Source organism: Nelumbo lutea, chromosome 4 (assembly GCF_056320005.1).
Source record: "Nelumbo lutea isolate HS-2025 chromosome 4, American lotus-T2T, whole genome shotgun sequence".
In the NCBI taxonomy this organism is placed as follows: Eukaryota; Viridiplantae; Streptophyta; class Magnoliopsida; order Proteales; family Nelumbonaceae; genus Nelumbo; species Nelumbo lutea.
This window is the reverse complement of record NC_142687.1, coordinates 47,531,213-47,599,437: the sequence shown is the minus strand read 5'-3', so window position 1 is coordinate 47,599,437 and position 68,225 is coordinate 47,531,213. Positions and strand designations below refer to the sequence as shown.

Sequence of the window (68,225 nt, the reverse complement as noted above, 5' to 3'; positions counted from 1 at the left end):
AAGTATTCCCCAGACTTCTGACTCATCAAATCAAGATCCACTTGGTATGGGACCAGCTTCATATTGTAGGAAAAATGGTTTAGGAAAGCCTCTAAAACCTTTTTCCATGACATTTTCTTCTCCTCCTCCAAATTTGCAAACATTGTTCTTGCACTACCTGTCAAACTTTTCTGAAACATTTGGATCAACAGCTTCTCATCAAACCCATATTGAAACATGTCTCCATAGAAAATTTTAAAGTGAGCTTGCGGGCATCCCTTCCCGTCATATTTCTCAAAATCGGGAATCTTAAACTTTTCAGACAGTTTGGCGTTAGGGTAGAGACATAACTCCTTAAAATCTATAACCCCCAAATTGTGGACCCCTTTCACTTGCCTCATCTCTTCTTTCAACTTTTCTACATATTGTCCTTTCATCTCTTGCATTAGTACTAGGTCAAATTAGAACTCCTTGCATATTGTCCTTTTTCTTATTATTTGTTAATTACTATTCTCCTATTAATTGTTAAGTCATGGTTAGTTTTTTTTTCTATTGGTTAATTTAATATGATATAGTTTTGTTTTCTTTTTCTTGGCTACATTAGAGTGTTATGTGTTTATCACTTTATTTTGTGCCCAAAAATTATTAAATAATCTTTGGGACATTGGTCAAGTAGAGGCTGGTTTAACTAGGTGCATGTGAGGTGCTTATGACTTCTCACACCGTACCTTGGTCCTTGGACCCTAAGAATTTCATCTCCATTGGGTAACGAGTCACCAAGAAAACAAATCATTTTTCTTCAAAAATTCCAAGTTTTCATAAATTCTCAATTCCCAAAAATTTAGGTGGTAACTCCATAATCCACTCCATTTTGTCCCCCTTTAGGTCAAGTAGCCACAGCCCTATTTCTAGATGATAAAGGAGATGGCCTTTCCTTCCTGCAACTATTATGATTTTAGAATAAGGTGCAACTACAAGAGACTACCATTTCAAATTACCAATTCCTTCCTCTAAAAATGTCTACCTTTGCCTTTTTTAGTGTTACTGCCTTCTTATTCATTTATAGGTGAATTCTTGATCCATTTGTGAGGGTACTAAAAAACATTTATGGTAATAGGATCGTAAGAAGTTTTTTTTTTTTTTTTTTTTTTTTTTTCTTGTAGAACAAAAGAATAATGAAGATAAAAGCACTTACAAATTACCTAGTTCATGACAACACTACAAATTTCAACTTTCATTAAGCCAAATAAAGTTACCACATGAAACACTAAAACCATTACATACAAAACCAAACAGAGCACTCTTAGAAACATTACCTCCATTAAAAACAAAGAAAGACAAAACTCCTTGGAACCCTAAAACTAAGACCACAAGATACTGTGACACTAAGAAACAACTCGGGTTAACACTCCTAAAATTTCAAGTCTAATTGCCACTAATTGAATATCATCCTTCGTCATGATCATCTTCCACTTCAATCACTACAATTTCAAGTTCAGCAAACGATTTTTCAAGTTTGAAATCTCAACCCTCAGTCCTTTAACATGATTTTCAAATTGCCTACACCTCCAACTATAGCTTTCTAATTATTCATAGTTGACATAAAAATTTTTTATGTTAAAGAAATCAATTATTTTTTTCACAGCTTTCATGCAGGCATCTTATTCTGATTCCTTGTTAGGTGTTAATTTTCCATAAAATCTCAAATTACATTCTTTAAGTCTAGAAATAATTGTAGCTCTCTAAAGTCTTTACCAACATCCTCAACGATCTTTCTTAGAGGTGAAATTCACAATCAAATACTTAACTAATTCAACACGTTCTTGATGGAAATACTGACTTCGTCAGATACGAACATTATTTTTGTAAAGACACCAAATCAAACAAAAGAAACTATGCATATACTAAAATTGCCTCATATATACAACTTGTCAACTATAAGTATTTTTTGATATTCTAGATATAATAAAGACAAAAACAGATTATACACGCAATTAATTATATGAAATTGAAACAGAAAATGAAGGATTTCAAATAATAAAAGTAGTCTACATAGATTCGGTTAGGCATGCATTTCACAAACAAACACAAGCCACATGTTCTTGGTTTAAGCATGCATTTCACAAACAGACACAGGTCACATGGTCTCGGTTAGGGTTTTTCATTTCAACTTTGATATTTATTTATCGGAAAAGGCATGAGAAGGCAGAGAGAAGGATTTGGAATCAATTTAATTTGGTTATTTATTTAATAGAAAAAACAGGATAAAGAGATAGAAAAAAATAAAGGATTTAAAATATGTAAGAGTACATGAAATCGACTAAACATGCATTTATCAAATGAACCAAGGCTTTGCTCAGTTTACAAATACATGAATAATACACTACATTGAAATTGAAATTGAAAAATGAAAAATGAATTAAAAAAAATTAAAAAGGAAAAGAGAAACTTCTCACCCCTTCTTAATAATTGTTATCAATCAATTATTTAAAAGCAATCATATATGACTTTTTTGCCCTCGCATAGCATTCACGAAGAAGTTAAATATAGGGCTATAGTTGTCTAGACACTACATCTTTTCAACTCAATTAAAGAAATCATACTTGCCTTTTTTACCCTTCATTTTATATCAACAAATCTATACACGAAGGGGTAAATTTTGCCCTTAATTTTATATGTGCAGTTAAGGCCCTCTCCTTGGATTTGGAATCTCCTTGGTGAATCCTCACCATTGTCCAAGATTGTAAAACTCTTCTTTCAGAGTTTACCACCCTTATGGTTCATTATACATCTCGCTCTTGTAATAAGGCAACCCATGAGCTAGCCCACTATGCCATTAGGCACCGTCACTCAATCACCTGATCCTTACCTCCGGACTTCATAAGGTCTATGGTTCTAAATGAGATGTAACTTTGATTGATTGTTGAATTGAATTTGCCTGCAAAATGTCTAGATTATCTAAATGGATCATTTGAACCAAAAATAGTTGGATCAGGATCAGGTTTTGGACCTTCACAGTCCACAATTATAATTATGTTTCAAGGTGGAATTAGATTTTACGATAAATGGCACATTACCACCTTGTACATCTAGGGCAATGATACTTACCCCGCTCAAACTTTCATTTATGACAAAGATCCTTCTAAACTTTTAAATTTTGACATTTTGCCCCTTGCCGTTACCTAGATTATGGAATAAATTAATTACTAAAATATCTTTTAAATATTTGTATGGACAAGAAGTCATTTAAAAATGACAACATGGACGAGACAAAGCACATTATTTTTCTCACCCAAAGTGGGCGAGGAAGAAGAAGAAACATAAATAAAACGGTTTATACAAATATGTGAGTGGGGAAATGGTCCCACAAATTAAGCAAAGGATACTTTAGGGATTTAGAAATGTTTAACAAGCAAATGACAACCACATGAGAATCTTGTTTGAAGTTAGCTGATAGCTAGAATGCTAATGGAGGGGACAAAGTGTTGGGATCTGAAAATTCAAGGGGTCTTTGTTGCAAATGAATGTTGAGGGAGGTAAGTGTCACTACACCCAAAAGTATAGTGTGGCCTTCTATAATTTACCCTAAGGCTCAGTTTGGAAGGAGTACAAATACAAATTTGTAGAGTATAAAACCTTACATTTTATATTATTTTGCATGTATTTGTACTGTACATATTTGTATTTGTACTCCTTCCAAACTGAGCCCAAATTTTAAAAGACTAATTTAGGAGCACATGCAAGTAAATATTAATTGTTGATGCTTGGATTGGCTGAGGACAACGCAGTAAATTTGCTTAGCTTCCTAGATGGCCTGGCTAGTGCATGGATCCGAGGGCGCTGAGGCACTTCGGGCTAGAGGAGCCTGAAGTGCGCTGCGACGAGGGCTGATGAAGTCTGCCTGAGGTCAGCTGAGGCCGAGGTTCGAGGAGTAAGGAGGGCGGACAAGGTTCGAGGAGCTTGGACGAGGTCGCCAGAAAGGTAGAGAGTAAGAGAGTTTGAGAGAATGAGAGTCTGGGCTCCAGTTACAAATCCTTTACCTTTGGGGAGTCATGCTCTATTTATACTTGAGGTTGCCTGATAGCGGACACATGCAGACAGTTAGGATGCGATCTGGCTCTGACAGGGTGGTCATCCGAGCCCACTACATGTAGTTGCCCCATTGGTCCCGCACTGGGCGTCGAACTCCGCTCTACCAGATGTGTTGATTGACTCCACACTGTGCCACGTGTCGACATGCCACAGGCCTGCCGAAAGCGTCTACATCATTTGCCCACCACTCTCGAGGCCGTGGTGGAGGTCTTAGCTGAGGACCTCGACTTTGGCTAAAGAGAGTGTCATTCTTGTTGGGAGGTGCTAAGCGACCTTTTACGATGAGTACCTTAGATGTAGGCAGGCTGGAGAGAGCAGGCTTTGGGCGTAGAGGTGCTGGTGCTGACATCGTAGCTGTAGAGGATATCCCGGCCTGGGAGCGTGGAGACGTCTGCTATGGTTGAGGCCTCGTCGGTGGTAGTTTGGCCCATGAGCGCGCAGATGTTGTCCTTAGCTTCGAGGGGCTTCCGTTGGCTTGCTGTGCTAATTCTGCTCCTTGAGGAGGTTGTGGAGGGCCGAAGAGTGCAGAGGTATTGGCCCCGACTCCAAAGAGCTCAGTATCGTGTTTCCTATAGGTACGAGGCGTGGGTAACCCCTAGTCATGTTTTTCAGATGAGCTGATGAGTCTATGCATGGGCCAGGCGTCGGATTCTGGCTAGTCACCACCGTTTGAGGTGTACACGACGAGTGGATGTGTTGTGACCGTGTACGAGATGAGTTCTGGTAGGTCTCGGCATTGAAGGTCTAGACCGTGCCCAAGGTGGGTGTCGGGTCGCGACAATACATGAGATGGCGGCGACGCTCCCTTGTATCCGGTGCAGAGGGCTGGTCATTCAGGTCAACTTGGTGGGGAGTTGAGCTATGCCCTTAGTGGCGTAGGATTCCTATTGTTGGCCAAACAAGTCAGCTCACTTCCCCGTTGATAAGCAGTAGTTAGCTCATGCTTGCGTAAGGATGTCATTGAACGCCAGGAACTTTTGATGTTGGAGAGGGCATTGGCGAGGGCCCGTTTGGCAGACAGGTCAAGAGGGCTCCTCGGCTAGGTGGGTACCTTAGCCAGGAGGGTGCCTCGGCCAGGAGGGTGCCTCGGCCAATAGGGTACCTCGGCCAGGAGGGTACCTCTGCCAGTAGGGTGCTTTGGCCAAGAGGGTGCCTTGGTCAAGAGGGCGCCTCAGCCAAAGAAGGTTCCTTGGCCAAGAGGGTGCCTCGCTCTGTTGCTTGGAGGATTCTTTTGTTGACGATTGCGCTTTTGTTGTGGGTTTCTTGTCATGCCATCATTTTGCGGCTTCTATGCAAGGAGGGCGATAGACGTAAAGTTGCAAGTGTCCAGGGTGATGCTGCCCTGAGTTGAGAGGCGCGCATCCGTCGAGAGGCAGTTAGAGAGGACCGCTAAGGAGGTGCGGCCGGCATCCGCAGTGAGGATGTTCCGAGTTGAGGCGATGTCACCGGCAAGGAAGGGCCGCCAAGGTGTGAAGGTAACGGAGTCCCAATGTGAGGGAGCGAGGTTGCGATACAGTCGGTGTGTGGGTGTGATGGTGCCCCAAGCTAAGGTGCGGGAGCGAGGTGAGCCTATTCTTGCCCAATGTGGAGTTTTTGCATATCTTCTGCCTTTGCTGTAGTTGCATTTCTTCTGTGTAGGGGTTGGTGCCCCCTTTCGAGAGGTCACATGTTGCAAAAATTCACCGCTCAATAACCCATTTGCTCAATCACCCAAGTGGGTAAGGTTGAGTCCTCGCTTTGCTGCCAAAAACATGGGGCCCCCTTCCTCATCGAGAAGGAAAGGGAGGCGCACGCCGTAACTGTCTTGGCTACCCATCCTATGGGGGATAGGGCACGTGAACCTGCGTGCGACCGAGGCTACGTAGAGCTCGGCCAGCGCTGCAGGATGTCTTGGTCTCAGTGAGGTGGTGTTGTTCCCTTCAACATGTTTGTTTTGTAATGAATTGAGCCAAGTGGAGGGCTGATGCCAGCTTTTGAGCCTAGATGAGGACTCACTCACTTGGAGGGTCTCTCCAAGGATGAAGCCAAAATCAAGGGCCGATATGTCAACTACGGCCAAGGTCGAATAGGTCTCCTGTTACGAGGGGCAAGCAAGCGTGTGACCTCTAGTGGGTCGTATGCCTTGGGCCGACATCCGGTCCGGGCATGTAACCTTGGTGAAGATTGTATTCTGCGGCTAGTTGATCATCCGAGGGCGTGTGGCCTCCGAAGGGTTGTATGCCTTGGGTCGACGTCTGGTCTAGGCGTGTAACCTTGGTGAAGGTTGTATGCTACAGCCAGGCGGTCGACCGAGGTGAGGGACCTAGTGACTACGCATTTGAACTTTAAGGGTCGTGTGGTTTGGACCGAGATCCAATCTGAGTGTGTAACCTTGGTGAAGGTTGTGTGTTATGGAAGGGCACTCGGTCGAGACAATAACATATACACTGAGGATTTGAGGTGAGGTAAGAGGAACTTGCTTTATTACAAAATGTTTACATGGTCAGCCGAGGCTGAGCTCTTGAGGTTACATGGTCTGACCTACGGGCATGCCCGAGGCTGAGATGTTGATGTTGAGTGACTGATTACAATCGTTGCTGCTGGGGCAAGGTGATAAGGTTAGTGTCAACGTACTACCTTAGATATCCGTGGCAGATTAGGGACTCAATCTCGTCTTGGAGGTCGTAACAGTCCTCAGTGTCATGGCCGGTGTCACGGTGAAATGTGCAGTATTTTGTTGGGTCACCCCTCTTGGGGTTCCTCTTTCTCTTCCTAGGCCACTTCATATACTCCTCCCCTCCTACTTGCATGAGGAAGTATGCTCGGGTGGAGTTGAGCGGTGTGTACTGGTTGTTGGATGAGACCGACGGCTTTTTGTTGTTGTTGTTGTTGCCATAACTATCTTCACGTCGGTGGTCGCCATGGTCGTGGTCGGTGGTGATGTACTTCTATGCCCTTTTCAAAAATTCCGCCTTGGTTCTGGACCGGTGTCTTGGTGAAAGAGCACTTGACCCGGGGAGGAGGCCTTGGATTGTTGCATGCATGGAGACCATGGGGTTGAGGTCGCAGACCTCGAATTCTTCTTTCTTGAAGCGGTCGAGGTACGACCGCAGACTCTCACCATGTTGTAGTTGGATGGCCATGAGTGAGACGATGCTCTTTTGGCATCGTCGGCTACTGATGAAGTGGGCGAGGAAGAGGTTGGCGAACTGGTCCCAAGAGCTGATGGAGCAAGGTGGGAGCCTGGAGAACTAGCGCCGAGCTACCCCCTTGAAGGTCACTTGGAAGGCTCGGCACATCAATGTGTCAGAGTACCCATACAGGAGCATGAGTGCCTAGAATCTCTCCAGGTGTTCGTTTGCGTCCGAGGTGCCATCTTACGTCTCCTATGTGGGAGCTTTGAAATGCTGTGGAAGAGGTTCCAAGGTGATGGCGGTAGTGAAGGTGTGTATCCTAGTGGAGGGATACTGATTAGCCGAGGTGTCACCTCGATTCTCCTTGACTTGCCGAATTTTGTCCTTCATCTTGCTGAGTTGTGCCTGTAAGTCGACCATTGCTGGCCGACGAGTACCTCGGCTTTGTCCTAGTCTCCTCGGTAGTGGGATAGGTCGGCTGCGTCTAGACCTGTTCATGGGCAGGGTAACCCAATGGCCCGGCCTGCGCCCCGGTCGGGCTTGGTCATGCAATTAAGCCCGCGGTCCTTACCTCGGGATTTGTTAAAAAAGCCCAACCCGACTCGACTCAGCATTATATATTTTATAAAATATATAATATGTATTTTATATATTATATAAAATATATAAATAATATAATATTTATTAAAATATATATTTATAATTTAATATATACATTTTTTATTCTTTTCTTTATAATCTCTCTCTCTCTCTTCAGCCGCTTCAGTAGTAGTAATAGTATGGGCTAAATTTTAGGCTTGAGCCCAGGCCCAGGCTTCAGGCTTTTTATGAGGGCCGGGCTCGGGCCCAAGTTGTAGGCCTGATGGTCAGGTCGGGCTTAGGCTCAGGCCTTAGAAAAATCTGTTAATACAGATTGAAAGCCCGGCCCGGCCCATAAACAAGTCTAGCTACGTCTCGGTTCCTTTTGGCTCGTCGATTGTTGAGGTAGTCTTGGAGGTTCGAGGTGCAAGGTGAAGGTGGCTTACCTCGTCGGTGGTGGTTTTCTTGGCTTCGACGTCAGTTGCAAGACTGCGTTGATTCGTCCTCCCATCGACTGGGAGGCTGAAGGGTTCTCAGCGGCTGACTCACACTTCAGCCGCTTCTGCCAGACGTTAAGGGGTTGGTCCGGTAAGGTTTGACAGGGCGCTTAGCTGGCGGAGCCCATGAAAGGCATTTGCGGTGAAGCCCTAGGTTTCCAGTGGGGCGGCCACCTTACGAGCAACCTCCTGCCGATCGCCCCACCTCGTCCAACCTCTGCGTGAGGTGGTCAAGCTGGTCGAGGACCATTTGGAGTTCGTCCCTGGTAACCAAGTTTTGTAGAGTTCTCTTGTTTCTAGCCATTACGCTGGAAGTTGAGTTGTAGTGCTGGGGGGAAGGCTTAATAGTCGTTCCAACAAACGATGCCAATTTTTTATGCTTGGATTGATAAAGGACAACATAGTAAATTTGCTTAGCTTCCTGGATGGGCTGGCTAGTGCATGGATCTGAGGGCGCTGGGGCCGAGGGCTAGAGGAGCCCAAAGTGCATTGCGATGAGGCTCGATGAAGTCTACCCAAGGTCGGCTAAGGCCAAGTACTTGTGGGGAAGGGAACATCAAAGGCCTCGGGTGATAACCCGAGGCGGGGACTCCGATGGTCAAATTAGTGAGGGTGTAGCAAAGAGGGCAAACAAGGTCCGAGGAGCTCAGACGAGGTCGCCGGAAAGATAGAGAGTAAGAGAGTTGGAGAGAATGGGAGTCTGGTCTCCAGTTGCAGATCCTTTACCTTGGGGGATGGTCGGGATGCGATCTGGCCCCAACAGGGCGGTCATCTGAGCTCACTGCATGTAGTCGCGCCATTGGTCCCAGATTGGGTGCCGACCTTTGCCCTGGTAGACACGTTGATTAATTCCGCATTGTGCCACGTGTCGATATGCCGTAAGTGTACCGAAATACATCATTAATCATATATCATATATGATATTTGGCGATTGGATGATGACATTCTCTTGCATTTTAAGAGTTTGTTGTCATAGTAAAAGTTCAAATGCAACTACATTTAAAGCAAAACCTTGCATGTAGTATTTCTAAACATTTGTATTTGCAGTATACATTTGTATATATATATATATATTTATATTCGGTGCTATGCACCACTAAACTTCCCCTTGACCCCTTTTCTTTGGCTCCCCAAAGTGGTGGTTGCGGGATACGATTCCTTATGACTGCTGGAACCAACCAGACAATCCACCTCTCGGTTAGTTATACAAATCTGTATTTACACTTACCAAAGTGAGCCTAAAGTGAAATTGGAACCTTGGATAAAGGTACATTTTGCTCATTTTTTTCTTCTTGTGGAAGGAAGGTTTGGAGGTCATTTTCTGTCGCTTAATTGCTTGTTAATTAATTTCACTATAGATGTTCTCTCTTCTAGCTATCAATGCTTTTCATGATTCCACCTTTGCTTTACTTTTTTCTTTTGATTGCATATTATTATTAATGTATCAACTTTGCTTTTCTATATTTTTGAAAAGTCAATTAAAAAGAGAGTTTTCTTGGTAAGGAAAAAGAGAAAGGGATTGAGGTGGAAAATTCCCATTCAATCAATTACAAATGATATTTTTGGGTAAATTACAAATTATCACCCCATACTTTGGGGTAATGACACTTACCATCCTCAATTTTCATTTGTGACAAAGATCTTACTGAACTTTCAAATTCTAACACTTTACACCTCTATTAGTATTTCATCAGTTAACTTCAAGAAAGATTCTCATTTGACTGTTATATGATGTTTGTTAAACATTTCTAAATCCTAAGACTACCCTTTCCTTAATCTATTGGACCATTTTGTCTTTTCTCTTACATATTTGTACAAACGTTTTATTTATGCTTCTTTTTTTTCTTCTTTTTCATCCAAAGTGGGAAAAAAGAGATAACATGCATTGTCCTTGCCCCACACATTTTTGTCATTTTGGAATATCGTCCTTTTATCCATTTGAGTCTAAGAAAGGCATTTTAGTAAATTGATTTTTCCTGTCAATCTAGTTAACAGAAAGTGGGCAAAATGTTGGAATCTAAAAGTGTAGGGGTTTTATCTTAAGTAAAAGTTTGGGGACTAAGTGCTACTACCCCAAAATGTGTGGTGTAATATGTAACTATCTTTTCTTGTAAAATAAAAAGGGCCCAGAAAAATACATTACATTTTATTGCCAATGTACCTGGACAATGAGATCCAACTTTTCATCCATCAATGCAGCACTTTTGCACTTTTGACCAATTAGAACCTTCTTCTGATCGGAGGATATTTTGTTGTAGATCTAAGTGGGGGTTTGAGTTCCTTTGATTTTATTTGTTTTCCTTTTTTTCTTGGGATTTATCTGTTTTAGTGCAATTTTATTTGTACTAGTACACATGTATGAATGCGACAAATAAAAATGAATACAGTTTTTGGTTTTACTTTTGGATTGCCTTTTCTATTTTTCAGATTTTATTTTACTCCATATACGATTCCATTAGATAAGAGTCGAAGTGGTAAAAGCTGAAACAAAATAAAGAATATGCACTTCTATAGTTTTTGTGTCAATGTAAACGAAATTGCAATGCATTACAAACAAACTAGGTCTTAGGGTTGGGGTGTTAGAGAAGAAAAAAACCCAACTTTAATAATCAATATTTAAACTTTGCTAAATAACCACTTATCAATGTTTTTTCTTTTTTTTTTGATAAATTAAGTAAAACTTAGCTTTAATAATCATATAGCATATGTAGGCTTCAAGATTTGTGCTTTTAAAGCTCAAAAAACACACAAATTTAATTTAATCTGTGTGTGTATGTTTTGCTTTTAACTAGGGTTGTCAATAGACCAGTTTTGGATTGGACCCATCCAAACTAAAATCAATTTTGATGGATTAATTGGACCAGTCCAGATTTAATGGTCCAATATTTATTGGATTGGGTCAGATTTAATCCATTCATAATGAATTTATATTGGATTGGGTCGGGTTGAGTCAATATCTAATCTATTGATAGAAGGTAAGAATACAGGTGTTAATGGACATGGTTTGAATTATAATTCATCTAAATTAAAACAAATTTAAACAAATTGGGTGTCCATACATTGAATTGGAACATTGGATTGGACCGATGCACATTAGACTGGATCAGATTGAACCAAATCCAGTTCAATTAACACCCTTACTTTTCACAATCGAAATTTCAAAAACTAGATCCTATACGAAACCTTACATTCTAGAGCTGTCAATGGATTGTGTCTATCCTATAGAGCCACACCGACTGAACCGATTATATTGATCTTGCTTTCGTGGTTTATTTCCCAATTAATAACCAGGTTAGGATCATGGTGATGCTGGTTTCTAGGGATGATGAAATCATTATGGATTGAAAGGCTACATAAAGATTTCACCAAAAAAAAGTTATATAAAAGGCTATCACTGCCGATTTTTTGCTTTTTGAAAGAGTTGAAATGATAATGTTCTACATTCTTCTATAAAAATATATATAAAAAAAAAACTTATGCATTCCGTCCCTTTGATAGATCAGGTTTTCAATCTTCTAAGAGGGGAAGGAGATAATGAATTTGATATGCAAGTAGTTTGGAATCCTCCAAACGAGGAAATTAATTGACAAGGAGGAGTTTTTTTTTTTTTTTTTTTTTGAATAACAGTTTTTATGATGGACACGGTTTTGGCTAAACCCGATCCTCCCCAACTTATCCATTGATTTTGTTAAAAATACTTCGATCTATATATTTGGTCTTCCAAAACATATTAACATCTACCTCTTTTGTTTTATTTTCAATTATTGGAAAATTTGATGTTTATTCATGTTATTTTGGTCGTTTCATGATTATGTATGACATGAATTACTCTAATTATTGGAATTTTACAGTGTATGGTTTAAGGAAAAAGTAGGGGAAGGAGGGAAAGGTAGGAAACCTTTACAAACCATATATAGGTTTCTTTACTTCAACCATTTAGGTTAAATGGATAATTTCATGATGTCATACAGAAATAATACAAATTTAGAAATATAAAAAATACAAAAAAATATAGAAAAAAAAAAAGAAATTTTGAAAAAAAACTGGATATGTTTTAATTATTATATATTTGTCATATTAAAAAATAACTATGATAGAATAGACATAATTTTATTAATGATGGACATCAAATATACAACTTAAAACGGATGGAAAATTAAACAATCTTCCTATCTCGGGGGTGGGTTAATGGTTCAACCTTTTAGGTCAAATAGGTTAACTCATGATGTATAATTAAAAATAATTTTTTTTAAAATAGAATCATACAAAAGAATATGAAACAATTTTGGGCACATCTATAATATTATATATATACTAATAATATAAACAAAAAATATAATAAATAATAATTATTTTATCAATGGTATAAATGAAATGCAAAATTTAAAACTAGTTTGAAAATGAAACCATTTTCATATCTAGATAGTAGGTAGGTCAATGATCTAACATTTTAGGTCAAATGTTTCAATCTATGTTGTCATAACTAAGTAGCGAATATTAAATAAATACATACATAATACATAATACAAACATATATATATACTCAAAAAAATATAAGCTTTGTATAAAGCATTTTGATACAATTCTATTGTTATATATTCACCATATTAAACAAATATAAATGTGAAAATAAGAATTACTTTTATCGATGATGAAAATGAAATACATGATTTTCCATCCAAGTGGTGGGTTAGTGGTTAAACTATCTATGTCAAAAGGATGTTATTATTAAATAATAAAATACATGAAATTTTAGAAAATGTATAAATTTGTTGATAATTTTGGGTGCATTCTATAATATTATACATTCAATGATTCATCATATAAAAAGTGTGATTAATGTGAACTATTTTCATTAATGATAGAAATGGGATAAAAATTATGATAAAAATAAAGAGCATTAATGTCTAACACATTGCCTGACTAACCATGTCAAATGATTTCAATAATTTAATTAGCTAAGTCATCATAGGCAAGTGGTTTGGTAGGGATGCAAACATATCGGGTTAGATTTGAATTAAGGTATATTCAAATCTGTTATGATCCAAAGATTCGAGCGAATCTCATAAATATTGATTCGAATCCAAATCCGATCAAGATGTCGGATATTCGAATTTGATACGATCCAATTTAATTTATTTAAAAAAGTAATGAATTATTAAAACAAAAAGAAATATATAACAATTGAAATAAAAAAAAAACAAAAAATATAAGTATTTTTTAAACTATTTCCATCATATAAAAAGTTTATAAAATTGCAATATAAATAACATATTTATAAATAAATAATAAATAACATATATTATATATAAATAATATATATACTATATATATATAAATAATTGATTTGACTACAATATTAAAACCAATGTTCAAACAATATATTAGAGTTGCATTTTCTTTTGGTAAATAAGTAATTTTTATGATCTCATAAATTAAATAATAAAAATAAAAATATAGCATTTTCTATAAATTTTATAGAAAAATTTGAACATGCATTAATATTATATATTCTTCATATTAAACAAAAATATGTTTGAAAAAAAAAGAATTATGTTAGTAAAGATAGAAATGACTAAAATACAAAGAAAAAAATGAATTAATGTCTTAATCATAGTCCATTTTCTTGATTAAATAGGTTAATGGTTCAATGAGTAAGATCATTTGGTTGTTGACTAGCTAATATCATTATCATCATTTGATATTGTCATGTGCAACCCACATTCTCTTTTACTAGTTTTATCAAAAGGGTGGAATGTTGTGGGCCTAAGTCTCTATCTCTTTGTGTGTAACTTGTTTGTTTATCCTTCACATATTTCTTTAGTCAATGACACCCTCATCACCTTAATTCTAAAGCAAGATGAAGTTCAATTACCCAACATATTCAAACCCATAGGATTTGTAAATATTACTTACAGGATTGTTGCTAAAATAATTGCCCACAATTTGAAGCTTCTAGGCTAAGTAGTTCCACTTACTAGGATGCATTAAGGCCTTGTTTGTTTGTAATAGTGCAGCTTATCTAAGTGAACTTACCCAAGTAAAAGTTTTTTGGGTAACATTTACTTGGGTAAATGCACTTACTCATATTCTTTTGATTTTCAAGACTCCCAGGTAAATAATAAAATTATATTTCTACCCCAAAAAAGTAACTATTAAAATGGGTAAAATGGTTCCATCATGTTTTGTAAGAATTTTTCCTAATTGGCTTGGAAAGTTACATGTCCACCTGGGAGATGGGTAAGTTTTACCCAAGAAAGTAGGGGTAATTTTACTGTGGCCCATTGCTTGATGCAAAAAGAATATGAAAAAGTTGATCAATGAAAAAAAGTTACCCATTGACTAACTTCCCATGCATATTTACCTGCAAAATAACGGGGCCTAAGTTCTAGCAGATAGATTTTAGACAATGTGGTGGTGGCTAGATAAATTGTTCATTCCATGAATAAATACAAAATCAACACTTTTCTTCATCAAGACTTGTGATCGTGTTGAGTGGCCTTTTTCTTTTGTTTGAGATTGCTGTTTTTTTTTTTTTTTTTTTGATGAGTTTTATTCTCTAGTTAGAGCTTGTATGCCTTCCAACTCTATGAACAATCTTTTTCTTATGAGGCCTAATACAAGGGTGTTTGTTGTCCCCCAATTTATTTATCATATATCTTGTGCTTGTTTCACACATGTTCTCTGTAGCTCTTGACTTTGAATATTTGAAAGGCTTTAAATTCAGTAGAATTCATATTCAACTGAACCATCTTTTTGTCAACAATTTACTATTATATTCTTTGGTATTGAAGATCTCTCAAAGACACACAAGCTAAAATCTATCCTAGGTCAATTTTGTGACTAGTCAAGTCAATGTGTGAATTTTTAAAAAACTATCTTCTTTAGTAAAATACTAGGAATTTTATACCATGGAGTCAAAGTGATGCTGAATACTTAAAAGTCATCATGGAATTTTATTATTAATAAGCTTTGGTCAAATCTAAAAGGATGGAAGGTTGGGATTCTTCCTCATGCAAGGAAGACCACACTCATTAAATCCACTCTTGCCTCGTTATCGCTTTACCATATGGCCTTAAGGTGTGTTGCTAGCTCAGTTAGAAAAGAAATTATGCCTATTTGTTGTAGAGATTTTTCTAGTGGGGCAAGACTTTAGAAAGGAAGATAATCTATTTGAAGGCATGGAGTACCTACCGCCGGTGGCTGGCCATTAGAAATATCGAGGATATGTTTGGTTTGAATGAAAATGTAGGGAAAGGAAGGGAAAGGTAAGAAAACCTATACAAGATTTGTAAAGGTTTCTTACTTTTCCTTCCTTTCCCTACTTTTTCCTTCAAGCTAAACGTAGCTTAAATATCCAAATCCTGTGAACAAATAATTTTACAATAAGCTAACTCGGACATTCATGAAAATGAAACTCTCTCTTTAGGTGTCAGGTTAAGTACCTTGCAAATTCATAGTTTTGGCGCCAAAAACACAAACCCAACCATTCCCCAATATGATCGAGTTTACTTGACTATCGGTGTGATATCATTAAGGGTTCTCATTGGATCATTTCAAATGGTTGGAAATTTGATATTTTTGATGATCCCTAGTTATCGCCAGGCTTGCCGAAAAAACCACAAAACTGGATACTACAATGTAGTAAGGTAAGCATACTACTTAACCCCGATCGTAATTCTAGGGACCTAAAACTCCTCCAACCTTTCATTAATGAAGAAAATCTACAATTCATCTTTAGAACCCGATTATCTTTGAGAGGGCATTAGGCTAATGACAAACTTATCTACTCAATTCGACTCGATCTGAACTGAGCTTTGAGCTGAGCTCGAGCCCAATAAAGCTTGGCTAGCTTATGAGGCTCATGAGTCTAATCAAGTTTTGTGTGTGTATTATACATATAGAAAATAATATATAAATAAAAATAAAATCTTATATATAATAGTTTATATATTAATGTAATCGTTTTTGGTCACGTACCAATTTTTTGTGATGTATCAATTTTTTTGGCTAAGTGCCTTGTCATTTGACCTGCTCCCAAGAGAGGATGGTGAAGCTCACTGGTGGTGAACTGCTTGGGGGGAGAGCTATGCCGAGCTCCCTGATGGCGAACTGCCCAGGGGGAGAGCTATGCTGAGCTCCCTAATGGCAAATTGCCTGGGGGAGAGCTATGCCGAGCTCCCTAGTGGTGAGCTACCTTGGTGGACTCATCATTTGCCTTGCTCTTAGGCAGCCTGTGACTCAGAGAATGGTGGAGCTCCCTGGTGTAGCGCAACCCGACCGCCCTCTGCATGAGGTGATCTTCTCTCCTTTGTAGGCAGCGGGAGATGAGACCTGCGAGAACTCCATCTTTTTCTTCTCTTTGTAGGCGGCGGGAGATGAGGGACCTGCGAGAACTGAATCAGAGGACTCAGGGGTCTTTACCCAGCGGGGACTCTCCGATGCTTAAGTTAACACTCTAATTGTAGAGAGTTTGAAGATGATATTGGAGAAATGAGAGAGCTAGAGAGCGCGGATTATTTCCATTTTTTCCATCCTCCCCCTTTGTCTTTGGGAGTCGGAGTCCTTATATAGCAGTGTCCTGTCAAATCAGGCGTAACCGCCTCTGTCAAGTCAGGCATAACCACCTCTGTCTCTCTACCGCAGCCATTACCGCTAGAGCTGAGGTGGCGGGTGCAGGCAGCTGTTGCAGAGTACGGATCTGCCAGGCAAGGGACAACTCTCAGGTCTGGCAGGCACGGTGCCGCTTGGCGAGAAACGTGGGCGCATGTCTCCGGATCTGTCAGGTACGGTTGTTAGGCAGGAGATCTTCCTGCGATATGTCAAACTACTCTTTTGTACCGAGTTACCTGCAAGTGGCGAGCTGCCTATGGCGAGAGCTATGCCGAGCTCCCCGGGCTATGCTGAGCTACTTGTGGCGAGCTCTACCGAGCTGCCTGTGGTGAGCCATGCCGAGTTGTCTATAAGTGGCAAGCTGTGGCAAGCTCTGCCGAGCTGCCCAGTTGTCAAGAGGCTACACTTGGTTTGCATGAGATGCCAGATGTAACAATTTGACTGGAGGGCCAAATCCGCCCTCATCATATATATAATAACAAGTTTTTATAATTTTTAGTTTTTTTTTATATGCCAAATAAAAAATATTGTTTTTATATGTATAATTTTTTATTTTATAAAACATTTGATTCACAGTTGAGGTCAAGTCGAGTCGAGCTCGAGCTTACAAGATTTTGACTTGACCTGAACTTAACCTCAAGTTTCTAGCTCAAATCGAGCTCGAGCATCATACTTTATTGGTGAACCAAGCTCAAATAGCTAAATCTGCAGCTCGACACTGCTTGAATCCACCCCAAGATTCTTCATCATAAAGAAGTGGAGACCATTAATAATCTCTTTTTTAGGTATTGCCTTGTCTAGCCCTTTTGGCGGTTTGCTTCACCTATGGGCCTTCAACTAGTTGCACTCCATCATTTTGGATTGGAAGATTGGTTACCTAAATAGCTTTGGGTTGATAATGCTCATGGAGTAGAACTGCCTATTCCAATAGTTATTACAATGTGGTATATATGGACACGAATAAATAAATTGGCATTCAAGCATGCCCCATCCTCTCCTACATGGGTAGTGTCAGCCATTAATGCCCATATTGTAAATTTTATTCATCTCCACTCTCATAAACATGAGCAACTATCGGACCCTCCTCCCTTGTGCCATCGTTGGTCCAAACCTCTAGCTAACTATGTCAAGATCGATCTTAGTACAAACGGAGCATGGAAGCTTACTCCTGCAGCTCTAGGTGTAGTGATTTGAGATGATGGTGGATGTTTTATCATTGGTAGAGCCCTTTCAATTACTTGCTTGACTCCTAAGGAAGTAGAAGCTTTAGTAGTTTTGGAATGTTTGCGCCTACTTGTAGCTATGTCTATGGATCATATCTCGGTTGAAAGTGATGCAGATTTTGAGGGTGTTTGGAACCGTGGCGTTTATTTAATAAATGTTGCCACATAGCTATCACTTCGGCAGTTCCCCTCTCATATACTTCCGTACACATCAAAAATAGCAAAAGGTGATTTCAGTTTCTATGCATGTCTACCATTTGGAAAAGTTATTTTTTTAAAGATTTCGCCAATGGTTAGGCGTTTTTTTTCACAGTTATGCTGATGTGGCGTCTATTTGTCATAAATGGTTGTAATTATTATCTTTCTCACTTTTGTAATTAAATGAAGTACAAATGTTAAATGAAAAAATACTCATGGTTCCAAACACATACTTTGTAGTTGAAACCCTCTCCTTGGCGAATTCTTAACTCTCCTTTCAGAGTTTATCACCCCTATGATTCATTATACATCTCGCTCTTGTAATAGGATAGCCCATGAGTGCTAGCCCACTATGCCATTAGGCATCATTGCTCAATAAACTAGTCCTCACCTCAAGACTTCATAAGTTCTATGGTGTTGAATGATATGTAATTTTAGTGCAAAACCTTACATACGGTATTTCTAAACATTTGTATTTACACTTCCCAATGTGAGCCTAAAGTGAAATTGGAACTTAAATTTAGACTAAAGGTACATTTTGCTCCCTTTTTTGTGGAAGGATAAGATTTGTATGTCATTGTTTGTCGCTTCGTTGCTTGTTAATTAGCCATTCTCTTGTCTACCTAACAACGCTTTTCATGATTCCATCTTGATAATCAATCTCCATCTACTTTTTCTTTTGATTTCCTTTCTATTACATATTTGTATAAACATCTTTCTTTATGTCTTCTTTCTTGTCCCAAGTGGGAAAAAAGAGATAACATGCATTGCCCGTGCATTTTTGTCACTTTGGAATAAAGGTTATTTTAGTAAATTAATTTTTCTATCATTATAGTTAACGAAGAGGGGGCAAAATGTTGGAATCCAAAAGTATAAGGGGTTTTATTGTAAGTGAAAGTTTGGGGCCTAAGTGTTACTACCCCAAAAGTGCAGGGTGCAATATGTAATTATCCTTTTTTTACAACATAAAAAGGTGTGGGAAAAATACATTACATTTTTATTGCCAATATACCTTGTAGTGCAATTTCATTTGTATTTATACGTATGTATGAATGAATGTGACAAATGAAAATGAATACAATTTTTGGTTTTGCTTTTGGATGTTGCCTTTTCTATTTTCAAGATTTTATTTTATTTCATATACGATGCAACAATTGAAGAGGTAAAAGCTGAAACAAAATAAATCATAATTTGCACTCCTATACTTTTTGTGCCAATGTCAAACAAACTATCAATGTTTTGCTAGATAACCACTTATCAATGTTTTTTGATAACTTAAGTGTAAGTAAAACCAAGCTTTTAATACCCTTATAGCATATGAAGACTTGGGGTGTATTTGGATAGGCTTCAAATTTTGTGCTTTCAAAGCCCAAAAAGCATACAACCTCAATTATTAACCAGGTTGACTTCAGATTATAATGCTTTTATGTCCCAATTATTAACTAGGTTGGGATCATGTTGATGCTGGTGTAGGGAGGATGACACCATTATGGTGTTTAAAAGGTTATATAAAGCTTTTACCGAAAAAAAAAGTTACATAAATAACTTTATCACAGCACATTTTTCAATCTTCTAAGAGGAGTTTGGAATCAAGTTCTTTTCAAAAGCTGATTAGGTCCACAAGGCAGGATTTCAAATGGCGACTGAGATGTGGAATCAAATTCATCATTTTTTTTACTGGCATAGGTTTTGGCTAAACCCGATTCTCCCCAATTCATACATTGAATTTACAAAAATAATTTGGTCCATATATTTGATATTCCAAAACATGTTGCCGTCTGCCTCTTGTGTAATGGAATGCTTTATCTTCAATTATTGAGAATTTCGATGTTTATTTATGTTATTTTTGATTGCTTGGTGCTTATATGTAACATGAATTAGAATTTAATAAAAGTGTAAATGATCCAAACTATTTAACCAATGGAAAGTGTAAACCACATGATATAGTTAAAGAATTTAGGGTCCATGTGGTTTGCAATTAAAATTGAAATTGGAATCAATATCAAAGTCTCTTAGAATCGGAATTGGAATTGTTTATTCCCATTGTCCGTTTGATTCTAATAATGATTGGAGTTGGAATTAGAGTAAGCTAGAATGGGACTTTATTCCCAAGGAAAGGGGGATGGGAAAGGTTTAAAATTTTGATATGATACACCCATGTATTTTTGAAAAACAAATACATGATACACATGAAAATCGAGTGTTTCGTCTTTTTTCATGTGTATCGGACCCGTATTGGGGGTGTATCGGATCGTATTGAGGGTGGTATACCGGGGGTGTATCGAGGCGTATCAATAGCGTATCGACGAAAAATATATGGCCAAAATTTGAAAATAAAATAAAGGGAGAAAGCGAGCTTCTTTTCCTTGAAATAAGCCTTCTTTCACCCCCAAATGACTCAAACTCCAAACCTCATTCCTAAAGTGCTAGATTTGTAAAAATTTGCAAGAAACAAGTGTGAATCGTTAACTTTTTTTTTGAAGATTTTTCAAATTTTGAAAAAATATGGCAAAAATAGGTTTTTTTTTTTCCAGTTTTTTATAATATATTGTGATTTTTTTCTTGAATGTTTAAATTTATGTTGATCTACATTTTTTACATTCAAAATCACATTTTTTTTTTGTGTTATCAGTAGATTTATGAAAATTTCATGAAGATATTTGGGGAAAATATAAATTAATAAAAATTTTGAAAATGTAATCTTTTCTTTGCCTATAAAGACTAAATATGTTTTAGATCTATGGGTTTATCTATCATATACATTGAGCAATTGAAATTTCTTCTTTAATATTTTTTTTTGATTTTTTATATTTATAGAATTAAAAAATAAATAATACTTAATTATCTTTTATCATTTGATCACAACAATTGAATATATTATAATTCTATGGATGATCTATCATATCCATAGACCAATTGAAATTTCTTCTTTAATAATTGTTTTTTATTTTTGTATTTTTAGAATAATAAATAAATAAATAATTATATTTTATCATTTGATCACAATGATTGAATATATTATAATTCTATGGATGATCTATCATATCCACAAAGCAATTGAAATTTCTTATTTAATAACTATTTTTTGAATATATTATATAACGCTTAGTTATTTTTTTATAAATTTTGAAAATAAATAATAAATAATTATTAATTATATTTTCACTTAGAAGTTGTGCCAATGCATGTTTTATGGTTGGATAGGAGAGATGGGTTTTTCCCACCCCATAAAACATTATAACTTAAGAATTATAATTTATAAATTATAATTAAACATATGATTTTTAATGAAATTATAATTAACTACAATATATTTCTTCATAAACCATTAAAATATATTAATATAATGTATATACACCTCAATGAGGTCTTATATTTAGTGTTATTGATATATGTTTGTGATTTATTAAAGTATTTATAGTTTTTTCAAATGTATATTTATGTGTATCTTAGTTTTTCTTTGATACACGTACATATTCAAGACATATCCTGATATATCTCTTAAAATTATCTTTCCGATACACTTAACATTTCCAATGTTTTGAACCTTAGAAATGAAATTCCAATTATGTCCAACCAAACGCTTAGGCAGATGGGAACGGAATGACTTAGATTATGAATCTACAACGTTATTCCCATGAACCAAACGAGCCTTCGTGAAACCACATGTCTCATTTAAATAATTAACCCTTTAATTTTTATTTTAATGAATATTTTAAATGAAAATGATCCGTACCGGTAAAATGGCTGCCCAACTGACATCACTTTTGATTTGTCTTAATATGAGTGGATTCCAAAAGCAAAAGCTCTGGATCCGAAATTGGGTCCGTGAGTCCAGCATGGCACCCTGCCAAAGCTGAACCTGATTAAAACAAACCGAACCGAATTAATCGTAATATATGGTTCGGGTCCACGTCTGGTGTTAAGATTATAATTGGGTGAGCATTTTATACCTATTTCCATGATCGGTTCTTCTTGGAATGGGTCCGACAGTCCTCCTTACAGATCCTCCTACATTTGATCATCGGGTCGGGTCCATGCAAAAAAAACTCGTAGAACGCTATCATATCCCTCACGTCATCATCATTCTTTTAAATCGGTGGGAATATCAAGAGCCGTTGGCGTTGGATGCTTTGCTTAATTGCTTCACTACCCGCGAGTGTGCATAAGCTCATCTCAGGTACTTGTCAAGTCGTAGGGCCAAAAACACTGAAACGCCGGAGTCAAAAGTCTACAGACTCTACACCTTCTGTCGTGGCTTTTGGAGTAGCTTTTCCTTTTTGGCGAAATAAAGAAAAAGAGGCGATGGTAGCGTCAGCTCTGCTGTACTGATTGGGTTTCCTTCATCGGTTTCCTCTTCTCGCTTAGGCGTGAAGTAACCACCTCCTCCAAGGCTCCGACTCTGTCTATCTTGTAGTTTAAAGTTTAAACTTTATTTGTTTAACGGGCTTTTGATATTTGCTGCAGAGACTGATTGGAAGGAGATATGGAGGAGAGTGTCGCAGGGAAGAAGGGAAAAACTATAGATAAAAGCTTAATGGATCTGGTATTTTCTTGGTCTCTTGATGATATACTCAACCAGGATCTGTACAAAGACCAGGTTTGCTATTTTTCTCCTCTCTCTCTCTCTCAGAATTTTTTTTTTCTTTTCTGTTTTTAGTCTGATTTACGTAGATTTTCCACTTTGATATCTGATGAAGGATTGATTTCTCATTGATTGTTGCGGTTAAAATTCAAATAAACTTCTAGTGGTGTTAAGCAAGCTCGTTATGGGGTGCTTAGGTTTCTTCTCTGGTTGACCCACCTATTTTGCCACGCGGATTGATGATGTGGCTAGATGTTCATAGGGTAGGACCAGGAGGCCCCTTGGCTTTTGAGTTTTCCATGTGACCATTCTTCTACTTTGGAACACCGAACCCCTTAGAAATTTTGCCCGAGTGGGATCCCAAGAAGATTACAAGGTCGTTCAGAATTCTTCTCCGAACGACTCCGCTATGAAAGAGGGCTGCGAGTGGCTGGCAACACGGAATCATGGCTGCATGTAAACTTCGTGCACCTCTGATACGCTGGGTGGTCTTAGTGTGGAGTGATGGTGCCATGGCGGTATCCTTATGGCTTGAATTGTGGTGCCGGAGTTTTCGAGAAGATACGTTGTTCTCGCCTTATGGTGTCCTAGCCCTCGTTTGGGAGGGCTTCCAGATAGCGGCTTCTGGCGTTGCATGCGTCATGGAATCCGGAAAGCCGAAAGTAGGCTTACATGAGCCCCAGAATCGACTTTCCGGTGAAGCAGGCAGCTTCTCGGACGCGGCTCGGTCGACGCAGCTCAATCACCTCATAAGCCCAAATATCGACTTTTGTTGCATTTCCGTTTCGATTCCACGTAAGCGACACATAAGCAATGTGATTTCGTTATATGAATGGGGTGTTCGGAAACTATTACAAAAGAAAAAACGTTTTCTTGTATTGGTGGGGGCATTCGGCATTCCCACTTTCGTTGTCGTTTTTGTGGTGTCCAATCACCAATGGGCAATGGCACCTGACCGCGCCTGTGCGTCTCTGATAAACTGAAACTATAATAAACTTGGGGAAATTGTCCAAAACTGACCATGAGTTTTCAGTATCTCTCTTAAATTTATCACACAATTTTTCAAAATGTCTAAAACTCACAATGTTACTAATTTGACTTAAACAGACTAATATATTACCATTTTAGCCTTCATAGAAAAATATAAAATATATACAAAATAAATTAACGGGTCTTAATATATTACCATTTTAATATTTAGACATGAAAAAAAGGAAAAAGTTCAAAAACATAAAAACATAGAAATTAAAAAAATATAAAAATATATAGAAATTGCAAACAAAATAAAAAATTATTTTAAAATTATAGAAACTATAGAAATTGAAAAACAAAATCAGAAAATAAAAATTGTAGAAAAAACACCAAAAATTATAGAAAAACACAGAAATTACAAATAAATAACAAAAAATACAGGAAAATTTATAGTTGTAGAAAATAGAAAATGTAAAAAAAACAGAAATTATAAAAAACATTGGAAATTATTACAAAACACTAAAAATGTGAAAAAAAAACAAGAAAATTGAAAACTGAAAAAGACCATTTTTCCTCTAACTCGCTGTTCAAGGGTAATTTGGTCATGAAATTTATTATTTATGCTGACATGGACACCTCCGTTAAGAAGCATTAACGGTGCACTAATGGATGGTGAGTTTTGGAAAATAAAAACTTACTGACAAGGTGAGTTTAAGACATTTTAAAAAGTTGTGGTTAGTGTAAGGGAAATGTTGAAAACTCATGGTGAGTTTTAGACAATTTCCCACAAACTTATTTTTTGCCAAAAAAACCCTAATAACCTAATATAGTTTGTGAGGCCAGTTTTTTTCCCTTTTAATATGTATATATTTCTTTTTAATATAAATACATTTTTTTTTAATTTTAATTTGTGTTTATTATTATCTCTATCTAAACAAATAATCTCTTTACTTTACATATATTCTACTTTATTTACATACATATATGTATGCATATTTACATTTTTTACATGTTTATAATATTAAACTATATTTATTTACATAAATATATGCATGCTAACATAATATTTATTTCTTTCTTAGCTTAGTTACTTTTTTTTACATGTATTTTAAAACAGAACCAATGTTTTCCAAATTTTATTTTGCATTAGTTTATACATATATAAATGCATACACATATACATATAAGATCTAACTAAATTTATTTGTAATTTCTTTGTTCATTTTGGGATACAATTTACTTATTTCATACTCTATTTACTATATATATAATATAATATGATTTATATGTTTTTTAAATTTTTATTTCCAGTTTTCTTTCACATCTGTAACTTTTGTCTACCTAAGCCAAAAGTAACACTATTAGCCCATTCCTTACATTTTTTTTTGAACATAACATACATTAAAAGACCTAAAAACCCCTAGGTGTGTACATTATGGATTCATCACTCCCCTTTAAGCTAAGGTTTTAAAAGGTGAATGGTGGAGGCAATGCCGTTGTTCTTGAAGAGGCTAGGCAAGGCCTCAATGCGTTTTGCGTGTCTACAAAAAAGTATATACTATTAAAGTAATTCATATCTTTTGAGTTCTAAAGTTATACACCTACAAGAAATGTTGCCTTTGTCAACAGATGACATTTGGTACAAAAAATGGATTGTATTAGCTGTTCATTTATGTAGGAAATCAAACGGAGATGTTATGTAGAAGTGTCTTCAAGAATTTGTGGAGTGTTGGGCTTAGGCACTTGCTTGGCATGACGCTTTGTCCATTTAGGAGAGTCCATGCAGCACTGCAAAAAAGTCTAAAATTATATGTAGAAATTGTGTATATATCCCCCCTCCCCTCATGACAATTTGAAATATTATTTATTCATTTGATAGTTATATTATAAATTTATTTTATTAATTATATGCCTTTTATTACAAATGATTTTTAACTTTTCTTCTGTATTTTACTTTATATTTAAAATCTTCCCTATTTCCTTGATGTGATCAATATAATTAAAGGAAATACATTGTTTACTTGGTCAATGTATTTTAACTTATTTCTCAAAATAAACTAATTTATTAATCCTTTTCAAATAAATAAATTTTACTACGAATTTTCAATTAGGGCCTGTTCGTTTGCACTGAATTCTGAAGTCTGAATGCCTCTGGAACTGTAATAATTACTTAGTTGGTGAACTTTTCTTGGTTCTGAAGTCTGAATGCAGAGAATATTGTTCTTAAATCTGAATGCTGAATTCTGAAAAGTATCAAATGACCATTTTAACCTTGGATATGCAAATTTTGTTTAACTATTTAAAAAATTATTTAACAATTAATTAAATGAATATAAAATAATTAATAAAAGTAGAATTGATCTGAAATAATTAATAATTGTTTATTAAGAGATATTTAGTACATAATATTTTATTAGTTATTTAATAAAAATTAAATAAGTAAATAATAATTATTCAATAATTGAGAATATAATAAAATAATGATTCATATATAATAAAATATTTATTTTAATTTACAGTATTTACTAAATTAAATATTTTAATAGTTAATTATTAAATAAATAAAAATAAATTATTTCAATAATTAATTATTTATTTTTAATATTTGTGTGAATGTTTAATTAATTAAAAATTAAAATTAATGTAATCATATTCATTATTAAAATAATTAAGAGTTGTTAATTATATTATTTAAATAATTATATAATTATTATTTTTGTGGTTAAATATTAATATATTTTAATAATTATTTAAGTAATAAATAATGATTGAAATGGTTATTGTAATTATTAAAAATACATATTAAAAAAATTAATTTATTTAACTATCCATTATTAAACTAAATTATATTGTTATTAATTACTACTACTACTACTACTACTACTACTACTACTACTACTACTACTACTACTAACAATAATAATGGGTTTTATGTCCATATTAGAACTGATGTGTGATATTAGAATGGAAGCATGGTGTAGTGGTGACCAATCACAACCCCCTGTGAATTTTGTTGAAAACCCCCCTGATTGGTTACTACTTTTATGATGCTAGTTGATTGGTTTTGGTTTTTCTCCAGTATGATGTCTTTTTGGCATTATAGTCAAACCCATTTTTATTTAATATGATAAACGATACTATTAGAGACATGCCCAGATTTTCTAATAAATTTGTAATTTTTTCTATATTTTTTTTCTGTTTTTATTAGATAAAGATTGAGTTGTTTAGCTTGGAAAGTTGAGCAACTGACCCCTGACCTATCACTTGGAGGGAAATGTAGTCCCAATAAGTTTTTGGTACATTGATTTTTATAAGGCTCCATTTGGGGAGAGTGCCAATGCAAATACTGTCATTTTCATGAATGGATGAACCTTGCATATTTGTATTTTCACTCTTCCCAAATGGAACCAAAATGTTTTAACCTGCGATCAAATCGATCAAGGTTTTAAAAGGCTAGAGCCGCTAGAGGTGGAGGCAAGGTGGTTGGATGTTGAAGATGTGAGACCTAAGCCTCACAGCACCTCAAATTACACAAACACATGCTCATATATATACACATATTAATAATTTTTAATTTTTATGTATGTATAAATTTATTTTACTTACCTATTCTTTTTATTACTTACCTATTCTTTTTAATTTTTATGTATGTATAAATTTATTACATAAACACATGCTCATATTTTTGTGTATCTTTTTATATCCAATTTACTTACCTATTCTTTTTATTACTTATGTATCCTAGAAAAATGTATATATTCTTTTAATATGAAATCTTATGTTTTTAAATGTTTATTTTGGATTTTGTTTTATGTTTTCCACCAAAGAATGTTTTATGTTTATAACTTTCTCTATCCAAATTAAACAATATATGCATATATACACTATTTTTTGTTATTTAATGGTTATAACCTTCCCAAATAAAATAATATATTTACTTAATTTGCATATTTCCTACTTCATTCACGCATATACAACAATCTGAAGTTTTTTCTAATTTCTCTATACATTTTTGGGTATAATTTATATCTTTATATTTTGCTTTTAATTACATGTATATTCATTTTAGTATGATATATATGTATTTGTTAATTTTATCTTGTATTTAGTTTTACATTTATATCCTTTTATACTTGAACAAAAGAATCAACAACAACAAATAGCCCCTGGCCCAAGTGCCATGCGGAATTTGTCTGTACAATGTTTGTATAGAGGTATTTTGGTTGAATACAATAAGATTAGAACATTGGAAAGAAACCCTAGTGAATATTTCATCGTGGCCAATTTATTTATTTATTTATTGATAAGTAAAAGTGAGCTTTGTTAAACAGTTAAAAATGACATTACGTGTATCCCTTAGAGAGGCATGAGATGCAACCTCTCTCATCTGTACAATTTATTTATTAGAACTAATCATGTGTCATGGGTGGACATCTAAATGTAGATGCATTCTCACATGTGGTACATTGGAAAATAGAGTGGAGATACTATTCTAACATGTACATTCAAAGGTATATTTTTGGGTTAAAAGAGATATTATGAGAGGGATTTGAGTTTAAATTGTTTTATTTATTATAAACTAATAAAATAATAAGAGTTTTAAAATCATAGATGTTGATGACCATAATTATAATAAGAGTTTTATTGTCCATATTAGAACCGGTGTAACAAAGACAAGTAATCAAAGCATAGTGTAGTGGCAAATTTGTTGACTTTCAACTTAAAGGCCCAGCTTCAAAACCCATTTGACTTGGCGAATAGGTCCCATATTAGACATTAAGTTTCATTTATCATACTGTAAAGGAATACACTTGTATAAAGTCATGTGCGATTAATGAATATACCTTACTCTCTCTCTCTCTCTCTATATATATATATATCTATTAGAGAAATTTCTAGATTTTCTAAAAAATTATCATTTTTGTTTGACTTAGATGGTCGAACTGCTGACTAAGGATGATCATTTCCAGCTTGGCCTAGGCTGGGGAACACATCAAGTTCAGAAATTTCGGGGTTGGGTCTGGTTTGGTCTGCAAAATATTGCTATAATGTATACATATTTTATGTACATACATATGTATGTTTTATTTTATAACATATCACATATGAATATTATAAAATGACACATGGTGTATATTTTATTATACCATATAAGCTAACATAATATATATATATATACATCTTTGGAATAAAATCCAGTTGAAAGCCGTGTTTTGGGCACGTTCACGTGGTCATCTTGGAAGATTCCCACTCTCTTGCTATAACTGAGCTGTCCTCCCCCCGAGGGGGAACGTAAAAGCCTTATCCCTCGAGAAAAGCAAGGTACAAATCCAGCAATCCTAAGACAAATACAATTACAGCTCACTGCTTTGGTCGGTTCGTTCTGGTGGACGAATAAAAGCCCGTATATTGAGGGCCAGGCCAGACCTTAAGTGTTGGGCCTAAGCCTGGCCAAGAATTTTGTGGACTTGATTTGGGCCTGAGTTGGTCTGGGCCTGCACACAAAAACCTGGGCCCGGGCCTGAAAATTTGCAGGCTGGGCTGGGCCAGACCAAGAATGGTCGCCCCTAGTTCTGTTTGGAGTTTTGTTGAGTATTCTGATTTCTTTTTTCTATACTGTTTGATGGTAATGAAAAACATTTATTCTCATATGTTTATTTGCTTTTGTATCCTTTTTTACCTTTCTTTAAATGGAAAGTAAATAATTCATTTTAGGACTAGAAATTTAGTATGCTTGATAATTTTAGTGTCCTAATCCTAAAAGCTATTATTTCTGGAGAAGGTTTTTTTTTGACACATCTTAAACTTTGTCATACAGTTCCCTGCTTTTCATACAAGTATGAAACTCTCAAGTCCTTGTTTCCTTCTAATCCTTGTTATTGACTGGTTAATTGTTTTTTGTGTGATAGTTTTATACTACTTAAATGAGACATATTATCTCCTTGTTTAAATTGAAAATATAGCATTTATTTATGCCTTTTGTAGGTGGAAAAGATTCCAGAAACATTTCTATCGGTGGAGCAATATCTTGGGTCATATAGGTTACCTTTAATAGAGGAAACACGTGCAGTATTGTGTGAAAGTTTGGAGGCTATGTCAAAGGCCCCCATTGCTGAAGTAATCTCCCTCCAGGAGTGCAAACCATATGGTTCATTAATATATGATATTAAGGTTGATTCCTGGAAAAACAAATTTGGATCTGGTGGTAGGGAACCCTACAAATCATTGCCTGGTGATATTTTTCTTTTGACTGATGTAATACCTGAAACTGTTTATGATCTACAACGATACGGAAGGTTTTGTACTTTTGCTTCAATTGTTAAAGTTGAGGGTGAAGATCCAGGGGTCGATTTTGAAGTTGAAGAAAGTGGAGACATGTCTTTGTATCTTAAAGTCAAAGCTTCAAAAGCTATTGAAGTCAAAGAGGGAATGCAAAACTCACTTTTTGCTGTTTACCTGAGAAATATAACAACAAACAGGAGAATATGGATGGCATTACATGCTTTGGGAAATTTGAAAGTTATCAAGGAGATATTATGCAGTAGTTCCCTGGTACTAAATGTTCATTTACTGCTTTTTTAGTCAATGTAGAGAGAATGCTAAGTTACATTCACGAACTGGCAAGGGCTGTTTCAGCCCTTGGAGAGTGCACATGGTGCATGTGAATGGGAAGCTGCCAATAGTGGTACCCAGATATAGCATGGACACATGCTAGGTATTGCACATAGAATATGCACTAGAAATTGAAGTCTCAAACATGACATGCATGGTTCCTACGCACAGGAGGTATCTGGGTATAATATGCTATCAACATCCATTAATATGTCATACTAAGTACTAACTTAGGAGGTTTTCTGTAAAGTTGTTTTGGTTGGAGCTCCCAAGGCACATTCTACAGGTTATGGTCAGGAACCGAAATGACCATGAATGGTCTGAAAGAAAAATTTACCATCTGGATGCTAGCATTGATCTTTCATTTCAGTTAAATAACCATAATTGTGTACAAATTTTGCCAAGTTTATACTGCATAATCTTTTAGGTGGTATTTGTAATCTTGGATGTGGATTGCCTATCGCCATATCTGTGACTTGTCTCCTCAAATAACACAGTATTGGAGCTTCCCTTCACTGTGGATGTACCTTAGGTGGTGTCTTACTAAAGTATCAATTATCTAGTTAATGTAAACTTTGATCCAATTTTGATTTTGTCCTTCATGTTGTTATTATTTTGTCAAATACTTAATTTTTAATTTTACCTTTATTTTATATCATTAAAGTTTAGATTAAATAGAGGAAGAGTTTTGGAGTTTATGCTGTTCTATATACTCAAACTGTAAAAGTGTTGGTAATATAATTCTTTGATGCTTGTGCCATCATGTTTTGTAGGTGGAAGAAAGCTGTGATATGTGTCAATCACACAGTCAGGATAGCATTTTGACCAATAAATTTGGTGTGGCTTTATCATCTAAGTTGAATGAATCCCAAATTGATGCTGTACTGAGTTCTATTTCTACAATACACTGCAAGCATAGATCTTCTGTTAAGCTTATCTGGGGTCCTCCTGGGACAGGAAAAACAAAAACTGTCGGTTTATTGATACAGACCTTCTTAAGATTGAATTGCAGAACCCTTATTTGTGCCCCAACCAATATTGCAATCAAAGAAGTGGCATCACATGTTCTTAGGCTTGTTAAAGAGTCCTTCCAAAATGAGTCTGGTGAGGATCTCTCATGTTGTTCATATGGAGATGTACTTTTGTTTGGTAACAAGGACCGATTGAAAGTGCTTGATGATTTTGAGGAGATTTTTTTGGATTACCGTGTTGAGAAGCTTTTACACTGCTTTCAGAGGCTAACTGGATGGAAGTATCGCTTTGCTTCTATGATAGAATTTCTTTTACACTGTGTTTCTGAGTATAATATTTACTTGGAAAATGAGGCAAGCAAAAATGAAGAGGCTAGACGGGAGAATGAGACTTGCAAAGAGGAAGTCCTTTCATTTCTTGGATGGACAAGAAATCGATTCAAGGCAATAGCTTTGGAGCTTCGAAAATGTCTTGAAACTTTCTGCATTCATCTGCCTAAACATATAATTTCAGAACATAATTTCCAGAGAATGATTTCCGTTCTTGATCTTCTAGATTGTTTTGACAATCTCTTACATCGTGATGATGTGGTTGACAAAGAACTAGAGAAATTATTTTCTCATTCAGATGTTGAGAATATATCTCTTCCTGCCGTAGATATATTTGTGTGCAAAACTGTTAATTGTTCTACATCAGTTGTACTGCATAGGACAAGAAATGAATGCATCTCCATTCTTAGATCCCTCCGTGCTTCTCTTGAGGAGCTTGATCTTCCACAATTTACAGATAAACATTCCATAGGGGAATTTTGCTTCCGAAATGCTTCCCTCATTTTCTGCACTGTTTCTAGTTCTTTTAAGTTGAATTCTGTAGTAATGGATCCAGTGGAGATGCTGGTTATTGATGAAGCCGCTCAGTTAAGGGAGAGTGAATCAGCAATACCCTTACAACTTCGTGGTCTAAAGAATGTTATACTGGTTGGTGACGAGTGTCAGCTACCAGCTATGGTTACCAGCAAGGTATAGGTATAGTTATTTAGTTTTTAGAGTTACAATTATAGTTCTTCATTGATATGAGTACATAACGATCAGTAGCTCACATGCATGGGTTATTAGGACATACTATTTACTGGCCCTACTTATGATATTTCCCATCCTGTTAAGTTTTTTTAATGTCAGCTTTATGTTCTCTATAAATTAAAATTAAAATAGAGCTGAATTCATACATTATTTCATTATTTGGTAGGTTGCAATTGAAGCTGGTTTTGGAAGAAGTCTGTTTGAGAGATTGAGTTTATTGGGACATCCAAGGCATCTGCTCAACAAACAATACCGTATGAATCCTAAAATTAGTCTTTTCCCAAATGCCAAGTTCTACATGAACCAGATTTTAGATGCTCCAGAAGTTAAGGATATACATTATGAGAAGAGATATATTTCTGGGCGTATGTATGGTCCTTATTCCTTCATAAATATTTCTGATGGTAGGGAGGTATTAGATGATGTTGGGCATAGCTGGAAAAATATGGTGGAGCTTGCTGTGGTTATAAAAATATTACAGAAACTTTTTAAAGGTATTTAGATTTTGAGTTGAATGGCTATATTTTTATAGTGAATTTATGATCCATTTTTATTTTTTAAATGTACAATCAGCTTCAACCATTTTAAGTTAAAATTTTCTATTTTTATTTTTAGTTCTTTTGATATTATTCATTGCTTTGATCATGGATTCCTTCCTTTGCTCCATCAGATATTAAAAGACATAATTTCTGTTTGGTGATATACTGTTCAAGAATCATTGGTCTCTCTGTAAAAGATGTATCTGGTGGCATAACTTGTTTTATTCGTTCATTAATCTCTTCTAATGGGGTTTGATTTGGTTATGGAAAACACTTTGGAGCGAATGGTTTTTAAAGTGTAAACTTTAGAAATAGCAACATTATAGATTTTGCACTCATCACTGTTCATTTTTTATTTTTATGAATCTCTTTATGGATTTTTAATGGTACATTTATGTTTATGTACTTCAATAAGACATTAGTGATGAAATTGAGCATACTACTGGGCTTTCATCTAGGACCATATTTCTTGACAAATAGTCATGTTATAGTTGATGCATATCATTTTTGGTAATGCTTTCTTTTTATTTCTTCAAAGAATGCATCCATTGTAAGGTATATCTAGAAATTTTGTGGTACTAAGTGATGTTTTATTGGTTTTGGTATATGGTATCCTGCTTTTTGTACAAATATCTAAAATGATGGAAGCAAGAATTAGATATCAGTAATAAGTGTCTACTCTCTGCTTGCATCCCATTTATGGTTTTTTATTATTTTCACTGTTAGTACAATGGTTTCATGTTTTAATCTTGATTGCTTCTTAGAGAAAGGCTTCATATATTTTGCAGCATGGGATGGCTCAAGGCAGAAGCTTAGAATTGGTATTATATCCCCGTACATTGCACAAGTTTCTGCAATTCAAGAAAAACTAGGCAACAGATACGAAAAGTTTACAGGAATTAAAGTGACTGTGAATTCTGTTGATGGATTCCAAGGTGGTGAGGAAGATATCATAATAATTTCCACGGTCAGATCTAATACTTATGGATCAATTGGATTCATGACTAATCATCAGCGAACTAATGTTGCTTTGACAAGGGCAAAGTATGTCTTACATGCTTTTAGATGCATTGCGAGAATTTATCTTCTTGTCAATTTATGCTAGATATTGTAAATTCAATTTATTTCTCATTGACTCCTTTTTCCTTTGTAGGCACTGTCTTTGGATTTTGGGGAATGAAAAAACTCTGATTAATAGTGCATCTATCTGGGGAGAATTAGTATGTAATGCAAAGGATCGTCAGTGCTTTTTCAATGCTGATGAGGATAAGGATCTTGCAAAAGCAATATTACAAGTCAAGAAAGAGATTGGTGAGATAGACGATTTACTTAGAGGAGATTCTATACTTTTCAAAAGTGCAAGGTGGAAGGTAATTTGGTTAGGGTGCTTGCCTTTCTTATGCTACAGTATTACATTGGCATTCCTGCTTTTGGCTGCTAATTGGGCACATTTATTCTATACAATATTTTAGTTCTGGTCATATCTTACTTTTTTTTCCCACTCTACAACTCCAGGTTCTCTTTAGTGATAACTTTCGGAGATCATTTGGAAAACTTAAGAGAACCGAAACACAAAAGTCAGTAATTAATCTACTTTTGAGGCTTGCAAATGGTTGGCGCCCAAAGAAGATAAACTATATTTGCGAAAGCTCATCTCAGCTTGTCAAACAGTTCAAGATTGAATATTTGCATGTCATTTGCTCATTAGAAATAATAACATTTTTTCTGTATGCTAGTAATCTATTTCCTTGCTCATCAATGGGAATTTCTTACCCTCTCTTTTACTTTTTGCCTTTCTACGAGCTTCTTTTCTTTTATTCTGGGTAGGTCTTATGTCTTAAATTGTCTTATCATTATTATTAGCTTCTTTTTATGGTAAAACATTATTATTAGTATTAGCTTATGAGACTTATAGATACTAGACAAGAAGGAGATTGATCCCCCAACCCCAAAAGAAAATTCATCCATAGAAAATAAACATCATAAAACATAAAATGACAAAGAAAAGTGTCATAGGCGCAGCTTGGGCCATGCCAAATTAGGAGAAATAGCCGCTGACTGAATACCTCCCTTCGAAGACGTCACACCGCTGGTAGCATCCGAAGAAGCTGAACCAGAGCCAACCATGGCGGCCTTAAAATTCATGATCGAACCCTAAAGTTTTGATACCATGTGGCGAAATATAGAGGGAGAGGGAAAAGAGAAATTTCTTTATTGATAATAAAAACATGTTGAGCATACAACTTAAATAAGAAAAGATAGGAAAGGCAGACCCCTAGAATCTCTCGCAATCAGGGATTGACTAAATCTTTCCCTTAATCCTAGGATATGACTTTCCTAAAATTATTCAAATCTAATCCTTCCTAAATTTATTCAAATCTCTTAATCAATCAAATCCTATCTTTCTTACTTTACCGACACCATGACCTAGGATTTTGTTGTGATTTCACTTCCTTTTTAAATTCATTTTTTCAAATAGAATAGATTGGAGAAGGGACAATGAAATAAACAGACTGCAAAGCATCTCAGTGGTAAGCCTTTGTATACTTAAGGAATGAATTATTTGTTGCTTATTGTTTATTTATGCTTTTATAAAACTTAGGGTTCCTGCTTAAAAATGACAGGAAAGGATTTACTAGATTCTGTTACAGATGAAAGTTTCTTGTTTGTATTTTTTGGGTACTTTTTTAATAAACATGAAGTCCAAATCCAAACAACTATTTTTTTCTGCTTGTATTTCTCGTATTTGCTCTTCCATCTATATTTTTATTGTCTTGTTTGTATTTTTCTTCTTCACCAACATTTAAAACCTTGGTTCAATGGATGTTCTTTAACTTAGAATACTTTTTTCAGGAACTTTTTTTGTTTTGTCTTTAACTGTTTTTTATTGGAAAGAATAATTATACTGGTTGGGTCAGGTACTTAGGTTGGTTCAGGTTTGACCCTATAGGGTTGGGGTGGGTTCGGAAATTACATCCTTTTAACTTGGGGCGGGGCTGTTTCAGGTGGAGGCAACACAGGGTCAGGTTAGGGTTTAGGCAAACCCGTACCAAACCTGATCCGTTGGCATCCCTATTCATCACCCACACATTCCACTGTGATTGGAGAGCAAGCTTAGGCTTAGTCATGGTAGTGTGAGCAGACAAATCTGAGGTTGGATGAAGCACGACTCTTCTACTTTTTTCACTATACACAGGGAAGTAGGCCTGACAAAGAGTGAGATCCCTAGTTCCCTACAAATAAAAAATGCGACTGAGCAATGTCATACTCTGGATTCAATCAGGCTAAAAACTCAAATATCCTGTTCCTTTCTACAAACTTCTTGTACATGTCAGTTGTTGTACAATCAACAGTTGATCAATCTCCTACCAGTTTGGCTGAAAAATGGAGAAATAAGGAGAGGATTATCTCCCCACTTCATATTATTGAGTTGAAGCCTCAACTCATATGCTTTGGCTACATAAGTGTTCAAGAATAAGCTTGTGAAATTCAATCCCTGAGCTCTTTGGTTATCTTCATGACCATATAATTTTTCTGGGTCCATCAGGAATATTTGGAATGAGTAATAGTGAGCTCAACAGTATCACCTACAATAATATATGCCAATTTATCATGACCACCAATTTCAATCTTTGTAGAGTGTTCCCATTCTAAGTCATTTGTGCCATCTAACTTGACTGTAATAATAATGCTACTATTTTGTGAGTCTACAACACTACCTAGAACAATATTGGGTTCCACTCCTTGTTTCACCTCTCTAGAAATAGGGTCCATTGTAGCAGATGAATATAAACAAACTCCAAAATAATCTTCACACCACAATATTTGGTAGATCTAATGAAATTAAACATAGATCTCCACCAACTCTCGGGGTTGAACAAACCTTGGCCTCTAGGAGAAAAGGGGGAAAATGGCCAATCACACCAGACAAGATAGACAACTTTTCAATGGCTGTCGATCTCAATAATACTGAAAGATATGTAAAATAAAATCCAAGCACCACTTCAGAAAGGTCTAACAAGTCCTCTGCAAATTTAGGTCCAATAATCTCTGATTTATTCTTGATTTTGGGTAATAAACTTCAAATTGTACTTCCAAGGTACAAAGTATTGATACACTTGATTTTGAGTATCAAGCGTTTCAACAGGTCAATACTCAAAATTCGTTTACCCTGTCATTCTGATACTTCATCAATAAATATCATAGCACAGATATTAATATTTAATACCATTAAAATGCCTTAACTCTAATTATTTACTGTATCAGTGATGAAAACCGAACTTTGAACCTTAAGTACTTCTAGGCAGCAAAGATCAGCCTTCTCAATTACTCGTGTCCATTGTGATTTCAGCAGCATATAATCAACAAAAAATTCAAAAAATATGTAGAAAAGACAGGGATAATAGAGGAGAAAAGAGGTAGGAGAAGAGAGTGAGAGAGAACAATCAATTGAGTGGGTTAGAGAGAACACCCGACGTTCGTATTAATTGGCCCAAGTAAAATTTAAAATTACACATCTGCCCCTAATTAGTGGCAGCAAAAGAAGAGAAAAAGTAAAGGCCCATGGAAGACCCGCAACCCATAAACATAACAAGTAAAAGAAATAAAAGCCCAAGAAGAATGAATGGAATAGCCAATCTGTCAATACTAACTAATAAGATCACTTGAAGAAGAAAGTGGAATAGAAGAATAGTCCAACAAGTATAGGCTATTAATTTTTTCCCATAACCATTTGTTATCCCTTCAGCTAGATCCTGGAAAACATAATAATTAGGAAACATGTTATTTTGTGTTTCAGAATCCTAGTAAAGCTACTTCAAGATAACACATGATTTGACTGTTGAGGAACGTGTAAAACATAAAGAAGCATGGTAGTGGCATATTGGATATTTCCCCTTCAAAAAAATTATGAATAGCGATCCATTTGCAATTCTAACTGTATCCCTACTGGAGTATAATTGAGGACATAATTAGTCATATGATTAGAGACCACTAAGTCAATGGCCTAGGACTGAGGAAACATGTATATGAAAACATGGTTTGTAAAGGCATATTAAGTGAGCAAAAGAAGTCTTGACAATAGTAGAGGATTGAGTTTAAAGATAAGTTTCAACTATGATGAGTTATCTCCTCTGTGGCATTGGCAAGACTTGAAATTATTTGATCTTCAAACAAATTAAAAGGAAGCAAGTATTCTTCAAGAAAAAAGGAAGCAAGAAATAGATGTAAATAGAAATGGAGGAAAGTAAAGTAGAGTAGTTCAATGTGAAAAATAAGATACGTTCAGGTATCGTCTGCCCTCTAGAGCTCTCTTATGTTTGTACAAGTACTCTGCAGTTTTATTATATAGGTTAAATTGTTTATTCCTCCCATGGAGTTTTTGGTTAAACTTTTATCACCCTTCAGTTATACCCCTACTAACTAATACCTCCTTTGACAACAAAATTACAGGGGGTTTGTTAACATAAGAGACAGAATTAAGATAGAACATATATCTTACCGAAATGCCTTTCAACAATAAAACGTTAACTTTACTGTGTTAAATTTATATTTTATTCTATTCTTTTCTGAATCTGTTCTTAACTTTTCATTCCCTTCTTAACATTATGGAATAAAAAAATTTGGCCATTTAAGAAGAATAATGAGGATTTTTTCCATATGATATACAAGAAGGTACCATAAATGCCAAAGTGAACTTTTAAACAGTTCTAAATGTCACTTGAGCACTTTCTGTCACTAAAGCCAATAGCATGTTAATTGAAGGGTGAAACAAGTAACTTAACCCCAAACTATGAGGGTATAATAAGTTAACATGCAAAACCTAGGGGGAGTTAATACTTCGGCCTTGTTCGTTTTCTGGTAAATGGGGGCAAGTAATTTGGTCAGCGGGAGAGTTGACCAACTTACCCACATTCATCAATTGGTATTAGTGGGTTCCATCCATTGATAAAGAAATATTCCTGGCTGTATCATTTACTCAGGTAACTATTATTGTCCACCTACTTGGATAATAAGCAACTTACCCGTCTGGAGAGGAAATTCAGTAAGCACTCTCTCTCTCTCTCTCTCTCTTTCTCTCTCTCTTTCCCTCCTTACCTGGGTAAATTCATATAATAAAAGAACAGGAAGCATGCTTACTCGAGTAAGCTTTACTTGGGAAACACTTGCCTAGATAAGTAAAATGAACAAGGCCTTTATAGTATTTGAACAAAATCCTAGTCCCAATGAAGCTCGGCTCATGAGCCTAATCGAGCCTAGTGTAATAAATAAATAATTTTTATTATATATACATACATAACATACTTACATATAAGTGTATATATATATATAGATATAGGTATAAGTAGAAAACCTTATGTGCTGATTTCGGCCAAGCTTCTTGTGAAAGGAAGAGTAGAAAGTTGGGGGTTCAGCAAGAGACAAAGGAAAGGGAAGAAAAGAGAAGAAGGTCGACTAGGATCGATTTTCTTCCCACTAGCTGCCGGCCCCTCATTCTATTTATAATTAACTTAAGTATGAGATATTACAAAGATGCCATAAGTAGGACGGCAACTCAACCTAAGTAATTACAACTCTTTAAAAAATAAAGACTAATGGGCCCAAGGCCCAACAACATCTTAATTTAAAAGGAAATAAACTAAACACAAGTCGGCCCACTCAACACTCCCCCTCAAGTTGGGAGTAGATGTCATACATCCCCAACTTACGTAGATCATGCTCCAGCTTATTCTTTGCAACGCCTTTTGTGAGGACATCAGCAAGCTGCAGATCAGAAGAAATGTATGGAAGACAAACTTCTCCAGAAGTTACCCTTTCTCTGATAAAATGTCTATCTACTTCAATGTGCTTAGTTCGGTCATGCTGGACTGGATTATGAGCAGTATTAGTTGTTGCCTGGTTATCGCAGTATAGCATCAGAGGTTCTTCTGCCTGAACATCGATTTCTTCCAATAGAGAACGGATCCAGAGAAGTTCTGAAACTACATGTGCCATGGCCCTATATTTGGCTTCTGCACTTGATCTTGCCACAACTGTTTGTTTTTTACTCTTCCATGAGACTAGGTTGCCTCCAACTAGGGTGCACACTCCTGAAGTTGATCTTCTGTCATCGAGGCATCTTGCCCAGTCCACATCTGTATAGGTCTCTAGCTTGAGTTGTCCATGATCAGTAAACAATATGCCTCTGCCTGGATGTCCCTTCAGATAAGCAAGGATCCTGTCAAATGCCTTCCAGTGCTGGTCTCGTGGAGCATGCATGTATTGGCTCACTACACTTACTGCATAGGAGATGTCCGGTCTTGTCATGCACAAGTATAGTAGCCGACCCACAAGTCTTTGGTACCTCCCAAGGTCCTTTACTGGTTCACCTTCTGATGCACTGATTATGTGGTTCTGATCAATGGGGGTGCTAGCTGCCTTTGTTCCAAGTTTCCCTGTTTCTTGGAGAAGGTCCAAGACATACTTCCTTTGAGAGATAAAAATTCCATGTTTCGATCTTGCAACTTCAATGCCTAAGAAGTATCTCAGTTCTCCAAGGTCCTTAATCTCAAATTCCTTATGCAGGTTCCTCTTCAGACTATCAATCTCACTCGTATCATTCCCAGTGACAACAATATCATCCACATAAACAATTAGGATTGACGCCAAGGATCCCCTGCGCTTCACAAACAAGGTGTGATCAGATTGAGTTTGAGTGTAGCCAAAAACCAATCAGGGCCTTTCTGAATCTGTCGAACCATGCTCTAGGGGATTGTTTCAAGCCATATAGTGACTTCTTCAGCTTGCATACCTTTCCCTCTTTAGCATTATCAAAGAAACCAGCTGGAAGATCCATATACACCTCTTCTTGCAGATCCCCATTTAGGATAGCATTCTTCACATCCAGTTGAAACAAGGGCCAAGAGTATGAGGCAGCAAGAGAAAGGAGTATCCGAACAGAGGTCATCTTTGCAACTGGTGCAAAAGTCTCTAGATAATCAATGCCATAGGTTTGTGTGTATCATTTTGCAATAAGTCTTGCCTTGTACCTCTCTATGCTTCCATTTGCCTTATACTTTACCGTGTAAACCCATCTGCATCCAACTGTCTCCTTGCCTTCTGGTAGGTCCACAATCTCCCATGTCTGATTCTTAATCAAAGCCTCCATCTTTTCTTGCATAGCTGCCTTCCACTCAGGTTTGGAGAGAGCCTCACTAACACCCTTTGGTATAGACACAAAATCAAGAGAAGAGAGAAAAGCACGGTAGGAAGGAGAAAGTCCACTGTAGGATAAGTATTGTGATATGCAATGAGCAGTGCACTTCCTCTTCCCTTTTCTAAGAGCAATAGGGAGATCAAGGTTATCTGTAACAGTGTTAGTGGGACCAATGGGAACTGAAATAGTAGAGGGATCAAGAGGAATACCTGGATCTGTATCAGCCAAATCTGGAGTCTCCAAGGGATCGACAGGAAGTGGTGTGAGTTTTGCTGTAGTGGAATCAACCTCCTTATGAAGTCTCTACCGTGAGTAATACTGTGAGACGGAATGCAAAGGGGGGGGGCATGGTAGGTGACATCGAATGGTTGTCAAGCACAGTAGTAGGCACAGGAACTAGAATTGGGAGAGGGATAGACTGCTGACTTACTTCCCCAAAACACTCCCCCTGAGAAGGGTTCGTTGAGAAGAAGTATGTAGATTCGAAAAAAGTGATGTCCATAGTAACAAACCGGTTCCCAGAGACTGGATCATAGCAGCAGTACCCTTTCTGATTCTCTGCATATCCAAGGAAGACACATTTATTTGCCTTGTGATCAAGCTTCAAACGGTAAGGACCAAGAATATGCGCAAAGCAGACACACCCAAACACCCTTAGAGGAATATTGAAACATCTCCCCCTGAGGAAAAAGAAGGCTGAATGGAGTGCTGAATCCACGTATACGAGAAGGCATCCTGTTAATCAGATATACTGCCGTGAGAACAGCATCACCCCAAAAATGAACCGGAACTGTCGCTGTGATCATCATGCTTCTTGCCGTCTCAACAATGTGTCTGTTCTTTCTCTCTGCAACACCATTCTGTTGTGGACTGTAGGAACAACTACTCTGATGGACAACACCATACTCCAACAGATATGAGGCAAGATGTCTCTCAAAATATTCCCTAGAATTGTCAGATCTGAACATCTTGATTCTAGTTTCAAACTGTGTTAATACCATCTGATGGAATTGTCTCACCAAGGATGGTACCTCATCACGTGATTTCATCAAGTAAATCCAGGAATATCGAGAGAAATCATCCACAAACAGGAGAAAATAGCAATAGCCGCCCATAGAGGGAACATGATAAGGGCCCCACACATCCGAATGAATAACATCAAAAAGAGAAGAACATCTTTTATTACTCGGTTTAAAAGAGTGTCTACAATGCTTTCCAAGTTCACAACCTTCACACTTCAACCTTGACAGACTCACAGACTCAAACAGTTTTGGAAACAAAGAACTTAAAGAAGAAAAAGACAAATGGCCCAGACGATTATGCCAAAGTATAATCTGATCCACAAGTTTTGACTCACTGCCCTTGCAAACATGATGACTTTGGTGAATTGGAAGAGTATCCGGGAGGTAGATTCCATTCACTTCACGACCACTCCCAATCGTCCTCTTTGAATCCAGATCCTGCAAGATACAATGTCCAGGAGAGAAAATTACTGAGCAGTTCAGATTCTTAGTCAAACTACTAACAGATAACAAGTTGGTGCTCAATCTAGGAACATGGAGGACAGAGGGTAAACAAATGGAATCATTAATCTTGACAGATCCCTTCCCAACAATAGGAACATGGGATCCATCAGCTGTAGAGACCCTATCTCTACCAGAACTGAGCTGGTAAGAGGAGAAAATGGTGGAGCAATGGGTCATGTGCTCTGAGGCTCCAGAGTCTATAATCCAAGGAGATCTCTCCTTACCTGAAGCAGAAACATAGTTTGCAGTGACATGTGGACTACCTGTGTGGGCAAGGGAGGTAGAGTGAGTTCCACCTGTGCTACCTGTACCTTGTTGTCCGGTTGCGGTTGAATTGGAACTAGCTGTTTCCCTCTGATTCAGAAGTAACCCAAACCTCTCAAGCTCGGCCCTTACTGCAGCAGCTGCAACAGACTCCAAGGCAGCTGTAGTAGGAGGGGCCGGAGTGTCACCAGTAACTGCCATATGTGCATTTCCTTTCTTATTCTTCAATCTGGTTGGCACAAGATGTGGGTGAAGCTTCCAGCAAGTATCTCTTGTATGCTTCGGTTTCTTACAGTAGTCACAGACTAAGTCCCTTTTGTCTTCCTTCTTGTTCTCATTGCCATTCTATTTAGGTTTCACAACACTTACCATAGTAGACTGATCAGTCATGAGATTCTTCATCATTACATCCCTCCTGCACTCCTCCCCTGACACAAATGCATATGCTTCGGAGAGAGTGACACTGTCCTTGGAAAGAAGATGCTGTCGTGCAATGTCATACTCAGGGTTAAGGTCAGCAAGGAATTTGAACACCCTATACTTCTCTAAGTGTCTTTGATAGGTAGTTGCATCCTTGGTGGTTTCCCAAGCAAAGGTCTCTAGATGATCAATCTCCTGCCACAGGGTCTTAAGGACTGAAAAATAAGCTGCAACAGATCTATCTCCCTGCCTAGTAGCAATAATCTGATTTCTTAGTTGATAAGCCCTAGCAACATTCTCCTTCTGTGAATAGGTCTCTGCCACCCCATCCCATATCTCCTTAGCAATGTTTGCCCATAAAAAGTTTTTACTTATATGTGGCAACATAGAATTACACAACCATGTCATTACCATATAATTTTCTTGCACCCACCGGGAGTTGCCAGTTTCGGGTTTTACCTCTTCACCAGTAATATACCCCAATTTTCCACGAGCCTCAATGGCCATCTTTGCAGATTGGGACCATTCCAAGTAATTTGTACCATCCAACCTAACTGTAGTAATGGTTCCGGCTCCGAAGGGGTCTCCAGCACCTCCTTCCACTGGTCCCATTTCATTCCCAGGCTTATATTCAACTCTGTGTCCCTCCATGTGTCTCAAAGAGGTGCAGAAAACAGGTAAAAAATGCAACAAGAATAAACAGAATACCTTCTGGAACCAATGACACTCCTTTTGTGTTCTGGACTTTCTTTCCACGAAAGATTCCTTTTCGGTGGGATGGGGAGAAGAGAGAGAAGAAGCAACCGCCCTCTCTAGAGGCCTCCAAACCACATGGAACTTGAATTGTCCCTTACAAAAAACCAGAGGAACCCTAAAAAAATAGGGCACCACTACCTAGGTCAAAATTGAAGAGTCCAACAAAATCAGGACTTTTCCCCTTTCTCCAGTTTTTCCTGATTCTGATGAGAAACCCTAGACCAGCTATAGGGCATACAGATCCACCAAGAAAATCCAAAAACTGGGCTTACCTGAAAGCTTCGATCAGCCTCTTAAATCTCCATGCAGTCGGCCGATCTAGGGCTGTAGGAACGAATCTCTTCAAGAACCTTCAACCCGCTCTAATACCAAGTAGAAAACCTTATGTGCTGATTTCGGCCAAGCTTCTTATGAAAGGAAGAGTAGAAAGTTGGGGATTTCAGCAAGAGACAAAGGAAAGGGAAGAAAAGAGAAGAAGGTCGACTAGGATCGATTTTCTTCCCACTAGCCGCCAGCCCCTCATTCTATTTATAATTAACTTAAGTATGAGATATTACAAAGATGCCCTAAGTAGGGCGGCAACTCAACCTAAGTAATTACAACTCTTTAAAAAATAAAGACTAATGGGCCCAAGGCCCAACAACATCTTAATTTAAAAGGAAATAAACTAAACACAAGTCGGCCCACTCAACAATATATAATAATATATATTATATAAGATTCTTATTTTTTATGTACAATAGTAAACAATTTTTATAATTCTTAATTTTTTGTATGTGAAATAAAAATTATTTTTATATGTATAATTTTTATTTTTTAGAAAAAGCTTGGTTTGCAGCTGAGCTCAAGTCGAGCCAAGCTTGAATTTGTGAGCTTTTGAACCGAGCTGACCTCAAGCTCAAGTCTCTAGCTCGAATTGAATTTGAGGTCGAGCCTAACACCATTTCTGTGAGCCAAGCTCGAATGGCCATCAAACTATGTTGTTGCTTTTCATTACTTGTTTTGTGTTTTCCTTCTTCAGCTGCTTTGTTGCTTTACTTTATGTTACAATCTATTTTACTCAGATATGACAGGGACTTGGCTTGATAAGGTATTGGTATGGTATTTCCATTAAAACTTGAAGTATCCAGCACAATATGACACCATTGTACAGGTATCTGGGTATCATAGTTTATGATAAATTTTGGATCTTTCCCTAACCTTTCTGCAACTGAAAAAAGTGAGTGAAGCAAATATCCTGAAATAATGGAAATGAATCCAGTGGTTCATTTATATCTGTTGTTTTTATTTATCAATTTATTGTGCATGTAGGTATCTGGAAGTGCCAAAGAGTTGGGACACCTATACTCATATTGTTCGGTATAAGAATATCCGGAAAAATGAGTCAGTGAAGGAACTGGCTGATGATGCATTTGATGGAAGAACCTATGTTGAGAACTCCAGGGTCACTGAGTCTCTACTCCTAATGAAATTCTACTCATTGTCTTCTGGTATTGTTCAACATTTACTTTCTGGTCGTGATGGTAGAGAGCTTGATCTTCCATTTGAAGTAACAGACCAGGAACTGGAAATAATTACTTACCCTAGAAGCACCTTTATCCTTGGAAGATCAGGAACTGGGAAGACGACAGTTTTGACTATGAAATTGATTCGAAATGAACAACAGTATTTTCTTTCCAAAGAAGGATTTTCTGGTGTTCAGGGTGACATATCCATCTCTAATAGCAAGAAGAACAAGTTTGCAGAGGGTGTTGGAGAGAGTAGTCAGACTTTTTTGCGCCAGATTTTTGTTACTGTGAGCCCTAAGTTATGTTTGGCTGTGAAGAAGCAGATTTCTCAATTGAAAAGGTATGTGATTGCATTAATTAATCAATTATGTATTTCCTTTCTCAGTTCTTTCAGCATTTTTGTTGTTTATAGAACATTGTGAGGTTCTCCTCTGTCAAAATTATTTTGGAATATATGTCTAGATTGTTAAGAAAACTATGGGTGTGCAGCACATAAGAGGTGCTTTAGTATTGCATTATTTTCTGGCAGAATTATTTAACTCTATTTCAATGTGAATATATTCAACTGGTTGTTCCACTCCTCTGATGCCAAATGCAACACCACTTCTTTTTTTTTCAACGATTGCAGCACCAACTAGTTGTAGAGGGCCATAGGCTTGTGAGGGTTAATTTTGTCATTGTACCTTAGATATTAATTTTTCTTTTTTGAGCAAAGGTAAAGTATATTTGTATTAATCAAAAGGCTCTTTGTACAATGAGAAACTGTACACGAACTAGAAGGGCCTCAAAAAAGTTAAATCAGATGTATCTTCTTTAAAATCTGTATGTATAGACAACCAACTTCTAGCAAACTCTATAGCCATGTTTATGACCTTGGCTTCGGAGAGGATTTGTGATAAAAAATCATACTGTTCCTTTCCAGAAACACGGCCAGAGAATAACCAAAGGAATGGACGACCAGCAGACTTTTCATTGCCAACTCTGATAATAGGTGGTTCCTCAGTAGAGACATTGTTCGAAGTTTCATCTTCCACCAAGGCTTGATTTGGCCCAAGAAGAGGGTGGACTATGCAAATCATAGCAAAGATTAACTGTATGACCTTCATGACCACAGTGAGGGCACTTCTGGATTTGACCACATCCACTACCACTTCTGCCACTACCTCTTCCTTCCCTACCACCACCATGACCCCCTCTAAAAGCCCAAGCATTACCTCTAGCCACACCTCTTCAACCACCACCACCACCTCTAGCAACAGTTAAGGCTAATTTCTCTGTAAGGATAGTGTGCTCACCATGTGGAGTGCAAACTCTTTTGATGCAATAGAATAGGGAGATCACTACTTCCCAGCATTTGAGCTCTTACTAGCTCAAATTCAGTTCTCAAGCCGGATAGAAATCTAGTAACATCCAAACACTCCCTCTGTTCTTGTTGCACCTTCAAATCTGTTAGAGAGGAGATGATAAACATTCAACTTGTTCCTCAAGCTTTTTAGGGCAGCATAATATTCCTCCACACTCTTGTCTCCCTATTGAAGGGTAAAATAATCTTGGTATAACTTGTATATCCTTGTGAAATTATCTTGTCTAGAGTATGGTTGCCTGGCATTCTCCCAGATCTCCTATGTCATGTCTAAAAACATAAAATTAACACTTGTATGATTCTCCATACTATTTCACAACAAATTCATAATCTGTGCATTTTCTTGCACCCATTCATTGTACCCTTTAGACCCATTCTTTTGTTGGTCATCCCTAATATATTTCAGCTTGCCTCTTCCAATTAAACAAACTTCCATAGGCTTGGCCCATGGTTCATAGTTCATGCCATTAAGCTTAACCATGGCCAATGGGGTATTCATTAAATCTGATTGCACTATACAGCTGATTTAGTGCTACTAGTGGAAGAACCCATAGATCACAAAAGGTTGAACAAATACACTATAGTCACCCACAACAAGAAATCAACTTGTTACACTAGTTTCCACCACCGAAAGAGAAGCCAGATGCCACAACTAGAAACCACACAACTCTGACTTAGTGAGACCAACCACTTCATACATTTACACTAGGGTTCGAACTCCACACATTATCACTAACCTGCTGTACTAGCCACACACACCATAACCGTCCCTCTTTTGGGCTGTAGCAAGAGGGAACTTTAGAAGAACACCCAAAACACCATAACAGCCACAACTACAGGCTTTAAAGCCTCCTTTTCTAATGGAAAACCACTCCTTTTAGGTCCTTTCCCTTCTAGTGAACAGAGTGAGTTTCTATTCCTAGGGCACAAAAAGTGGCATGAACAGTGGCAGCTGAGCCCTAGTGCTCTGATAGCATTGCCTATCTCTGGACATGTGGGAGAGGTAGCCTATAGACCAGATCTTCCTCCTTTCCATCTTCACCATGCATCCATGTTGAAATGGAGTGTTGGGCCCAATGTTTCAGCTAGCCCAAGACTACCAGAGGACAAGACTGGGAAGAAATTCAACAAAGAAACCTTTGTGAAGATGAGAAGCTATTTCCTACTATCAAGTATCAACCATGAGGACAAGGTTCTTGATGGGGAGCGAATTGATAAGACTCAGGCCCGGGTACCATCTACAGTCCGAGTCTCAATTCACCCAGTCTCAGCTTGAAGCCCAGGCTTGTGCACTCAAGCCTATGAAGCCCACACTCACCAGTTCATTATATCTGTACAAGGAAGACATGTCAACAATGAACAATGACACCATGCACGAGACACATGATTCTCTTGTAATGCTATAGATACCCATGTAATAAGAATTGTGGGCAGACCTGATTTCCTCCATTTTTTCCCTTCCCTATCTTTCTATTGTTTCAGGAGAGTAGGTCTCCCTCAAAGAGACCTCTGCGGTTGGCAGTGTCCCACCAGATACAGTCTAGTATACAATAATAATGCTAATTGTAAGAAGACCACTATGAGGTTGTATGGATGATTTTGTTCTGGAAAGTTCTGTTTCTAGTTAAAATAGGAGGAAAAGTGCTCACCAATAAAAAAAAAGAAAAAAAGAGAAAATATGCCCTCAAACTAAAAGTTAGATACATGATGATCCATTGAGTTTCAGTATATAGTAAACAAGTGGACCCAATACACATAATCTAACAACACAATTTGTCTGAAAACAGGTTCTTGTTTTTGTTTGCTACTTCTGGGGTGATAATTTTAATTAGTTAAACTTTAAATTTATACTGAAAATTATCCATTATATTACCTTTGCTATATAACAAATATTAATGGCACTGCAATAAGGTGGAGGTTGAAAATTGAAATTGAATGTCAAATAACTTGTACTATTGTAGCTAGGAGATAGGCTTAGTACAATCACTATATAGGGAAAAATCCAACTAAGATTTCTGAAATCCATTTAATTTTCAGTAATTGTATATTATTGGTGTAAAAAGAACAAGGCAATTATTCATGGTACTGCAACAAAAGGGAGCTTGAAGTTGAGTGTCAAACAAGCTGATACAATTGATGATTGGAGATAGGCTTGGAACAATCACTACGGAGGAAAAAAGATTGACCTACAATTTTAGAAATCCATTTAATTTTCAGTAGTTGTATTGTGGGTGTAAAAGGAATTGTTCTTTTCACAACATACATATAATTTATGCATTTCTATATGTCACATTTTAGTATATGAAAAGCTTTGTCTGATTTAGATGTCTTGACTAATAAAAAAATGATTACTTGCACAGCTTCATCTGTGGAGGAAATGTTTCGGAGCATACTTCTATTGATATGCTTGATATTGATTGCACAACTGAGTTCAATGATATCCCTGGTTCTTTCATTGATATTCCACCTACATCCTACCCTCTTGTTATAACCTTCCAGAAATTATTGTTAATTTTAGATGGTAGCATGGAAATTTCATACTTTGATAGATTTCATGATCTGAGGGAACTTTCTCTTGGTAATTCTGGACCTTCAAGATCAATAACATTACAAACCTTTATAAGAACAAAGGAGGTTAATTATGACAGGTTCAATTTGGGTTATTGGCCCCATTTTAATAGTCAACTAACTAAGAAGCTTGATTCTTCATTAGTGTTTAGAGAGATAATTTCACATATAAAAGGTGGGTTGGGAGCAGGCAAGGCTTCTAATGGTAAACTCGACAGGGAGGACTATGTTAATCTATCTGAATGTCGGGTATCAACCTTAAACAGGGAAAGACGAGAGATGATTTATGATATTTTTCTTGAGTATGAGAAGAAGAAACTTGTGAATGGTGAATTTGACTTGGCAGATTTTGTTATTGATCTTCATCACCGCCTGAAAGATGGTGGCTACAAGGGTGAGGAAATGGACTTTGTGTACGTTGACGAGGTCCAGGATCTCACTATGAGGCAGATTGCTCTTCTGAAATTTATATGCAAAAATTTTAGTGAAGGCTTTGTTTTTTCAGGAGATACGGCACAAACTATTGCCAGGGGGATTGATTTCAGATTTCAAGATATACGTTCTTTGTTCTATAAAGAGTTCATCTTGGAATCTGTAAGTGACAGCAAGGACAGTTCAAAAGACAAGGGCCAAAAGTGCATCTCCAACATTTTTCTTTTGAACCAGAACTTCCGTACTCATGCCGGTGTACTAAATTTGGCACAGAGTGTAATTGACCTACTGTACTGTTTCTTCCCACTGTATATAGACATTTTAACCCCAGAGATGAGTCTTATATATGGAGAAGCCCCAGTATTGCTTGAATCTGGGAATGATGAGAATGCAATTATAACAATTTTTGGTAATAGTGGAACAACTGGCAGCAGTATGATTGGATTTGGTGCAGAACAGGTAATTCTGGTTCGTGATGATCATGCTAGAAGGGAGGTTTCTGAACATGTTGGAAAGCAAGCTCTTGTTTTAACAATAATTGAATGCAAAGGTCTTGAATTTCAGGTGAGTTTGTGTAATTGCTCTTTCCCACAAAAGTATTAATCTCTTTGACCATTACATTTTTAAATGGAAAGCTTTCATAGTGCCTAAGTTATTGTACGTGATTGCATTTTCGTTGCTATGGACCAGTGTCCTAAGATGAAGTAATCAGATCATTCTAATTATTTGATCTTTATGTTGATTTGGACAATTAAAAACATCAAATTTATTTGCTATTGGTCTGCATTGGGGTCATTATATTCTTGAATTGGATTTACATGGAGGTTACATAACATTTCAAGATATGACCTTGTTTATGCAATATTGATGTGCCAAATGCTTATTGAACAGCTTACAGCTTTATGATTTGCTGTATGAGTTTATTTATCAAAAAAAATTCTGATTCTTTCTAATTTTGGTAATAATTCACTTTTACCCTTCTGATTTTGTATGATGTATTACTAATTTACTATAGACCATTGTTCTAAGATGATGTAATCAGATCATTCTAATTATTTGATTTTTAAGTTGATTTGGACAATTCAGGCCGTCAAATTTATTTGTAATGGGGCTGCATTGGTGTCGGTATTTTCTTAAACTGTTTTGACGTTGATGCAGGGGAAAATTACAAGATATGGCCCCTTGTTTATGCAATATTGATATGCTATGTTCACATTGAACAGCTGATAGCTTCATGGTTTATCATATGAGATAATATTATTTCCTGATTTTTTCTAATTTTGGTAATCATTTACTTTTACCCTTTTGATTTTGTAGGATGTTTTGATGTATAACTTTTTTGGCACGTCTCCTTTAAAAAATCAATGGAGAGTAATTTATAAATATATGAAAGAACAAGACATGCTTGATTCTACTGGACCGATATCATTTCCAAATTTTGACACGACCAAACATAACATCCTTTGCTCTGAACTGAAGCAATTATATGTGGCTATAACACGTACAAGACAAAGGCTGTGGATTTGTGAAAACATAGAGGAGTTTTCCAAGCCTATATTCGATTATTGGAAGAAGATGTGTCTTGTACAAGTTAGACAACTTGATGAATCCTTTGCACAGGCGATGCAAGTGGCAAGCAGCAAAGAGGAATGGAGCTTACGTGGTATTAAGGTGAGAAATTTTATGTTCATCCTCTCCTTTTTATTTATTGTTTCTTCATAGTGTTGGTATAATTTTGTCAATTCTATGTACTGTTGTGGAACTCAAAGTTCTATCAAATGCTCAGACCATTCGGACAAGGAACTGACAGCCAAAACTGTTTTTGAGATGCCTAGTTCATAGAAATGTTGACTTTGTCAAAGTTAACCCAAATACATGCATTAGTGGGTGTCTTTACATATAATATATATTTTTTAGACTTATTGTGATATAAATTATTTAAAGAAATAATTTTGAACTATTTATTTTTCAAATTTTTATTTGAGCAAGTTGAGGAGTCAAATCTGACAGTCCAGACCATCTATGACCCAGAAACCAGAACGGTTTATGTTTGATCCATGTCTGACAGCACTGATACTACAAGAAAGTGATATCCACAGTTGGAACAATCAAGAATATAACTTTTCCCAGATAATGCCTCTTGCCCTTTGACATACTGTCCTGACAGAATGACTATTATTCATGCAAGTAATCACTTACTCTGATTGTGTGCCAACTTGTCGAACAGAATGGAAGAATGTTTCTTTTTCAACTTTCTTCCCATTATGGTGCATGTCTAAGCCTAGTTTGTGGGGGCAGGGGTACATTATAAAAATTCTAATTCATATCTTGGAAATTTATTTTGGCAGCTATTCAATGAGGGTAACTATGAGATGGCCACAATGTGCTTCGAAAGAGCTGGTGATGCATACAGGGAAAAATGGGCGAAGGCTGCTGGACTGCGTGCTGCTGCTGACCGTATGCGTGGATCAAATCCTGAGATGGAACGCATTGTCCTCATGGAGGCTGCTGAGATATTTCAAAACATTGGGAGGGCTGAATATGCTGCAAAGTGTTTTATTGAGCTAAAAGAATTTCAAAGAGCAGGTATGCATAATTTATTATGAAATTTGTTGAGATATATAGTTTATTTGCAGAACCTTACTGATGAAAAGAAGACACTTTATCAACGAAACCTATTCTATCTGTTCTATCAAAGTTGGTTGGCTTCAAATAGCTTTGTTTTGATATAGACCTATTTTAGATAATTAACAATTGTAAGTAACATATTTTAAGTTTTGGGCATAAGGTAATTAGCAATGCTTTAATACTGGACCTTTCAGTGAATTGAAAGTAATATGTTTAGTTTAAATTGTTCTGGACCTATGCAAATTGATGAATTGTCAGAAAAAGAATTAAGAGAAAATATGCTATTATTTAATGTTGGCCCACACTCATCAAGGGTCTTTTTGATGGAAGTTTTGAATAACCTTTGCATTTAGCACAGAGTGAACACAGACTCAAACCCACATTCTCATGCTTATCAGCATGAGGCTTACCAAAGAATCAGGAGTTGATTTAGCATCAGATCTGTTGCACTGGATGCTTAACATGATTTTCCTGTCACACCTGCTTCATTGACTCTACCAGTTTTAAGTTTTTGGCTCAATAACTGAACCAATTTGGTATGAACCTTGTCTATTATTTGGCAGCCGTGGAGTTTGGTGGTCTTGTGTGCCCTTGCTACCAAAGCTGGGTCCATCAACTATGTATTTATTCTACATTTACTTGGGAGGGGGGGTGGGTATTTGCCAATGTGAACGGTATTGCTTTATAAAACAAAACACAATTGCCACATCAGAAAAAATTGTATCATTTTTTCTTGGGGTGGCAAATGGATGGGTTGGTTAAGGGTTGAATACCAACCCACCATGACCTATCACCAATCCTTGTTTATGGGTCACAACCCACCCTGACCCTCACCCGCCCTCAGCCACCCATATTGACCCACTTACCCATCCATACTGACCATTACCCACCCCTACCATATTGACCCACTTACCCTCACCTATAAATGCAGATTTTTTTAAATATATTTCAGCCAAAAAAAGAAATTACAAAAAGTACATAAAATGATAAAAACTCAAAAAATTATATATTTTAAAAAAAGTGAAATATTGTAGAAAAAATACATAATGATAAAGATTTATTATATATAACAAAAAAAGTAGAAATTACAGAAAATACATTAAATGATAAAAATCGAGAAAACACAAAGTTATAAAAAAACATATATTTCATCTAAAAATGCACAAACCAGAAAAATACAGAAATTAATAAAAATTTAATATACACACACACACACCATAGAAAGGTAGAATTGCAAAAAAACATAAAATGATAAAAATTCAAAAATATATTTGAGTCAAAATTCAGAAATTGCAAAAAGTGCAAAAATTAATAGAAAATTGTAAAAAAAAGTACAGAAATGCACAAAATGTAAAAATTACAAAGAAAAAAATATAGAAAAATGCTTAAGTTTTTGCAAAAAAATTGTTTAAAATGCAAATTTGGGAGGAGGAGGGCTTTCTTTCACTAAGCAAAAATCCACTGTCAAAAAGCCTTAGTTACAGAGAATGGAGAAAAGGTCTTAATTCTATACCCATATACACTTGTTTTCTGCATCTTTGAATAATGAAAATGGGAAATTGTGGAAAATTACAGAGAAACCAGAAAAGAATCAAATAAGAATGGACAAATTAGCAAACTAGAGGCTAGGGCCGTCAGTGGTACAAAGGCAGTGATCAAGCATTGGTGGTGATTGGTGAACAAAGGTGGAAGAGAACAGAGGGAGCATCAGTGGTGATTGGTAAAGCTTCGAACTTTCAAACCCTAATTCCTTGTCTTATCTGCAAATAGGCATTGGGAGAGAAATTCTATCTTCTCTTGGTCAGAGCAGAAGAGCATGTTGGACTTTCAGAGCAGTGTGCCAACGTCTAAGGGGGTGGAAGAGGAGAACAGGGGGTGGTGATTGACTGAAGCTTCAAGCTGCCAAACCCTAACCCTTAGCAAGTTCAATCCTTGACTGATCCCTAACTGACCCAAGCAGTGTGCTGACGTCTAAGGGGGCATAAGAGGAGAACAAAGGCAGCGATTGAGTGAAGCTTCAAGCTTCGGGCACCTACCTGAGAACTGACGATGGTCAACGGTTAGAGAGAAAACCTAAATCCCTAAATGTTTGAGAATGGCAAAGGTGAAACAGTGTGGTTGATAAACCTTCGAAGTTTGGAAGTTTCTAACCCTAAACAAACTACAAATCCTCTGATGAAAGTACTAAACCTCAACCCAACCCACCCTGACCCTTTGCTTTGACCCTCTTGGGTACCCTTGACCCAACCCCACCCTGACCCTCTTCCCCTACCCTAATGGGTCATTTGACCCATCTTAACCTGCTGCTGTAAGCATGTGGGTTCGGTGGGTCAAATGGGTTGGGGTCAACATTGCCACCCCTAGTTTTTTGCTGGCATTAGCTGTTTTAAAATGATGGCTTTACCCAGAAAGCAGGTTTGAATTGTGACTTTAAAATGATTGCTTTGTTGGGTGAGGTTTATTTCTTGCTTCTAAATATCTTTTACTGATATAGGTATGCTTTATCGGGAGAAATGTGGAGCATCAAGGCTCGAGGATGCTGGTGACTGTTTTTCCATGGCTGAATGTTGGAATCTTGCTGCTGAAGTTTATGCTAAAGGCAAGTATTTCTCAAAGTGTTTGTCTGTTTGTATAAGGGGAAAATTATTCAACATGGGACTCAATTTCATTGAATATTGGAAAGAAAATTCAACTACTGGTGATGATATGTTTGCAATAACTGAAGAACTGCTTGAAATGGAACGAACATTCCTTGAGAAATGTGCACTTCACTATCACGAGCTTAATGATACCAAGGCTATGATGAATTTTGTTAGGGCCTTTCATTCTATTGATCTCAAACGTGCTTTCTTGAGGTCCCATAATTATCTTGATGAACTTGTATTGCTGGAGGAAGAATCAGGGAATTTTGTGGAGGCTGCCAGCATTGCAAGGTTAAAGGGAGATCTTCTCCTTGAAGCTGATTTTCTAGGGAAGGCTGAACGATATGAAGATGCATCAAGACTCATTATATTATATGTTGTTGGGAACTCTCTCTGGAGACCTGGAAGCAAGGGTTGGCCTTTGAAGAAATTCATAGAGAAGGAAGATCTTTTAAATAAAGCTAAATTTTTTGCAAAGAAGAAATCGGAGTTCTTCTACAACTGTATCTGCATAGAAGCCACAGTAATATCAGACCAAGATAGTAACTTATTATGCTTGGAGAAACATTTCAGTGCTTCCCAGAGACTTAAGGATCTCAGAGCTGAAATTTTCTGCACATGGAAAATTCTTGATCTTCTTCTTCAGTCACATCCTTCAAAATATGGGTGGGAACATGATGTTGTCTCTGATGTGATGACAAATCCAGGAGTCGTAATTTGTAGGAATCAGGTCTCTGTTCATAATCTTGTGTATTTTTGGAACCTTTGGAGGGAGAGGACTGTAAACATACTATCATTCCTCCAGTCTCTTGGAACCCAACATGAAGATGAATATGTGGCCTATGGGCAGTTCTGTTTGGATTATATGGGTATACGGAAACAAGATAGCAATCATATTCACGCCTACAATTTGCTCCATTCGGATGCCTTTTGGCTAAAGGAAACTGATGGAAGATCTCTCTGGAAAGATAGGAATTCAGTTAGCATGGATGTTAATCAATTTGTCTCTCATGCCAAGAGATACTGGCATTCACAAATAAGATCTGTTGGTCTAAAAGTATTAGAGTGTCTGGAAAAGCTCCATGATTTCTCGATTCACAATCCCTTTCCAATATTTTGTCAAGCTCAGGCAATGATGGAAAAGATGATTTATCTCAGGGAAAGCAGTATTTCTATGGATCTACTTAAGGATATTGTTACTGAAAACATCAACTTGAAGAGTGTGTTGACACATGGGGAAATTGGAAGAGTGGTAATGCTAATCTTTGTATCAGGGATACTGTCTGATGAACTTTATGGGATGGTTGTGCAGCGGTTTGATGTGAATCCTCCATGGAAAGCATTCATCGAGGAACTGAAACAGAATATGGTATGCAGGTTTGGACAACTTTCTTTGGCAGTGAAGCTCCGAGAAGCTCTTGAAGATACATATACTGTCAACTGGAGTATAGAACCTGATTACATATCACCTCACTGTTACATGTATCTTGCTGAACGTCTTCTGTTTTTGGTGTCTTCTTGTCAAGAGAGTTTCTTCACAACAAAATCTTCTATGGTTGAAATCCTCATCTGCCAGGAATGGCATGCCAATTTGAGCACATGTTCGAAAACTAATATGGGTCATGTGATGGAGTGTTACAATTTTATTGCTCGTCTGGTGGAGGAACTTCTTTTAAATAAATATGTGATGGAAGAATGGCTTCAAAAATCCAAAATTAATGTGAATACCTACTATCAGCCTATGGTATTGAGAATGGTTGTTATGGTGATATTACTTTGTCTAAACTCTGAAGACCATTGGGGTTTACTTTTCTGTCTGCTGAGTAGTTCTCTACTACCTCCATTTTTCAATCGTATAAACCCAAGGAAGCGGAACCACAGTATCCTTCAAATTCAAGTAGAACTTTCTCGAGCACTTAAAACTATTGAAAATCCTCTAGTAATTGTGGGCTCAAAAAAGAATATTCCAAAACATCTACGTCCAGATGCACTTGTTATAAATACAGATGTCACTCAATGCAGAGAGGATGTAATGAGAGTCTTGTACTCAAAGAATTCAGAACATGATGAATCAAGGAGTACAAGATGCAGTGAAAATCACCTTCCAAAGAGTGGCAGTGAAGTAAATAGTGCTGATGTTCCATCTTCATGCATAACTGGAATGGTAAAACAGGAATTGAAGGGTGGGAATGAAAATGATGATGAGTTATTACTTGAGAGATACAAACATTTCTGGGAAACATTTGATATTTTACTATCAAGAGAGCATGAGCCATACAAGAATTCAAGAACTTTTACTTCTAATACACCAGACATTAAGGTACCAGTAGTCCCAATTACATCTTTTTTGTCTATGGTGGGTATGCCTCTAAAGATTATCCTTGCTTGCAGTTGGATGTTAAGGATGCTATTTGTATTATTGATGCCGCAACGTTCAGATTGAATCTGAATAACCTTCCTAACGAAGATGCTAACCTTTCTGAAGTGAGAAAAGGATTGCTTGATGAATTGAAGCAATTCTTTGTTGCCTTTGAGATGAGGTCAGTCTGAATGTGTGGATTTGGTTTGTAAGTTTGCATGTGAACATTATTTTCATAGGCTAATCGCTGTTTTATGTTAAATGAATCTTTATTTACAATCTATCATGATTTACTGAGTTACAACTGGCTTATGAACTGTTTCCTCTTCTCTCGCACACTCTCTCCAACCAATCTCCCCCCACCCATTTTTTTACTTGTGCTTTAGAAATTGTTAGACAATACAAGGCACACCAATCTACTCTGCAAGATCCCACCAGGGAGTTGAGTCTGCTTGACTTGCACCATGCAAGTCTTGTTGAAATGCTTGCCATTATTTTTTGGCCACTGATAGACAAACTGTTAACTAAGTCACAGTTTTGTGGATTCTGGTCGGGTGTCAGGTGCCTGTAGGACTTGCTGCTTACAATCTTCTAGACGACTTCACTACTAACCCCTTTTGGAAAGTGACTATAATACTTATGGTCTGAGACCTAGAAACGTGTTCACTTGTGTGCTGAAACTTCTTTTTTCTTCCAGTGACCAGGAATCAGTGGATAAAATTTCAACTGCTGGGGAGCTTTTCAAGAGATTGCAGGGGAAAAAACTAGTGATGAAGTCTCTATTAGATACTTTGTTCTTGCAGAGTAATACAGATATGCCTGGTGGAGCTTTACAGATGAATGTTGCAACAGAAACCGAGACCAGTCCTGCAACACAAACCCAACTCTTCTACTACTAGGCTCAAGGTCATAAGTAGAAGAAGATGATGTACAAGTTGTAGGAATATTTCCTACAACTTCAAATTCATACAAACTGTACATTTCAAATAATAAATTATTAATTTCTTCATTTTTATTTCCTATATCAATATCCATATTTTCACAATATGATTCAAGTAAAATATCTAAACCATATTTCCTAATCCTAGGGTCTAATATTGTAGCAAAACAATAAAGGGGAGAAATGTTCTCCCAATATTTTTTAAATTTATTTTCCATTATTTCAACAATACATTGAAATTGTGGATTATTTCTATATTTTGCAAAACAATCACTAATTACCATTAATTGATAAGTTAAATTACAACTAGTTGGATAATAAATTCTGGATAATTCATTAGTTGCATCATAAAAATGTTTTAAAATTTTTTTTATAGAAGCTGTCATTTTTTAGTCTTCCTCAAATATCATATCATTAGGAATTTTTGAATTATAAAAATCAGAAAGAATGAGATATACAACTTTCTAACATAGCATAGGTAGAAATCCACCTATGCTTTACATCTAATATAAAATGTTTATATTTTATACCATAATTTTGACATAAATATTTAAATTCTTGTTTTCTTGCCCTTGAACGTTTTATATATATATAATACAATTTCTAATTTTTGAAATATGAGTAGAAATAATATTCAAGGCATCTTGAATACATAAATTTAAGATGTGACATGCACATCTAATATGAAATAATTTACCACTTAAGCATGGTCTTAATCGAAATTTTAAAATATTTATTACAGAATCATTATTGCTTGCATTATCAAAACTAATAGAAAATAATTTATTTTCTATTCCATAAGCATGCGAAATATTTAAAATACTTGCAACAATAGTTGGGCCACTATGTGGCCATTCAAGCCTAGTAAAACTTAAAATTCTTTTATTCGAAAACCAATTTTTATCAATGAAATGGTCAATAACACAATTATAACTAATATTGAATTTGGATGTCCAAACATCCGAAGTAATTGCAACTTTAGAATTAAGATTAAATTTTGTTTATATGAATAAAAAATTTTTAAAGCATCTATTCTTATATTATTCCTAGAAACTTTTTTATATTATGGATTTATAGAACTACACAACCATTTTTCTAGCTTTGGATATTCGACTAATATAAATGGTTGTTCTACATGTGCAATATACTTAGCAAGTTCTTGTTCATTTTTTCTTGTGAATATTTAAAAGTACCAAAACTACTCCCCCTCCCAATCTGTGTTTTGGTTGTTTCTCTCCCCTCATCTTCTTCTTTCTCATGTGTGAGTAGATGTTTGCTCAAATGACCTGTACCACCCTTGCTACAATAACTAAAGTCCTTCCTACATTTTTGGTAAACGACCCTTTTCCCTTTCCCCTCAATATTCTCTACTTTGAAAATTTTCCAAACTAGGCTACTCAACTTAGGGGCCTTCCTTTTTCCACTAGTACCAGTATCGGGGGTGAAAGTTCTACTTCCATCGACGACTTACCCAAATTGTTGGTTCAAAATCCCAACTTGATTTCAATAGTTGAAGCCTTTCAACATCCAAGCCTCCTTGAACTGGTTGAGCAAGCATTCTTCTTATTGAAAGTTGAAACTTCAATAAAATTGAGACATGAGAATTGGAGAATACAGAATCAGACAATCAGCTAATCAAAAGTACTCAGATTATAGAAATTGAGAATGTATGAGTATGAGAGAGAGAGAGAGAGGAGATTAAGAGAATTGTTGAATTGGTATGATGAGAATGGTGGAGGATAGGGCTATTTATAGGAATTGAATATAATTCAATTGCCCAAAATATCCAAAAAACTTAGTTGTTGGGAGGGGTATTTTGGTCATTGTAAAGTTATTTATAACTTTACCCAAAAAGCCCCCCTAAACTAGTTGTTATATAGCTATTGGGGGGTATTTATGTCATTTTTTCAACCCCTATAAGCAAAATACACAAATACCCCCCTAATATGGTTGTTTATAGCTATTGGGGGGTATTTCTGTAAGAAACCCCCCAAAAGCTGAAACTAGCCATTGGGCCCCTTTGGAGGGGGGGGGGGGGGAACAGCTATATTCCGGGTGAGCTAGGCCGACGCGTGGACCTCGAACCACCAGTCTAGCACATCACGAACCTTCGTGCCGGGCCTGGCATGGCTCGTGGACCTTTGTGCCGTGTTGGGCCGAGCCAGTCCATTTGAGGCCTTAAACTCAACTATGGCCTCCTCCTTGCTCGGCCCAACTTTGCCTCGACCTTGTCAAGGTGCTTTTTTGTTGAGGACAGCTTGCCCTTAGCCTTTATCTTTCAGCCCAACTTTATCTTTCAGCCCTCCTTGTCCTTAGTCTTGGGAATGGTCTTCACCTTCCCCAACTCGGCCTTCATAGCTTCAAGGCTGCTCTACATCTTCTCAATGTATTTGTGCATGCCATGCATCTTGTTCATTGCTTAGGTGTGCAAACACTCTACAAAATCAACTTAGTACAACTCTTAGCTCATAAGTTGTGACAAGAATGAAATTGGAGTAAGTTACTCATAGTCATAGCTATGTGAATCATCTAGATCTCCAGTGCCCCAATCATATGGCCCATCTTCTCAGCTCTTATTTGTTGGAGAAAGGTTGCTTGGGTGATCTACCACCCCCTTGTTCTTTGGAGTGTTGCTATGACGTATTGTCTAGCTTGGATGGTAGAGGTCATCATCAGTTTGCCCTGAAGACTGACCCTTCATGCCTCTCCTCAGTGTCACCTACTACCTGCTCCACCCCACTGACCTTTGCTTGTTGGAGTCCACCACCACAGCGTTCTCCATAGTCATCATCTACTTCTTCAAAGGCCTTGTCACTAACTCCTCAGTCTACTGCTGAGATGAGGCCCACTGACCTTTGCTTGTCGCTAACTCCTCGGTCTGCTCCACCCCACTAAGCTTTGCTTGTTGGAGTCCACCACCACAGCGTTCTCCATAGTCATCATCTACTTCTTCAAAGACCTTGTCGCTAACTCCTCGGTCTGCTGCTGAAATGAGGCCAAGGTCGAGTCCACAACTGCTCCTTTCTTCCTCACCTCGCTCTTTGGAAGCACAACATCTACTACTCATTGGGGTCCATAGAAATTCTTGCACAACATTAGTTGAGGTTAGTACTTGGAGAGAAACTCCAAAAAATAGGACTTAACGGCTTGGTGATCAACTAGGTTGAGCTAGGCTTGACTCATCTTGAATTAACATAGTTGTGGAGGTGTACTTCTTTATGACCACCTCAATTTTGGCTATCTATGACAATGCCTTTCTGTCCTCCTCGGACAAGGCTTTTGGATCAAGTGCCTTTACCTTGGTCTTCGAGTTAATAAACATGGGTTTCAAACGCCATCCATCCTTGTATTCAACAAAAAAAGAACCCCTCCTTTCAATTATGGATCGGAGAGGGTGTGGCAAAAAGAACTTTCAAGTTCAACCAAGTTGAGAAATAGTAGTACCCTTACAAGTGATTCTTGAGATGGAAGAGGGTATGGAAGATTAGAAAGGTCGTCCAAAAACCGTTAATAGTGCAAAAGCAAAGAAGCCCAACCAAGTACCTAAAGGAATTGGGCACCAACTAGATGGAAGGACATGATGCCCCTTTAACACAACAACCAACCATGAATCTTATAGGAACCTGAGACTAGGAGTAAGCAATCTAATGGGACATGATACCAACCCAAAAATTTCGGTTTTGGTTTTATTGGTTCAGCTTTTTCAGTTTTTGGGTAATTTGATTAAGTTAATTTGGTTTTTAGCAATTTCAGTTTTCGGTTTTGGTTTTTAGATTTAGAAATTCGGTTAACCAAAAAAATTGAATTAACTAAAATTCATTATATAATATATAATATACAATATACAATATACAATATATAATATATAATATGCTATATATTTATAATATATTATATATAATGTATTATAATATATAATATTATATATGTATTAACTAAATTCGTTTTTTAACCAAAATAATCGAAAACCGAATCGAAAATTTCAGTTCAGTTATTTCAGTTTTACTGTAATTCAGTTTTGGTTCAGTTTCATTTTTTATTTAGGTTTATTCAGTTCGGTTTTTAACCGAATAAACCAAATGCTCACCCCTACCTAAGACCCACAAAAAGACTATCTTCATAGATGAATAACTCATTAGACCGAGGCAAATCAGCCATCTCTTTTCTTCTCGAGTATCTAAGCTTGTACTCTATAGGAATGGAGTACACTTCTTTAATCCTATGCATATCTCTCTCTGAAGAACAAGGAATACTACTAAATCTCTCTGATGCTCGAGCTGGGACCTCAACCTCCTTGAAGAAACAGTCAACCTCGGTTGGAATGAAGTCCTTATCCAACTCTCCTCAATATTCCTCATACTCCACCTAGAGGATGTTAACCTTAACTTTGGCTTCAATGGTGTCAGTCTTAGGGGCCATTACTTTGGCTACCTCGTGACCCTGGCTCCAAACTTTGCTCACTATCTCAGTTCGAACCACTAGACCCTAAATAAGAAGATGAGGGCATTGATGCTTACCATGGACAAGCTCCACACCCAAGTTAGAAGGCACTAGATGAGGATGAGGACGCTAGTTGGACTTTAATAGGTGCCCTCACTTAAATGATGAAGGCAAATGTCTTTGTCCTCCCTCTTTTATAGAGGTAGTAAACAGTCCAAGTGGGATTGATCAATTGCCTAGACCAAGCCCCGCACATTATGCATGCATCTAATTTGGGAAGGCAAAATGTTGCAATCCAACATTCCTCAATTCAAATTTTGAAAAATTGAATTTCCATGTGTATAATCCAAACAAAGCCTTGGTTTGAATGGTTTAATCTGGTTTTTTGAAAAGATTAATTAGCACCATATCTGAGTACACAAGGAACTCAACCCCCTAATGGCTACAAAACACCCTATTCTTCAACTTGGGAATTGAGGGGCTAGTGATGGGGGTGTACTTTAGCCCAATTAAACCACCATGTGGAAATTGACATAAATGAACATTCAATCAAGAGCTTGGCCAAATCAATGACATGGAATGGTGCCATTTTCGAGAGACAACAGTTGTGGTGCATACTAAAAACCTCAAATAGAAAAGGGCATGTCGCAAATGCTATGTTCGTCCCAACCTCCCATGCATAAAGAGCACAAAATTACCCATAGAATTTTGATTAGAAGATACCTCAGTGTGCACCATGTGCCTTGAAAAGTGAGAAGCACAATGGCACCCCTCTATAGGTAGTTAAGGGCACACCACAAGAGGCATTTATTCTTTTGCTTGCATTTCTAGCATTTTCGCTCTAGCCTTCTTGTTCTTAAGCTCTTCAGCTTAGCTTGGATACAACTAGCTTGTCCTAGCCGACCTCTTTTTCCCTTTACTAACTTGAACGTCAGAGTGCTCCTTCCCTAGAAACTACCTCGAGGCCTCTAACTTTGATGTTTGCAAGTCACTGGATCAACCTCAACTCGTCCTACTTAAACATACCCTTATACATTCTTGATGTTATCTAATCCTTGTTCACCTCAGTGCGGACAACATCACCTTCTTTTTATTTTTTTTATTTTCCCCTTTCTTGTGAATGTGTAATTAATACATGCTTCCCACTTGTGTGTTTTCCTATTTGTCTTGTAAAATTCATGTCATGGATCTCAGAATTCTTGTTTAAGGGGTGTGGTCTAAGGTAAAAAGACGATACTATTTAATGAATGGTATGTAAAAGCATCTTTTTGTTAAATCGGTCTAATATAACATCAAGAATGTATAAGGGTATGTTTAAGTTATTTTTTTTGGTGGATATGTTTAAGTTAATTAAGATTAGTTGGATGCTATGGTTGTGTAACAGTATGGGGTGTCAACAGTATTCGAAAACCTGAGTTCAAATTGGCATCCAACATAATCAAATTGAATTCGAATATGCGTTGATTCAATTTGATAATTATTCAAACTTAGTTATCGTAATGTAAATATAATATATTATACACATTATGTGTCTTAACTTTGAAATGTGCCTTAAGAGCTCTTAGTTCAGTTTTTTATTATGTATTCCTATTTATTATAAAAGACAAAAGAAGAATTAATTACTTGTATCATTTACAAGACCACTACCTAAAAGTGTTTACACATCAATTACCTAAAAGTGTTCTCTCTTCCTTCGATGCTATAACTCGTGATTTCTGGTGGAGTTACAAACCTGGCATATCTCATATCTATCTTCAAGGATGGAATAAGTTCACTACAAAGAAAGAGGTGGGTGGTTTGATATTTCAGAATGCTAGAATTAAGAATAGAGCCTTGCTTATGAAATTATCTTGGAGATTTTTAACAAAACAATCTCGTTTATGGGCATAGATTTTATCTTCTAAATATTTGAAGACGGGTGAAACTTTTTGGAATTCCACAAAACGTCCATCATCCTCTTCTACTTAGAAAGCTGTGCTAGTATCTAGAAGGGACTTATCTTGTGGTGCCAAAATTCTAATATATAATGGTTGGGACACAACATTATTTGGGGATCCTTGGGTGAGTGAGCCATTTCGGGTTCAATATGAATTTAATCAGGTGATTCCTTGGACACCTCCCCAAGAACCTTTCATCAAAGTCAATGTCGATGGGGTAGTGGGCCCTCTAGGTTCTGGAATTGGTATTGTTGTTCGAACCCATTTGGGTTAGTTGGTTTGTGAAAGGTCTGCTTCTGCTCCAAAAACTAATTATGAGATGGCTGAAGCATTAACTTTTGGAGATGGTTTACAATTGGCTCAAGATTTATCTCTTACACACATTGTTCTTGAAGGGGATGCACAGAAGATTACTAACATCCTTTTAGATCCTCAGTCTGAGGTCCCATGGCGGTTTCATACAGTTATAGCCAATTGCAAGTCTTTTGCGAGGATTTCAGCAAGTTCATATATCCTACATCCCTTGTACAAGCAATAATGCGGATTACACTTTGGCAAATTTTGGTTATACTTTGTCTAGGCCCAAACTTGGTCCATCTCTCTCGATTTTCTTTTGCCTGTACTAAGATCTGATTCGGTGCAATGAATGATATAGCCTATGGGCTTTTTACAAAAAAAATAAATCTTTTATTCATTCATTGACAAGAGATAGATAGATAACCTCTTCCATCTCATCATTTCATCTCTCCCATCTTCAAAGTTCCCCAATTTCCCTCCCTTTATCCCTCATTCTCTATTCCCCTATATCGAGAATCGACCCCTCCATCTCTATCTTGTATTGAGTTCCTCCCCTATAAATAACGCATAGAAAAGACAAAGAAGATTAATGGTTTTATAGTTCAACTTATATTGGTTGGAGCCATCGTCCATTAGTCTCTCTCTCTACATTGCTACTTCATTCAAAGGGAACAAGATAGGCTTGTCTCTATTGTTCATTCAAACGGAACCATTGTTTGGTTTTAAGAATTAGGGTATAATTGGGATGCTTGTAACGAACTATTTTTCATTGAAATTAATTGAATTTTATCTATAAAAAAAGAATTAAGGTATAATTGATTGAATTCAAATTAATCGATTGTTCAATTATCTAATCAAATTCGAATTCAGTTTTTTTTTTTTTTTTTTTTTTTTTTTTTTTTTATGTTTTAGAACCTAATTGATAGATTGAATGGGATGTGGACCCCAATGTTTTAAAAATTGATCCAAAACTAGAACCACTTTTGTCCATTGGTTTTTAGATCAGCAGTTCAATCTTCTAGTCCCAATGAACAACCTGTTGTAGTTTAAAAAAATAAAAAATAATTAAAACAAAAAATGACAAAAAACCGTTATTCGGGTCAAATGGGTCATTGACCAACTCAATGGTTTTTTGCAAAGAACCAGTTTAAGGGTGAAATGGAATCAGTTGCCTAGATGATTTTTCAGCTGAATGGTCCAGCCATCTGGGTCAACAACAATTCGGAAACATGGTGGACCCTATGTGTTTTTGTGATGGGTGTGAGGCGTTATCATTAGTTTCATAGGGGCCTTATCAAATGGCCCTCAAGAGTCAAGTCATTATCAGAAACTTCACGAATTTATCCTATATTTTATCTATGAAAAAATCTTACCCGAGCCATCTTGATTTCTTGGGTTTGGATTGGGCTAACTCGGCTTAAGTTGCATCTATGAACATGTCTTTTCTAGTGTTTTCAATCCATCATTGACTTGGATGGTTGAACCATTCGAAGCGTCACCTAACCATGATTCTAAATTCAGTTCTCTTAAAACACAAGGCCTTATCGAATGGCCCTCAAGTCACTTTTTGAAACTTCACAATTTTATCCTTTATTTTATCTATGAAAAAATAATTCTGACCCAACCCAAACCCAAGTTGCACTTGTATACATGCCTCTACTAGTGTTTTCAATCTGCCATTAGGGGTGAGCAAAACAAAGGTACCGGTTCAGTTTTAGTTAACCAATATAGAAAACTAGTGGTTAACCGAACCAACCGGTATACATATATTTCTATATATTTTATATATATTTATGTATATTATATATATTTTATATACTTTATATATTATAAATTAATAAATATGCATTATATATAAATATATATATATAATATTTATTATTTAAAATATAATATTATATATACATTTATATATTTTTTATTATATATTTATATATTTTTATAATATATATTATAAAATTTAAAAAACTAAAAAATTGACGAACCAAACCAACGGTTAACCGAACTAGTCGACCCGTTAACCGACTGGCTTTAGTACAGTTTTGGTTACTGATTTTCCAAAAACCAGTAGTACTGGTTCGGTTAAAAAAAAAGCCCCACGGTTCGGTTAAGTGAGCACCCCTATCTGCCATTGATTTAGATGGTTGAACCATATGAACCGTCATTCAACCATGATTATGGGTCCAATTCTTTTAAAATTAGGAATTGGTAAAAAACCATCCAACTCGGACAATTGAACCATTAACCCATTCTATGCAACTTTTGAGATCTATGCATCCCAAGAGTCAAAGGTGCCTTGCCACACTAGTTTTGCTAAAAAAATTTTTTGGGCTCAAAGTTCAATTTTTAGCACTTTTATAAATTAATATAATTATTCTGATGTGTCACGGTTTGAATCTGATCCATTCTACCCGGACGGTCGAACCGGTGACTTGCGACCCCGAGCCAAAAATGGTTTGGCCTCCGGTCGGTTTTTAAAACATTCCCTGCTTTTTAAAACGCTTCGCATGGACGAAATGACGACGGAGAAAGCAGAAGAGTGAGACATGAGGTCGTCTTCTGCACTTCGCGAACTACAGCATGAGCTGGAGACCAAAGCCAACGACCTCAGCAAACTCCAAAAAGGCAAGCTACTCATACTTCTCTTCTGGTTGTTGAAATGAAAACTCTATTCTTTTCTTTTATGATTACTCTCTTGATCCATAAACCCTAAGCTTAGCTATTTTAGATTCTTTCTTCCTCCTCTCCATTTTTTCCCTAATCCAATAGAACCGTAATTCGGACTGTCTTCAGAAATTGCAAAGAACCATCAAGTTAGAAAGAAGTACACAGTACAGCTAGGTGAAAACGAGCTTGTCCTCAAGGTAATCTTAATCTCTACATTCTCTCACTTACTGG

The 68,225-nt window shown here is 36.6% G+C and overlaps 4 protein-coding genes across 4 annotated transcripts in view; 3 read left to right on the top strand and 1 right to left on the bottom strand.

Moving 5' to 3' along the window:
• The window catches only part of LOC148855616 (uncharacterized), a 552-nt gene extending 127 nt beyond the window's left edge, over positions 1–425 (bottom strand). Inside the window, exon 1 of the mRNA XM_088984930.1 lies at positions 1–425. This exon is cut by the window's left edge and continues 127 nt beyond it. Coding sequence (XP_088841056.1) covers positions 1–425 — 425 coding nt within the window.
• Positions 426–22,415: 21,990 nt separating this feature from the next.
• Positions 22,416–45,283, top strand: LOC148855615 (helicase SEN1-like). Its single transcript, XM_088984929.1, has 9 exons — positions 22,416–22,669; positions 22,762–22,894; positions 29,837–30,403; positions 31,237–32,454; positions 32,681–33,008; positions 33,842–34,097; positions 34,207–34,423; positions 34,569–34,780; positions 45,235–45,283. Exons 2-9 carry the CDS (start codon positions 22,781–22,783, stop codon positions 45,281–45,283), a joined length of 2,961 nt encoding a protein of 986 aa, XP_088841055.1. The 5' UTR covers positions 22,416–22,669; positions 22,762–22,780.
• A 66-nt stretch (positions 45,284–45,349) lies between these two features.
• Positions 45,350–58,735, top strand: LOC148855614 (uncharacterized). The gene is made up of 8 exons (XM_088984928.1): positions 45,350–45,366; positions 45,525–46,061; positions 49,445–50,648; positions 51,402–51,755; positions 52,433–52,670; positions 55,207–57,674; positions 57,746–57,894; positions 58,411–58,735. The coding sequence occupies exons 1-8, from the start codon at positions 45,350–45,352 to the stop codon at positions 58,610–58,612; spliced, it is 5,169 nt and encodes a 1,722-aa protein (XP_088841054.1). The 3' UTR covers positions 58,613–58,735.
• A 9,116-nt stretch (positions 58,736–67,851) lies between these two features.
• Positions 67,852–68,225, top strand: part of PFD6 (prefoldin 6) — a 12,237-nt gene continuing 11,863 nt past the window's right edge. The window contains exons 1-2 of the mRNA XM_088982594.1: positions 67,852–67,952; positions 68,121–68,191. Coding sequence (XP_088838720.1) covers positions 67,874–67,952; positions 68,121–68,191 — 150 coding nt within the window. The 5' untranslated portion in view covers positions 67,852–67,873. The remainder of the gene's footprint in view (positions 67,953–68,120; positions 68,192–68,225) is intronic.

Excerpts from the sequence above, each read along its gene's own strand:
- LOC148855615 (XM_088984929.1), top strand. The coding sequence starts at position 22,781 with ATGGAGGAGAGTGTCGCAGGGAAGAAGGGAAAAACTATAGATAAAAGC. Across the intron at positions 22,895-29,836 it reads AGGATCTGTACAAAGACCAG|GTGGAAAAGATTCCAGAAAC; the intron begins GTTTGCTATTTT and ends TGCCTTTTGTAG. Across the intron at positions 32,455-32,680 it reads CAGCTATGGTTACCAGCAAG|GTTGCAATTGAAGCTGGTTT; the intron begins GTATAGGTATAG and ends ATTATTTGGTAG.
- LOC148855614 (XM_088984928.1), top strand. Across the intron at positions 50,649-51,401 it reads GCAAAGGTCTTGAATTTCAG|GATGTTTTGATGTATAACTT; the intron begins GTGAGTTTGTGT and ends TTGATTTTGTAG. Across the intron at positions 57,675-57,745 it reads CTAATACACCAGACATTAAG|TTGGATGTTAAGGATGCTAT; the intron begins GTACCAGTAGTC and ends CCTTGCTTGCAG.